The 72,089-nt window shown below is 38.1% G+C and overlaps 3 protein-coding genes across 8 annotated transcripts; 1 reads left to right on the top strand and 2 right to left on the bottom strand.

The window, feature by feature from the left end:
- The first annotated feature begins 950 nt into the window (after positions 1–950).
- On the top strand, positions 951–3,356 carry LOC145094053 (protein cornichon homolog 4-like). Its single transcript, XM_079032313.1, has 5 exons — positions 951–1,112; positions 1,829–2,010; positions 2,507–2,629; positions 2,724–2,787; positions 3,123–3,356. Exons 1-4 carry the CDS (start codon positions 1,041–1,043, stop codon positions 2,752–2,754), a joined length of 408 nt encoding a protein of 135 aa, XP_078888439.1. The 5' UTR covers positions 951–1,040; the 3' UTR covers positions 2,755–2,787; positions 3,123–3,356.
- A 2,678-nt stretch (positions 3,357–6,034) lies between these two features.
- On the bottom strand, positions 6,035–9,532 carry LOC145094054 (AT-hook motif nuclear-localized protein 8-like). The gene is made up of 6 exons (XM_079032314.1): positions 9,400–9,532; positions 8,147–8,588; positions 7,981–8,042; positions 7,630–7,761; positions 7,079–7,240; positions 6,035–6,907 (listed from the first exon to the last, which is right to left on the bottom strand). Exons 2-6 carry the CDS (start codon positions 8,562–8,564, stop codon positions 6,221–6,223), a joined length of 1,461 nt encoding a protein of 486 aa, XP_078888440.1. The 5' UTR covers positions 8,565–8,588; positions 9,400–9,532; the 3' UTR covers positions 6,035–6,220.
- Positions 9,533–27,135: 17,603 nt separating this feature from the next.
- On the bottom strand, positions 27,136–51,571 carry LOC145094055 (65-kDa microtubule-associated protein 3-like). Of its 6 annotated transcripts, none has more exons than XM_079032317.1 (14): positions 51,353–51,571; positions 49,569–49,615; positions 49,255–49,461; positions 48,910–49,155; positions 48,612–48,821; positions 48,315–48,470; positions 48,081–48,240; positions 47,346–47,497; positions 47,178–47,265; positions 46,809–46,882; positions 46,162–46,236; positions 45,814–46,081; positions 45,349–45,647; positions 27,136–27,265 (listed from the first exon to the last, which is right to left on the bottom strand). In XM_079032317.1, the coding sequence occupies exons 2-13, from the start codon at positions 49,605–49,607 to the stop codon at positions 45,355–45,357; spliced, it is 1,968 nt and encodes a 655-aa protein (XP_078888443.1). In that variant the 5' UTR covers positions 49,608–49,615; positions 51,353–51,571; the 3' UTR covers positions 27,136–27,265; positions 45,349–45,354. The 6 variants fall into 6 exon arrangements, with proteins under 6 accessions (XP_078888443.1, XP_078888444.1, XP_078888442.1 ...); XM_079032318.1 differs by lacking the exon at positions 27,136–27,265 and adding an exon at positions 28,991–29,125; XM_079032316.1 differs by lacking the exon at positions 27,136–27,265 and adding an exon at positions 44,935–45,147.
- Between the last annotated feature and the right edge of the window lie 20,518 nt (positions 51,572–72,089).

Genomic DNA, 72,089 nt, shown 5'->3' on the forward strand with positions numbered 1-72,089 from the left:
TCTTAATGAAATTGGTTCTTAACTTTTAGGGGTTCTCATAAGGAAAAAAAATAGACTTTAGAGTATTTATTATAAAAATTAAATATTCTCATACATTTTAGTCCCACTATTTTCCTACCCATATTAAATGGTGACAAGTGAGCTAAAATATTATTAATTTCATTAAATGCGTCATTAAATATGACATATGTCAACATTTGATTGGGTAGGAAGATAAGTAGAAATAAAATAAAGGAGGATATTTAATTTTTTTTAAAATTTAATAGAATAATCTACTTTACATATATAAATCTAGATAAATATAAATTTTAAATTTAAGAAAATAAAAAATACAAAAAAATATAATGAAAAAAACATATAAAAATCCCGAAAAAATAACATGCGTGTCAAATGATATTTACCAAAATTTGATTTGGTTAGATTTATTTATACACTAGTTTATGACTCGTGAGAACCACAATTACAAAATTAATTAAACTTTTATTATGAGAACTCAAAATTATTAATCAATTATTTTAATAAATTATTAATTAAGAGATATAGTTTTAGTTATATAAAATTATAATCGTTAATTTAAATAAATATGTGAAATTATATCAACTTATAATTTGTAATAATTTTATTTTAATTTTTATTCTAATATTATTATTTTAATGTAATTAGAATGAGAAATTTAAAATTTAAAATTCAAAATTAAGAATTAATAGGTTCAAAAGTGACATGCATTAATTAGGATGATATATGGTAAAAATAAAATAAAATATGCCTTAATTAGGAAGCCTAATAGAATGACACATGTCAAAAGAAGATTAAAACTATTCTTTTATTAGAATGTAAAAAAAATATTAAAACTATTTTTTTGTTAGAATAAGAATATATAGGTTAAAATAATTATAATATAAAAAAACTCGTATAAATATGCCTGCGTTACTTTAAAGAGATTAGATCATCAAAAGCATCAAAGATTCCAAACCCCATAGAAAGACTTGAGGAGTCTTCCTTTTCGGCTGTCATTCAAACACACAGTTAGGGGTTTAGAGATGTTAGATCTAATCGCATGGCTGTTCTCCTTCTTCATCCTCTTAGCAGTCATAGCGCTTGTTCTTTACCAGGTAACTTCAAGAACACACACACACATTCTTTCAATTGCAACCCTTTTTTCTTCGGTTTTCAATTCATGTTCGAATGCATTCATCAACTACACCTCGACTTTGTTCGTTAGTGTTTCACAATTTTCTATTACGTTTTACAATTGCCAGAATATTTGATTTTTTAACCTAATTTGTTCAATTTTCTGATTTCGGGTTCCATGTTTATTGGTTACATTTGCCATGAATTGCAATAAATTTTGCTGATTTTGTATGAAAGTTTCAGTTTTTCTTTTTGCCTATATGTTTTTGTCAATCGACCACCAGTTCTACAAACTAAATACCCTTTTTCCATTGATTTTTCCATTGATTTAAAGAGATAGAGATTTGTTCTTGCATAAATTTGTGAACTTTAAGGAGAATTGCTAAGTAAAATAGTACTTAAAGTTAAAGGGTTTGTTCGAATGAAAAAGAAGTTTTCTTTCTGCATCTTCTTACATGCTTTCCAAAATTTGATTATCTTGCCCTAAAAGATTAGAATTTAAAATCAAAATCGGATATATGAAACACTACAAGACTGGTTTTTTACTTCTATACCCATTAGTAATCTTTTTAAAATATTGATTGCATTCAATATGGTTAACAAAATTTGTCTACTTTATGATTGTTGAGTTCTTTCTTGATATTTAAACAATGAGGGGTATTCTTGGTATTTAACAATTACAATCTTTTTGTTGCAGATAATGTGCTTTTTGGACTTAGAGACTGATTATATAAACCCATATGAATTAGCAACTAAGATAAACAACATTATGTTGCCTGAGATGATTACTCAAGGAGGATTATGTTTTTTACATCTTGTCACAAGGCATTGGATAATGTTCCTATTTTGCCTTCCATATTTATCTTATAATGTTCATCTGTAAGTGCATTTTTTTAATCTTTTTTTCTTACAATTTAATGTATTAGATCGTTGAATTACTTTATCTACACCTTTTAGTATTTTTAAAATATGGCTTTTTGGTCAAATCTTTTAGGGAAAGATATAGAAAAGCACAACCTTTTATTGATATAGCATGGCGAAAAATACATAAAAGCACAATGTAGTTTTAATAATTTATTGATTTAGCCATTGAATTGTTATTTATTTATGATATGATTATTATAATAATGGTTTAGTGGCTAATATCAATAAAAAAACAATAGTTTATTAACTAAATTTATAAAATGGTGAAAGTATGTTGTGCTTTTATGTGTTTTTCTCTGATATGAAAATCGGTTAACCAGGAAAAATGATTCTTTTAGGGTTAAAAAAAATTCAACTACATGGACGCCTATTAAAGTTCTCAAAATTTATATATTATTTCATATTTTTTATATTAAACATGACACAAAAACTAACATAAATTGATTTTTAGGTACATTCATGGACACCATGTAGTGTATGCAACAGAGGTTTTTAATGAGCTTTCAAGTCAAAAGAAACATCGAATATTCAAACTTTGTTATCTTGGTTTCCTTCTTTTCTTCTCTATATTTTGGTACGTAATTCAAACTCATTAAAATACCCAGTTTTAAATCACTTGAAAATCATATTAATCGTCTTTTTTTTTTTTTTTTTTGTACTGTTTTTAGGATGATTTGGAGTATTGTTGATGAAGATTAAGAAATCGGGTCTCTCAATCGAGTAAATTCGACTGTAAGTAGATGTGTTCATTGTGGATAATAGGATTACATGCAAAAAATAGTATTGTAATTTCCTTGAATTTTTTTTTTTTTTTTTTTTTTTTTTTTTTTTTGTAATAGCATCATATACTTTATTTTCATCCTATTAGAGCATTGTACTTTGAAAATATTATCCAATTACAAAGCAATTATCATTGCTATAATTGGTAGATTTTTCAAAATACAATGCCTTAATAAGATCAAAATGTCATTTATCTAAACGAAACTTAATTAGAAAAAAGAACAAAGAAATGTCATTTATTCATAATCTTAAAATGCTGATTGGATTATGATCTTTGATTATTACAGGCTATTCGGTTTGTATGATTTGCTATCGAAAGGAGTCATTTGAGAAGATGAGTAGAGGTTTTCACACGAACTACTCCATCGTATTTAGATCTTAAAAGTCTTCAAGAATCTTTTTTTTTTTTTTTTTTTTGGTGTACAGCTACATGTATATTTAATTTAGGCGTTTATATATATTTCCAAATAAATTCTCCGGTTGTAAGTTGTTTTTATTTCATTGGATATCACTTTTTTTTTTTTTTTCTGTGAATTTTTTTTAATCGTCGATAGTTTGGTTTGTGTATATGTTTGTTGGAAGATTTGTTTTGTATTGGAGGCATAAAATTCATCTATTTAACAATGATTATATTTTATGCTGTTAGGCTATGTGGAGGAGGGCTTGGCTTGGTGCTCTAACTCGGTAATAGCTGACATAAGAGAGATTAAAAAAAAAGTTGATTTTTTTCCCATTTGTATAAATACCAACACCAATCAACTTTTTACCACAACAAAACCTTCATCTTTCAAACATTTAGGGGGTGTTTCGATAGGAAAAAAAAAGGTACTTATTGTTTATTCCCATCAAGTTTAAGTGTTTGGATAAAATCTTTAAAAATCAGCTTATTGTGTTAGGAATAAATTATATAAGCTAATTTTAGTAAGCATCTTCCTCCTTGCTTGTTGTTTATTTCCATCATAAATAAGTTAATAAACTAATCCAAACACATCCTTAACGTCTATTTATGAAAATGGTTTCTTCCAAATCTCCATCCAACCAAAAAACTCAAAGAAAAAAAATTCAACTACAAACAATTCAAACTCTTCATCATCCATCTTCTCCCGATCTCAAATGGATCGTTCTATCTTTTCACTACCTCCATGGCTCCATTCCATTCTTTGGGTCCACATAATAATCCATATTCCAATCCAAAACTAATCTCAACCCATTTGAGAAAGATCAAGAAAATCAATTCCAATTTTAGTTTCAAGGATTGCTTTTAAAACAACTTTTGTCTTTTAACTTTTTTAAAAATTTAAAAATAGCCAAAAAAATGTTCTGGTAATTAAAAAGATCTTTTAAAATAACTTTTTGTGTAGAAGAAAAAGTTAGTTTTTCAAAAGTCACAAAATCATATCTTTTTATAACTTTTGAGACTTTTTAACCTGACAAGTTGACTTTTACCCTAAAAGTAAATACAAACACATTTTAAAGATTTTCTTTTAGAAAAAATCACTATCCAAAAAATCCTTTTACAAAAAGGACTTTTAACCTTAAAAAATAATCACAAACACCCCCTTAATCCCAACCTTATTTACAATCTCAATCCCAACACCAACCCCATATCATATCCAAAACTGATTCTCAACATGAGGACCCAACTATGGCTTGGACTCCGGAGGAAGAGAGGGTATTGGCACATGCATGGGTTGACATTTCGGAAGACCAAAATGGGTCTATTTTTTACAGAAAAGTTACTAGATATTTTCTCTGCGAAATGAAGCGCATAGAATATCGAAAAAAAATCAAACGTACTCAAAGTGGAGGAATATCAACAAAGTTTCATTAGATTTTAACGCCCAATATATGAACTTGAAGCGTGTTTGGCAAAATGGAGTAAATGATGCAACATTATTAAACAAAGCTCTAGAAGTCTACTGACTTGAAAAGGGGATGCCTTTCAAAATTTTAGAGTTTTGGAATATTGTGAAGGAGTCCAGAAAATAGGGTGAAGTCAAAACTTCAAACTCATTCTCATGTGGTTCTAAAAGAACCAAAACATCCGAAACCACTCATAGTCAATTGTTAGATGCACATATCAGTTTAGACCTCAACGGAGATGCCCTGATTGAGGTTCCAAGACCTAGTATTCCCATGGGAAGAAACCAAGCGAAAAGAAAAGGAAAAGAAGTGATAAGTAGTTCAAGTGATCTACATAATATGATGGTGGGTCTCGACAACTTACAATCTACTTTGAAAAAAATACTTGACTGTCGCAACACAGAAAAGATGTCTCGAAAATCCTAATGAAATATGTGACTCGCTATCACGAGGACGAGGAGGAGCGGAAGTTGGCGTTAAAGGTCAAATCCAAGCTTGGAAAAAAGAAAAATATGTGGTTTTTATTTTTATATGTTTCATATTTTGTATTTTTAATTCCTATGTTTTAATTTCTAATGTTCAAGTATTATTGGAATTTCCTTTCATTTTTAATGAAATTTTCAGCTTTATAAAAAGATATCTTGTTGCGTGCCTCAAGAGTGTGTGACAAAAGTAGATGTCCTACATGACAATATATATATATATATATATATATATATATATATATATATATATATATATATATATATATATATATATATATATATATATATATATATATATATATATATGACATTGATGTTGAATCATTCCTCTTAGCCTTATAACTTAAAAGAATATCGTCTAAATGAAGATACAATTATTAAATGATGAATGAAATTCTCATTTAACAATTTGGTCACATTACTATAAAAGAAGATGACCATCAATTTTAAATTGCGAAATACCTTTTTGCCTTTTTTTTAGAAAGCGTTGCATGATTTGACTAGAGATTTATATGTCGGTGTAGACAAGTTTATAAAAGCTAGACCTTCATATGTCGATGTTGTGGTTTGAAAAATATTAGCGTGATAAAGCTGAATGATCGTTCCTTTTTTTTAAAAAAAAAAAATTATATATAATTTTTTGAACGTGTGCTTCGTTGAGCATAATGGAAGCTCTTATGCATTTCAAATGTGTCACTCCTAATTAGTTATACTTGTTTTTTGAACGACTGATAACTTACACTCAAATGCAAACTCAAAAAAGAAATGCACCCCAAACATAACCTTACATTCAAAAAATTTAAAACGTTGCAATAATTTTTTGAAAGGAGAGAAAATATAAAAACAATAAGTTACCTAAAGTTAACATCTGACTTTTTTCTCCCTGAAGTAGTTTACATCAACCTGATAAAAACATTAGACCCCAAACAGCAAGCAAGTTCACAACACAAGCTACAAAAGTACAACATTTTTTTCTAACCCCAAAATTACCAAAAAGCCCTTGTGAACCATCATCCTAAAATCCAGGCAGCTGAGGTTCAATCTTCCCTGAAGGATACATTCATGTCCGTGACAGCCCTTCTCCAGTCATGCACACTCGCCCTCTCGTGCTGGAAGTTAGGGGCAGGGGTAGAACCGTCATTTCCTCCCACATGACTTTCATCCCTTTCCCTTTGCCTTTGTTCATTGAGGTTCATTGAGGTCCTGTTCCAGTCATGCACAGTGGGCATTGAGGTCCGTTTCTCATGATGAAAGTTAGATGTAGGGGTAGGGGTAGAATCGTCATTTTCACCCATGGGGATTTCTTGCCTCTGCCTTTGTTCATTGAGGTTCATTGAGGTCCTGTTCCAGTCATGCACAGTTGGCATCGAGGTCCGTTTCTCATGATGGAAGTCAGGTGTAAGGGTAGGGGTAGAATTGTCATTTTCTCCCATGGGACTTTCTTGCCTTTGCCTTTGTTCGTTGAGGTTCACTGAGGTCCTGTTCCAGTCATGCACATGCACAGTTGGCATCGAGGCTCGGTTCTCGTGATGTTGGAAGTTATTAGGGGCAGGGGATAGGGTAGGGGTAGAATCGTCATTTCCTACCAAGGGACTCTCTTGGCTTTTTTCATTTAAGTTCTGGTCCATGTTGTTAATAGGGTCTTCCATTATGATGTTTTTTTGTTTTTTCCGTTTTGGCCCAACGGTAGTTCCCAACTCAGGTAGAAAACTGGCTACAACAACCTGACAGAAACATAATTTGTTAAACGCAAGAAATAGCAATGTACTTTGACTGATTTGTAAAAAAAAGATTTAACATAATCAATGATTTTTTTTTGAAGTTTTAAATGAAATATAAATATCAAATTTTGAATTTAAAATCTGATTGTTTGACCGGAAAAAGTCAAAGGGTACCTGAACAGGACCAGCTGCAGTGAGAATGCCTCCAAGAAGACCGCCAACAACACGGCCATCAGGGCTAGATAAAGCGATGCTCATACCGCCTTCTCTTGATGATATTCCTTCAACCTCGCCAGGTGTGAAAGATCCAGACAACGAAAGAATTTCAAATCGTCCCTATAAAAAACAAAAAAGTTGTAAGATATTATTAATACTGTGTTTGATATGCATTGGACTGGGACTGATCTCAATGGGACAAAACCTGTCCCTTTTTTGTGGGTGGGACAAAAACTGCAGTTTTTAGTTTTTGTCCCACCCAAAAAGCAGTTTTTGTCCCATTCAAAAAGGTGCGACAGAGACCAATGTGAATGGGACAAAAACTGTAAACAACTGTTCCCCACCCAAAAGGTGGAACAAGGACTGATGTCAATAGAACAAAAACTGTAATTTTTTGTCTAACCCAAAAAGCTGGGAGTCTAGGAAACGGGTTGCTCTTGATATCTCAATTGTGCAAAAGACGTAAATGCCCTCCTTAATGGTTTCGTTTTGTGAAGAAAGTTGTGTACCTCATATGTTACGGTGCCTCCGGATGAACTTGCTTGGCGCAAAGTGACGTGTGAAATAATGCCAAGTGCAGAAAGAACGCATATTGCACGGGGCCCGTATTGTGTCAACGAGATGATTTTAGATGTAACATCCTGAAATATGATAAAGATGGTGATTTTATTTATTTATTTATTTTTTTATGTTTTTCATATCAACTAGTAATAGAAAGAAATTGAAGTAGGATGCTATATAATACACAAATAAGTGAAAGTATGTTGCTAATTATTTCTATTTATCTTGAGAATATAATATTGTTGATATTGAAGGAAAAATGGAACATTGTTGGGTTTGAAAACATGGGATTAACATACCTCACCGGGATTAACAGTGACCATGTGAGGGGTGAAACTTCCACCAGATGTAATTTGGTCACCTATCATGAAAAAAAAAAAAAGATTTATATACAAAGCATATTAATTTGAATATAGAGAATAAAGGAATCAAAACAAAATCCATTTGGGTATATTTAGTATTTACCTAAACTCATGTTCAATTTCTCTGAAGAATTAATCCTCTTTTTCTTCTGCTTCTTCTCAGTCTGAAACTCGCCACCACTTCCCGCCAGTTCACCAAACTTCACATCAGAATAGCCACCGGAGGTGGGGGAAGAGGCGGAGGAGAGTGGCAGTGGTGACAATGTCCGGACACTCCCACCGCCACTGGCGGCGGTAGCCACCCCATCTGGGCCATATTTCCTTGGTCTACCCCTCTTCTTCTTTGCCAAAGAAGATGGCATGCTGCCATTGCCGCCAGTCGCCGGAGAAAACCCCGGTGGTGGTGGGCCCATGGTTTGGGTCTGGTTTTCAGTCATTAGAGCCAATTGATAGTTTGATGGAGTTGGAGCCTCAGGTTTTGTTGCTTCTACTGATGGCATCATAATTTGTCTCGAGTCCATGGTATGATTTGCAAAAATTTCACACTAAATTAAAGAAATGAATTTTTTTTAATATTAGGTCAAACTTACACAATACACACACACACACGAATGAAAATGATCAAAACAGGAAGAAGAAATCAAACTATGAAAATGTTCAAAATTGAAAAAAAGAATCAAAGAATTTGATGAACAGATGATTTTTGTAACACAAAACAGAAAGTTATACAAAATCAATAAATGGAAGAGGAAGGTGAAAAAATCCGTCAAACTGCACAAGAATTTCAACGCAGAAATTAAGCGATTACAGCTTGAACACACACACACACACATTTAGGAGAACAAGAGATCATAACTGTGAAATGTGAGGAACTGAAAAACAAAATCGAAGAACTTGATGAATGGATCGCATAGAAAACACAAACACGCGCTTAAAATTACAAAAATTCTGTAGCAAACGCGAAAAGGAAAGTAAAAAATAAAATAAAAAAAATCTAATCGATTGATATCGTTGAGTAGGGTAGAGTAAAATCTTTTCGAGATAATGCCTCCTATTTTACAAGATCAAAACCTAATAATTTTTAATTTATCATAGAAACATATATAAAAACTAAACTCAACGAAAATTACTGAAAAATTACTCCACATTACCTTCAAACATGCAAAACGAACTAAATCATACTACAATAATCACAAAAAGAAATTACTTAAAGTTTAATATTCGCCAAAAGTTCTTCACATTACCCAAGTAAAATCGCGTAAGATCATGAAAACAACACCAAATCAAAGCCCTAAAACTTAAAATCTTACACTTACGTAACACAAGGGAAAAACAAAAGATTTCAAAGAGCGTTACCTTCTTCCGATTAATCAAAGGAATTTCTGGAGCTTGTTTGGAGTCTTGCAGCCAAAAAACACACTGAAATTCAAATGACTGTGTGCGAAATCTTCAGAGACATGCATCTCTATTTTCTCTCTCCTTAATAAAATCAAAAAATAAATTATTATTAATAATTAAGGGAAAAGGTAATAATTCAAAAAACCAAATAAAAGAGTAGGTGATTGCTAAACCCCATAAATAAATTTTGATTAACCGAAAATTTCATGTCCGTGGTTTATATAATTAAATAAAAATCAACTGTATAATAACAATTAAATAATTTTTTGATTAATTGAAAATGGGTAAAATAGATTTGTTAAAGTAATTAACTTTTTGGTTTGTTCATATTTTGATAACTATTTTTTTAAGCATCTAGGTAACGAACTTTTTGGAAATATTTACATATGACCATTATGACCGACTATAGCAGGTTACATGTGAACACTTACAAAAAGTTCGTTACTTAAATATGTACAAAAAAAAATAGTTACCTTGATGTGAACAAACCGAAAAGGTAAAAGTAAATTACACAAATGGTGCCTGTGGTTTGAGTAATTTGTGCGTTTGGAGATTACTTATTTTTTAACTCGGATAATCTACTGTTTATTTTTGTTGTGCGTTTGGTCCATGTTTTACCTCAAAGACAATTGTGCCCTTTTTAATTTATTTTTTTAATTAATTTTATTATTTATGTATTTATTTTTTAGATATTAAAAAAAATAATAATAGATCTCATATATTTGTATATTCTCACCCTAAACCTGAAACCACATTTAAGAAATTTAAGCTGGGTCCCACCAGTCACCATCCCATCTTTAGTGACATCGATGTCTTCACCAACTCTTATTTTTTCGATCATTCAACTCCGACGAACCAACACCACAACTATTTTGTTGGGATGTGGTGGTGGAAAATTTAATGAAGAGACAGTGGGTTGTGGTTGAGGAGATATATATATGTGGGGTCTATTATTTTTTTTAAATATATTAAAAATAAATACATAAATAAGAAAATTAATTAAAAAATAAATTAAAAAGGGCACAATAGTATTTTAAGGTAAAACATGGACCAAACGCATAACTATCTTTTTTTTTTTTGCACACATCTAGGTAACGAACTTTTTGGAAGTGTTCACATATGACCATTATGATCGGATGTAACATGCTACAACCGGTCATAATGGTCATATGCGGACACTTTCAAAAAGTTTGTTAACTAGATGTGTAAAAAAAGATAATTACTCAGATGTGAACAAACCGAAAAGTTAATTACCTTAATAAGTCTATTTCCCATTGAAAATTACATATTGGTGGTTCATAAGGGCATCCATAGAACTCTAAGAAGTTAAATGGATTGATACATTATCATTTATCTTTTATTCAACTTTACTCTTTAACATCCATACTTTATTAAATCCTACAAAGTTTAATGGATTTTTATATCATCATCATTATATCTTTAAACATAATTATAAATTTAAAAAAAAAATATAACGGTTACAAAAAATAAAATACTTCATAATATATTAATTATAAATTACGAAATCTAAAACATTTAATACCTACAAATACATTAATTAAAAAACACGAAACCTAAAAAGACATTAATAAAAAAAATACATACAAATATATTTTATCTTGACCACATCACAACGGTTCATCAAAATATTTCGTCAGTAACGTCCTAAAAATACTGATAAAATTTTCAATTTTATAACCATCAAATCAATGCATCAAAAATATCAAAACCAATTATAGTAAAATGTATCACAACCATTAGAGTAAAATAATAATCATCGGTGCGGAAATCATAATGGGATGTTGTGCAGTCAAGTCCGAACCTTCCTTTTGGAATTGGAAGTACCTGAAAAATGTTAAAACCATAAAACGTAAGCACAAAGCTTAGTAAGTTCCCTAAAAATACCACATACCATACAAATGGGCCCAACTCAACATGTAAATGGGCCCAACCCAACGTATATATAAATAGGCCTAGCCCAACATACATATATAAATGAGCCAAGTCCAATCATGTAGATTGTCACAACTGTAAATTTTGAGCCATGTAATCTATACATTCAAGTTAATGTGAATCAAAAACTTCAAGTAAATACAACATGCTAGAACTACAAATAGTCATCAAAAAATTGGAGACCCTAGAAGTTCTTGTTAAGTCTAATTTAGGCTAGAACTTCCTTATTGGATCCAAATGGGCCAATAAGCTTCCAATTAGACTATCATGGGCTTAGAACCCTAATTGGGCTCTAATTGGACCCACTCTTATTTATTTTAACATTTTAGGTCATGTTGGGCCTATAATGAAATGAATTGGAAGCTTTGGGCCAAGGATAACCTAAACTAGCCCAACAAAATGTAAAAATCATATTATATTTTTTTTGGGCCAAAAATCATTCAACTTAACTCCTATGTGGGCTTAGGGGCAATAGAGCCCAAAAATCTTTTCTTCCTTCCCAAATTTCGGCCCAAGAAAAGCCCAAGAGGAGGAGTTGACTATTACCATGCCACCTCATTTTTATCTCTTGGTTTTCCATGCAACATGTCTCATATCTCTATGCATGTATCACTTCATGTCTATTTCTCTCTCTTTCTTCTTGCTCTCGGCCAAACACAACACACACACACACACAAATCTCTCACAAACACTCTTTAGATTACTCAAGAAACCATCCTCCCTCTTCATTTAAAATCTCGAAACTTTGCTTGTGCATCAAGAGGATTTCAAGAAAATATCATCACTTCTTGGTAAGTTACACATATCTAAGGAATTTATAACTCTTTTTCTCATTATTAGATCCTTTCTCTTAAACAATTTTGGTAATCATGCTCCTAGAAAACTCCTTAAACTCGAGATCTACATCAAGGAGAGCTAGGGCCGAAAATCACTTCATTTTCCTTCCATTTTCTTTGCAAAACCGAGCCCCCACACCCAAGGTGAGCTTCATACCCCCTATTTTCTGTTTTTATGAGTTTTGTGGGGGGGGGGGGGGAATACAAGTGAAAGTGTAGATCTATATGTGTTTTGTATGCCTTGTATGATTTCCATGCTTATATGTATGCTTTTATGTGTTTTTATGTTGGATCTAGCCTTAAAACTCATCAAAACCGAGATATATCTTGTATTAAATGATTTTAGCTTCAAATATATTTCTAAACACCAAGTGCTTCAAGAAAAGTGGCTAAGTGGTTTAGTAATAATTTTCTTTGGGTTAAAAACACAAATTTTGGGCCTAAAATGTGAAAAATGCAAAAATAAGGGCCCAAATTGACATTTCACAGATTCTGATGGTTGGAATGTGCCAAAACAGTTTCCATAAAACTATTTCTGGAATTATATTCAATTAGAGGATTAAAAACATAAATTTCAAGCTTATTGGGCTAAAAATGAAAATTTCGGCCCAAGGATGCCCATTATGCTAATTTTTCTGTTTTGGAGGGCCAAAACTGTAACTTTCTGTAAAACAGTGGACTACAAGTGTTCCAAGTCCTTTTCAAAGGTTTAAAATGCTTTCCAAATTTAAAAAGGACCAAAGTTGCAAAAATTTTCCAATTTGGGCCAAAATTGTCAAAATTGCGAAAAGATGGGCTAAAACCGAGAAAAAACTGCATTTTCAGGGACTTAAACTGTTTTCTATGAAAAATATGCTGAAAAATATTAATTTCAATAATTTTTGGTGTTAAAATGTCAAGAAAAATAGTTTAAGGACCAAACCGGTAAATATTGCAAATAAAAGGGTTAAAAATGTAAATTTTACAAATAATGAGGGGCTGAAAACAGAAATATTTCAAGGCTAATTCAATACGTACAATTTGATCAAATAATGACACCTCGAATATCAACGAAATACAACTCATTACAATACCAAAAGTCGTTGTTAAACGAATTGGCTCGGTCTCGAGCTAATGGAAATCTACAACTACTAACTCTTCGACACTACGAATCATACAAGTAATGTTTGGTAATACATAAACATGCGAGTGTGCACAGACGTCTACGCACCATCTTTGGGCCCCACAAGTGTAAAATCTTGTTCGTTGAGCCTAGCTAGCCCAATGACCTGATCTTAAGGCCCGAAGACATTTTTTTTTTTACGGAGTGTTGGGTTTTACCGATCCGACACAACGTAAAGGGACTTTCAATGGCTTGTATACTACTGGTCCCCAAGGGTCCTTTGGTATTGCTAGTAAAGTCTACATTTCATGCGAGGCGGGTCGGGGACCCCTCGTACATTTTATCCCCAACCGGCTAATGGAGTTACCGGGGTCTTCGTGACCTCTTTCTCTTCGGATGCGGGACTACACCTAGTCAGGGCGATTGGATAACGTGATTAGTACGGACGACGCCTTCGGGTTCGCTAGTATAACTATAAACTGGGCGTTTGTGTAATGCGGGTTTGTAGTAAATAATCATTGCTCGAGAACCTTCCAACGTCGTCTGGGACTGACACTGCTATTTTCGTAATGGTTTCAACGCAACTTAATGGATTCCAAAAGAACTAGGGGAACATCGGGTTTCCCTAGGGTTTTTATTACATACAGATTTGAAACGCATACATCTTCAATGAACATTTTTTTTTACAAGTATAGAAACAAACAAGCATACCTATGGATCTTCACAAACGTTTTCGAAAGCTTTTCTTTTCAGAAAATATCGGATTTTCTGGTGGTTTTTCAAGCAATATAAACATTCGATTTCAAACACTACTTATGAACTCACCAACATTTCATATGTTGACGTTTTTCAAAATACTTGTATTCTCAGGGAACCAGTGAATCAAGGGAAATCATATTCAGTGACGGTTGCAGTTGATTTTTGTATGAATTGAACAAATTAATTTTTGGGGAATGTAATGTTTAAACAATGTAAGATATGTAAACACTACTGGTTGTACTATGTTGATGAATGGTGACGAATGTTGTTATGTTTCATTTATATTCAATGTTATGGTATTCAATTGAGTCACGACAGCCCCCGGACGTTTCCGCCGTCTGGTTCGGGGGTGTGACAGGTTGGTATCAGAGCTTTGTTTATAGTGAACTAGCATGTCGAGCCATACATTGATATGCAACTATAAACCAAAAAGAAGGACTAACATAACTCTGAACAAAACAAATAAATAAAATACACATGCCTGCATTAGGAGTAAGGACCTAACGCTGAATCAAACACAATAAAGCTGGTATCTCGGTTCATTCGAGACTGTTCTTAGTGATGCCAAGGGGCGAATGTAGCTTGATCAACTACATTCTCTCCAAGGTAAAACTAACACACGTCTTGATGAGATCGGAATAGCCAGGGAACCTAAAACTATACCCTTTATCACCCAAAAAGAGAATGTTGGCTTAGTCTGTACAATAGTCATAGTACCCTAGGAATAATGTAGCATAATTACGTACTCGCGCAGACAGCATGGCTGGTTTTCATCACCCTGGAGACCCCTACTTCCCTAATCAGGGAAACAACGGGTGGCTAGAGGAGGAGGAGGAGCCCGAGGAGGAGCAGCAGGGTATCCAGTTTCATCAGGCCTTAGTAGCTCACGGGATACTTGTGGATGAGCCAGAAGGGAATCCAGGCGAAGCAAACGATGTCGGACCCGACGAATACGTAGACACTGACTACGAATTTGGAGAGCTCGACGATGACGACGAAGACGGCCGGGTCGGGGACCAGGACCCCATCCCGCCATGCGAGGACGAGGCACAACCAGATCACCCTGCCCCACCAGTGAACCCCCCAAGAGAGAACCGTTCCCTCGAAGCTGAGATCGCTGCACTGCGACAACAGCTGTATGCTATGGAGGCTCGGGCAGTGCAAGCAGAGCATGAGAGGGATGAGGTTATAGGAGACATGGCAGAGATGGCGCAGCTGCTGGCGCAACATTTCGGCATATGACTTCGGCACCACCTCCTGACGCAGCTCATCGCGGTTAGGGATAGACCTATCGTAGTAGGATATTAGTAACTATGTTATGTACTCCGGTTCTATGTTTAAGTGACTACACTACTCATGGAGCCGTTATGCTGTCGGATTAGTGTTACTTATGTATGCTCCTACGAGCAAATTTTCTTGTACGAAATGCGGATAATATTAATAAACTTTTGTGTGTTTTGCTAAATTATTCTCAGTTGCTATGTGTTGAGACATTATGATTGCATGCTTGATGATAGTAATGTTTAGGTTCGCACCATACACCTAGTTAGTAGGATCATAACCTCACCGAAACCACGTACACTCAACATCTTTCCGTTTCATGACAGAAAGATGCCTCGCCCAGCTACTCGCGGAAATCCCGAACCAACCCCGCCGGGAGTTGACTCCACTGCTTTCTAGGCAGCCGTGTCTGCTGCGGTCACGGCAGCTATGGCACAACTTCACCGAGGGAACAACGGAGGAGGTAACGGGCAAGGATCCGGAAGTTCGAACAACGGGACGAACCAAGGACTCACTAAAACGTGCACTTACAAGGATTTTGCGAACGCTAAACCCCGAACTTTCAACGGTACCGGAGGAGTGATCGCCCTAAAGCGATGGATCGAGAAGGTAGAGTCGGTATTCGAGATATGCGAGTGCCCCGAGCAGATGAAAGTGAAGTTCGCGGCCTGCACTTTTGTGGACCAAGCACTCACTTGGTGGAATGGACATGTGGAAGCTATGACACTCCCTGTCGCCAACTCTATTCCCTGGGCAGAGGTGAAAGAGATGTTGACGGCTGAGTACTGCCCCCGAGGCGAAGTACAGAAGATGGAGCAGGAACTATGGAATCTCACGGTGCAGAATGGGAACATCGATGCTTACATATCGAGATTCAGCGAACTATCTCTGTTGTGCCCGGGTATGATCACATCAGAGGGAAAGAAGATTGAACGATTCATTTGGGGACTGACATCCCCCATTCAAGGGAATGTGATAGCTGCGAACCCTGAAACTTTTGACAGTGCGAAGAGATTGGCAAAGAGGCTGTATGATCATAACCACAAAAAGGGCGAGAAACCGGTAGAGACTGAGAAGAAGAAGGAGAGCGATGGTAAGAAAGGATGGAACAACAAGAGGAAGGGGCGTCAAGGTCCCGAGACCTCTAAAAAGCAGCAAACGGTGGCAGTTCACGCTGTCACTGCGCCGGTACCAGTCACATCACATGCTCCAGCCTCAGCTGCTTCAAATACTTCAAGACCCTATTCCGGCAATCATCCCAAATGCAACAAGTGCGGTTTCCATCACCAAGGAGAATGTAGGGAGTTCCATTGCACCAGTTGCAACCGAAGGGGACACACTGCAAAGTTCTGCAGGACTTATCCTTCTCAGAACCAGAGTCAGGGAAACAACCCGAACAACAACAACAACCACCGCAATACCAACAACACCAATGCCGGCGGCAACAACACAGGGCCTAGCCACACCTGTTTCGGGTGTGGAAGGACGGGACATTTCCATCGAGACTGCCCTAACAACAACAACAACTCAGGAAACAGAGGAGCAGGAAGAATGCTGACTATGGGTCAGAGTGATGCAGTTCAGGACCCCGCAGTTGTGACCGGTACGTTCCTCCTAAACCACACTTATGCATGCATCTTATTTGATACCGGAGCGGAGCGAAGCTTCGTAAGCGAGAAGTTTAAACACCTATTAAAACAACAACCCCAAAAGCTAAATGAAACCTATACGGTGGAAATGGCCAATGGGAAGACCGAATCCACTAGGGAAATCTACGCTGGATGTACCCTAACCCTTAACCAACACGTCTTACGAATAGATCTGATGCCAGTGTCAATTAGGAGTTTCGATGTGATTATCGGCATGGATTGGTTAAGCCCCCACCATGCTGAGATTTTGTGCCACGAGAAGGCCGTTCGCCTTCGTCTCCCGAATCACGAAACCCTAGTAATTTACGGAGATAAACCCAGTACGAATCTTCGCCTCATCTCGTGCATCAAGGCACAAAAACACCTGCGAAAGAACAACTTAGCGTTCTTGGCTCACATAGTGGACAAGACTAAAGAAGAAACTAACATCCAAGACATTCTGGTAGCGTGTGAATTTCCGGACGTGTTTCCCGAAGATCTTCCAGGAGTACCCCCAGAGAGACAGGTTGAGTTCCGAATCGACCTCGTCCCAGGAGCAACTCCTCTCGCTAAATCACCATATCGATTGGCACCTGCTGAAATGCAGGAATTATCCAGCCAACTCAGTGAGCTTCTGGACAAGGGATTTATCCGACCTAGCTACTCGCCATGGGGAGCTCCGGTGCTCTTTGTCAAAAAGAAGGATGGATCTTTCAGAATGTGCATCGATTACAGAGAGTTGAATAAACTCACTGTTAAAAACCGCTACCCACTCCCGCGAATCGATGATCTATTCGACCAGCTCCAAGGAGCTAGCTATTTTTCTAAAATAGATCTACGGTCCGGATACCATCAACTCAAGGTCCGAGAAGAAGATATTCCTAAAACCGCTTTCCGAACCCGCTATGGACATTATGAATTCGTTGTAATGCCCTTCGGTCTAACAAATGCACCTGCCGCATTTATGGACCTAATGAACCGAATCTGTCGACCGTTCTTAGACAACTTCGTCATTGTGTTTATCGATGACATCCTCGTCTATTCTCGAAGCAAAGAGGAGCATGGCCAACATCTCCGACAAGTCCTAGAGACGCTGCGATCGGAAAGGCTTTACGCCAAACTCTCCAAGTGCGAGTTCTGGCTTCGGAGTGTGAATTTCTTAGGCCACGTAGTTAGCCAAGATGGAATTCATGTGGATCCCTCTAAGGTCAAAGCTGTGGAAGGATGGGCAACTCCGACTACGCCCACAGAAATTCGTCAGTTCTTAGGCCTAGCAGGCTACTATAGGAGATTCATCCAAAACTTCTCTAAAATCGCCAAGCCACTTACCTTGCTTACGCAAAAGAGTGTGCCATTCAAGTGGACAGACCGACAAGAGATTGCGTTTCGAGCCTTGAAGCAAGCTCTTTGTAGCGCTCCTATACTATCTCTACCTGAAGGAACGGAAGATTTTGTAGTTTACTGTGACGCGTCAAATCAAGGCTTAGGTTGCGTTCTCATGCAACGTGGAAGAGTGATAGCATATGCGTCCCGTCAACTAAAGACGCACGAAGTAAATTACACAACCCATGACCTAGAACTGGGAGCCGTGGTCTTCGCTCTAAAAATTTGGAGGCACTACCTGTACGGTACAAAGTGCACCATCTTTACGGACCACAAGAGCCTCCAGCACATCTTGAATCAGAAGGAGCTGAACATGAGACAACGAAGATGGGTGGAATTGTTAAACGGCTACGAATGCGAGATCAAGTACCATCCAGGCAAGGCCAACGTGGTAGCTGACGCATTAAGTCGGAAGGAATGCACAAATCGCCGTACGAAAACGCACTCGATAACCATTCAGTCTCATCTGACCACTCAAATTGCATCAGCCCAGGCAGAGGCTATGAAAGCGGAAAATAGAACTAGCGAGGCATTGCGCGGAATGGAGAAGAACCTGGAAGTCAAAGAGAATGGGGTACACTACTTCATGAACCGTATTTGGGTTCCAAAAATTGGAGGATTCAGGGAGACCGTTATGAAGGAAGCCCACAAGACACGATACTCCATTCATCCTGGTTCGGACAAGATGTATTTGGACATTAAGCAGCACTATTGGTGGCCTAACATGAAGGCGGAAATCGCAACTTATGTTAGTAAGTGCCTTACGTGTGCCAAAGTAAAAGTGGAATACCAGAAACCTTCCGGATTGTTACAGCAACCGGCAATCCCTGAGTGGAAATGGGAGGGGATTTCTATGGACTTCGTGACCAAGCTGCCCAAGACGTCGGACGGATTGGACACCATATGGGTAATAATCGACCGACTGACGAAATCTGCCCATTTCCTGCCCATCAAAGAGTCCTACAAGATGGAGAGGCTGACGCGTTTGTACCTACGAGAGATTGTAAGACTTCATGGAGTGCCAAAATCTATCATCTCGGACAGGGACAGTAGGTTCACGTCACGCTTTTGGCAGTCGCTCCACAAGGCCATGGGAACTCATCTTGATATGAGCACCGCGTATCACCCACAAACGGACGGTCAAAGCGAACGAACCATTCAGACGCTTGAAGACATGCTTCGTGCATGTGTGATAGACTTCGGAAAGTCTTGGGATACCCACCTACCGTTGATCGAGTTCTCATATAACAATAGTTATCATTCGAGCATTAAGGTGGCCCCTTTCGAAGCACTGTACGGGCGTAAATGTAGATCACCGTTATGTTGGGCTGAAGTAGGTGACACCCAGCTAGCAAGAACACATACGTTGGATAGGGCAATGACAGGACCGGAAATCATTCACGAGACCACAGAAAAGATTGTCCAGATCAAAGCTCGATTACAGGCATCGCGTGACCGGCAAAAGAGCTACGCTGATAAACGGCGAAAGCCCTTAGAGTTCCAGGTCGGTGATCGAGTATTGTTGAAGGTCTCACCCTGGAAAGGGGTGATACGTTTCGGAAAACGAGGAAAGCTAAACCCACGGTACATTGGACCTTTCGAAATCGTCGCCCGAATAGGTCCGGTAGCCTACAGACTACAACTACCCGCGGAGCTAAACGGTGTACACCCCGTGTTTCATGTTTCTAATCTGAAAAAGTGCCTATCAGATGAAACCCTTGTCATTCCTCTTGACGAAATCGAAATCAATGAGAATCTCCTGTTCGTCGAAGAACCAATCGAAATCATGGACAGGGAGGTGAAGCGTACTAAGCAAAGTCGCATCCCGATCGTAAAGGTACGGTGGAACGCAAAGCGTGGGCCAGAATTCACGTGGGAACGCGAAGATCAAATGAAGCAGAAGTACCCTCACCTATTCTAGCAATTCTCAAATCTAGCTTTCAAACAGAATTTCGGGACGAAATTCCCTCTAACGGGGGGATGATGTCACAACTGTAAATTTTGAGCCATGTAATCTATACATTCAAGTTAATGTGAATCAAAAACTTCAAGTAAATACAACATGCTAGAACTACAAATAGTCATCAAACAATTGGAGACCCTAGAAGTTCTTGTTAAGTCTAATTTAGGCTAGAACTTCCTTATTGGATCCAAATGGGCCAATAAGCTTCCAATTAGACTATCATGGGCTTAGAACCCTAATTGGGCTCTAATTGGACCCACTCTTATTTATTTTAACATTTTAGGTCATGTTGGGCCTATAATGAAATGAATTGGAAGCTTTGGGCCAAGGATAACCTAAACTAGCCCAACAAAATGTAAAAATCATATTATATTTTTTTTGGGCCAAAAATCATTCAACTTAACTCCTATGTGGGCTTAGGGGCAATAGAGCCCAAAAATCTTTTCTTCCTTCCCAAATTTCGGCCCAAGAAAAGCCCAAGAGGAGGAGTTGACTATTACCATGCCACCTCATTTTTATCTCTTGGTTTTCCATGCAACATGTCTCATATCTCTATGCATGTATCACTTCATGTCTATTTCTCTCTCTTTCTTCTTGCTCTCGGCCAAACACAACACACACACACACACAAATCTCTCACAAACACTCTTTAGATTACTCAAGAAACCATCCTCCCTCTTCATTTAAAATCTCGAAACTTTGCTTGTGCATCAAGAGGATTTCAAGAAAATATCATCACTTCTTGGTAAGTTACACATATCTAAGGAATTTATAACTCTTTTTCTCATTATTAGATCCTTTCTCTTAAACAATTTTGGTAATCATGCTCCTAGAAAACTCCTTAAACTCGAGATCTACATCAAGGAGAGCTAGGGCCGAAAATCACTTCATTTTCCTTCCATTTTCTTTGCAAAACCGAGCCCCCACACCCAAGGTGAGCTTCATACCCCCTATTTTCTGTTTTTATGAGTTTTGTGGGGGGGGGGGGGGGGAATACAAGTGAAAGTGTAGATCTATATGTGTTTTGTATGCCTTGTATGATTTCCATGCTTATATGTATGCTTTTATGTGTTTTTATGTTGGATCTAGCCTTAAAACTCATCAAAACCGAGATATATCTTGTATTAAATGATTTTAGCTTCAAATATATTTCTAAACACCAAGTGCTTCAAGAAAAGTGGCTAAGTGGTTTAGTAATAATTTTCTTTGGGTTAAAAACACAAATTTTGGGCCTAAAATGTGAAAAATGCAAAAATAAGGGCCCAAATTGACATTTCACAGATTCTGATGGTTGGAATGTGCCAAAACAGTTTCCATAAAACTATTTCTGGAATTATATTCAATTAGAGGATTAAAAACATAAATTTCAAGCTTATTGGGCTAAAAATGAAAATTTCGGCCCAAGGAGGCCCATTATGCTAATTTTTCTGTTTTGGAGGGCCAAAACTGTAACTTTCTGTAAAACAGTGGACTACAAGTGTTCCAAGTCCTTTTCAAAGGTTTAAAATGCTTTCCAAATTTAAAAAGGACCAAAGTTGCAAAAATTTTCCAATTTGGGCCAAAATTGTCAAAATTGCGAAAAGATGGGCTAAAACCGAGAAAAAACTGCATTTTCAGGGACTTAAACTGTTTTCTATGAAAAATATGCTGAAAAATATTAATTTCAATAATTTTTGGTGTTAAAATGTCAAGAAAAATAGTTTAAGGACCAAACCGGTAAATATTGCAAATAAAAGGGTTAAAAATGTAAATTTTACAAATAATGAGGGGCTGAAAACAGAAATATTTCAAGGCTAATTCAATACGTACAATTTGATCAAATAATGACACCTCGAATATCAACGAAATACAACTCATTACAATACCAAAAGTCGTTGTTAAACGAATTGGCTCGGTCTCGAGCTAATGGAAATCTACAACTACTAACTCTTCGACACTACGAATCATACAAGTAACGTTTGGTAATACATAAACATGCGAGTGTGCACAGACGTCTACGCACCATCTTTGGGCCCCACAAGTGTAAAATCTTGTTCGTTGAGCCTAGCTAGCCCAATGACCTGATCTTAAGGCCCGAAGACATTTTTTTTTTTACAGAGTGTTGGGTTTTACCGATCCGACACAACGTAAAGGGACTTTCAATGGCTTGTATACTACTGGTCCCCAAGGGTCCTTTGGTATTGCTAGTAAAGTCTACATTTCATGCGAGGCGGGTCGGGGACCCCTCGTACATTTTATCCCCAACCGGCTAATGGAGTTACCGGGGTCTTCGTGACCTCTTTCTCTTCGGATGCGGGACTACACCTAGTCAGGGCGATTGGATAACGTGATTAGTACGGACGACGCCTTCGGGTTCGTTAGTATAACTATAAACTGGGCGTTTGTGTAATGCGGGTTTGTAGTAAATAATCATTGCTCGAGAACCTTCCAACGTCGCCTGGGACTGACACTGCTATTTTCGTAATGGTTTCAACGCAACTTAATGGATTCCAAAAGAACTAGGGGAACATCAGGTTTCCCTAGGGTTTTTATTACATACAGATTTGAAACGCATACATCTTCAATGAACATTTTTTTTTACAAGTATAGAAACAAACAAGCATACCTATGGATCTTCACAAACGTTTTCGAAAGCTTTTCTTTTCAGAAAATATCGGATTTTCTGGTGGTTTTTCAAGCAATATAAACATTCGATTTCAAACACTACTTATGAACTCACCAACATTTCATATGTTGACGTTTTTCAAAATACTTGTATTCTCAGGGAACCAGTGAATCAAGGGAAATCATATTCAGTGACGGTTGCAGTTGATTTTTGTGTGAATTGAACAAATTAATTTTTGGGGAATGTAATGTTTAAACAATGTAAGATATGTAAACACTACTGGTTGTACTATGTTGATGAATGGTGACGAATGTTGTTATGTTTCATTTATATTCAATGTTATGGTATTCAATTGAGTCACGACAGCCCCCGGACGTTTCCGCCGTCTGGTTCGGGGGTGTGACATAGATGAACCCAATCTAATCATGCAAATGGGCCCAACCCAATATATAACAAATAGGACCAACCCAACATATAACAAATAGGCCAAACCCAACATATAGTAAATGGGCCCAACCCACCATACACATGCAAGAGTCACAAAGACAACTAGCGTCCTACACAGTATAGTGAGAAGACTTACCTCAATCTGAAGACAGAAAAATCTCACACTCGAGCTGTCGATACCGGAACTCTCCACACTAATCAATACATAATAAGACCCTAATAAAAAATTAAGGTAATAATCCACACTCGAGGGTCTTTGTAACGTCCCAAAAATATGATCCAAAATTTTCATTTTTAATTTAATAAAACCATATTCCAAAACATTATCCATACAACCCAAAAGAAAATAAGTGTATCAAAGATCATATCAATCAGAGTAATATCTCAAAAGAGGAATCCATATGGTGTGTGTGATGCAGTCATCCCGAGCTCTTCCCCTTGGAACTAGAAATACCTGAAACATAAACTGAAAACCATAAGCACAAAGCTTAGTGGGTTCCCCAAACTACCCCATACCATACATAATAAATCATATCCTGGGCCCCCTGTAACGTCCCAAAATTTAAGACTAAAAATTTCTTTTAATAAAACATTACTTAAAGCAAAGTCATCAATCCAAAACATAATCAGAGTATTAATTTCCAAAACACATGTTCGTTATCAGAGTAAACATTCACAGGCTGTCTAATCTATGGTGTGTGCCATGCGATCACCCTGAGCTCTTCCCTCCGCTACCGGAAGTACTTGAAACCAAAACTGAAAACCGTAAGCACGAAGCTTAGTGAGTTCCCCACCCTACCACATACCATGCATAACCACATACTACACATACTGGGCCACGCCCGCTATCCTGGGCATCGCCCCTACCTCGGGCCTCGCCCGCTACAACGGCCCTGCCGCTCCAGGCCCCGCCTGGCTTCGAGCCCCGCTCGGATACAGATCTGTTTCACTTAGGCCTCACCTGTCACAGGGCCTCGCCCGCTAACATATAATAGCACATAATCATACTGCAAAACATATACAATGGATCCTGTCCTAAGGCCTCGCCTATCCTGGGCCTCGCCCTTGTCCTACTACTGATGAGACATGGAACCCCGTCCACGCTCCTACTGATAGTGAGATACGGGCCTAGCCCACACTCACTCCTTCCCTAACTTGGGCCTCGCCCCTGCTCTGCTGCTAATGAGATGTGGAACACCATCCACACTCTGCTATTGGTGAGATACGGGACCTCACCCACACTCACCTCCCTACCAGGCACATACATGTATCACACAGACAACAAGTATAGACTATCATATAAACCAATCCTTGGGCACCCGCCCGCTATCATTGGACCTCGTCCTGAATATCATACTAGCATACTGTGCCTAGGGCTAACCCCCTGGTCTTCTACTCATAACTACATGGGCCGGCATTGTGGCCTTAGAACCATTCACACAAAAGGGAAACTCACCTGCACTGGCTGAACTTGCTGATGATCCCACTAGCTGCTGCCCGACAACTCTCTGAACTCCTGCTCCACTCGCTCCCCGAGTTACCAATATCAATGCAACACTGAGTCTAGCCGATCCCCGAAAGACAACCAAGTCAACTCTGGACAAAGTCAAAGTCCTGGTCAAGGTCAATCTTCCAGGTCAACCCTACTCGCCGAGTCACCCTACTGACTCGTCGAGTTCATATGTTCAGAGTCCTACCATTCGCGACTCGACTCGCCGAGTCAGTCCATGACTCGCCGAGTCCCCACTCGACTCACTGATTCGAGTCTCAACTTGAAGGGTTTGGGGTTTCGCGACCTGACTCGCCGAGTCCAAGAACAGACTCGTCGAGCCCAAGACAACCCTCATCAAACTCGCCGAGTTGTTCTTCCAACTCGCCGAGTTCCTGCCCAACTTCATCCGACTTGACGAGTTGTTCATCCCACTCGTCGAGTTCCTCCAATCTTCATGCTACTCGCCGAGTCCACTCAAAGGACTCGCCGAGTCTATTCAGATCTTCATACATGCAGAGGACTTTTGAGTCATGCTTGAAATCCAAACTATAGATCTACCCTTCCCAAGCCTATTCCTTACGTAAAGTTGCAAACTTTACGTGTAGAGAAGGAGATCTAGGCAAAATACACCATAAACTAGGGTTTAAGGCAAAGAGGCTCCATAATCAACTCAAGGACAGATACCTCATGCTTCTCAAGAGCATAATATGCTTAGATCCGAAGTAGCAACTTCAGATCTGGCTTCTAACTCAAATGGATAGCTAATCATGGCTAAAAAGCCCCCAAAACTCACAACCATAATAGATCTAAAGGAGGGAAACGACTTAATACCTTCAATAACTCAGAGAGTTTCCCCAATCTTCAGATCTAAGGCCAATCCTTGAAGCTTCAATGATTCCCCTTCTTCTTCTTCCTTCAAATCACCCAAAAATGGCTTGGAAGCTTGAATGGGCAACAATGGGGCTTAGGATTTGATGTTCTGGGTGAAAGAGGTAGTAAAGGAACCTTAAGGGAGAGAATGAGACGTTTAAATAGGCTCCAAGTCCCGAATTTAGGGTTTTCCTCGCACAGACCAGACTCGCCGAGTCTCCTTAGCCGACTAGCCGAGTCGGTCACTTACTCCTCGACCCGGATCCCGCTCGGACTCGCCGAATTCCTCCTTGGACTCGCCGAGTCGTCCCTTAAAATTTGGGTTATCTTTCCTTTCCATGCCTTCCAGACTTTGGGTGTTACACTCCCGCCTGGCATCGGGCCCCATCTGGCATCGATTTACAAATCTGTTATTCTTAGGCCCCACCTATCATCGGGCCTCGCCTACTTTACACATACAATCTATGAGCTAGGTTCAAATGTTTATAGCAACTATTGTGTGCCTAAATGCACCAATGAGAATTCAAGAAATAATAAATAATTAAATAAATCATTAAAGGGTATTTTGGTCCTTTTGTACTTTTACTTAAGGAAATCATTTAATTGAAATCTTGAAATTAAGGAAATAAAGTAAATATATTTGACCTAGTCTCTCTCTCTCTCTATATATATATATATATATATATATATATATATATATATATATATATATATATATATCTTATATCCTCTCTTATATTTCCTACGCTTCTTCTTTTTCACCTACCGGGATGATGAAATCAAAATGAGGAGGCTGTTACTTTCGATTAAGCTGCCAAGAGTCACCCCCCTGAGGATCGCTCCTGATGTCTACCATTCACCTTCGTTTCCTGCCTGGAACATCACCACTAAAGAGAAGAAACTCAGCGACTTCCCACCGCCGATTGCAACCCTTCCTTGCGATCGATTAAGAGTCGGCGTTTTCCCTAAAGCTTTTGTTGCTTCTTGGTTTATTTCCCCCAAGGTTGCTTCACGCCTCTTGATTGTGGTTGACTCTTGCTTATGTAGAGCATGAGTCATCCTCTACAAGCTCTCAACACTAGATTGATAATTTAGTACATATATATCTTCTATATATTTATCTCTTTTAATCGATTGTTTTCCTCCTCACAATAAGCGACGCCTCTGTGGTTTTTACTTCACGTCTTCTGCTTACATCTTTCACATGGTCCGAGCAGCTGAAGTCCCTCCCTCATACCTAAGAACATGATTGATCCCTAATAATTTCTAATTTGGTTGGGTTTATGTTACTCACGACTTGATGAAACATCCCAAAAATACAGTCTGAAAATTTCGTTTAAAATCAGTAATAAAACCATAATCATCATACGTTATAGAAAAATCATAATAAAGTATCCCAGAATAATATAACAATTGTCATGTATATCAGAGTATAAACATCCCAGGCTGAACGAATGGTGTGTGCACTGCAATCTTCCTGATCTCCTCTTTTGAAAACTGAGTACCTGAAACCAAAACTGAAAACTGTAAGCACGAAGCTTAGTGAGTCTCCCCATACTACAACATACCATACAATAACACATATAGCACATATTGGGCCTTGCCCACTGCATCGGGACCCGCCCGACATCAAACTAAAGTCCAGACTAACTTGGGCCCCGCCGACTGCATTTGGCCCTGCCCGGAAACGGACCGAAGTCCAGAATAACTTGGGCCCCACCCACTGCATCGGGCCCCGCCCGACATCGGACCGAAGTTCGGAATAACTTGGGCCCCGCACACTGCATCAGACCGAAATCCAGAATGTATTGAACATAACAAAACATAAACATATAACATTATCGTGCATACTGCATCGGGCTTGCCCGACATCGGACCGAAGCCCGGAACATATAACACATGACATAAACATGCATGAATCACAAAGACATCAAGCATACATAACTACTTCTCGGGATTTCCCTGGCATCAGACCGAAGTCCGGAACACATAACATATAACATGCAAGCTAATTCACTACATCGGGCCCTACCCGGCATCAGACCGAAGTCCGGTAGTACTAACATCTAACATGTAAGCTAAATCACTGCATCGTGCCCCGCCCGACATCAGACTGAAGTCCGGTACTACTAACATCTAAACGGGCCGACATTGTGGCCTTAGACACGTTCCTACTGGAAGAGAACTCAACTCACACTGCTGAAGTCCTACTGATAGAACCATAGCTGCTCGATGAGACGATGACAGATTCTTGATCTGTCAATATCAAAATAACACCCAATTAATAATTGGGTTCTAACACATATTCATAAATCCATGCTTGGGGTAAAAGACTACTTTACCCCGTAACTTAGCTTGACTCAAGCATAAGGCCCGATCCAAAGGCCCAAAAGTCTAATAATGGACCAAGGCCCAACTATGGCCCAATTTTCCAAATTGGGCCCAAACCTCTACATGGATTTCCCTTAAGGCCTAATTGTTCAGTCCAGTCCAACATGTCTCATTCTAAGGGCCCAATATCATACAACCATCTAAGCCCAAACTATTGCCTAATTTTCCAAATTGGGCCCAATCCTTCAAATGGGCCTTACCCTAAAGCCCAACTAATTACGCTATTTCATTTGATTATTCTTGGATGGCCCATTAATAAACCAATTACCAAAGCCCAATCAAAAGACCCAACTCAAGGCCCAAGTGAAACTAGGGTTTCACATAAAATGACGATTAGGGTTAAGTGTTTCTTACTTAACCCATTAAGGACTTAATCCATTAAGTCATTTACTCTACTAGATAAGTAATATGTGATATTTGGGCTTAATACACAATCAAATCCCAATGGCTCAAAAGTGGGTCCAAAAAAGTCCAAGGCCCAAATACTCACAATTAGGGTTTTCCACCCAAACATGGCCCAATAGGCCCAAAATTAATCTTTAAGCCCATTAGGGTTTTGGCTAGGTCCATTAGGGTTTTTCTTGTGGGGAACCACCCACTACCACCTTGGGTAGTGGTGGTCAACGGCGACACACGGCGGCGGCCACCACCTTACGGTGGTGGTTACTATTTTTTATTAATCATTTCTAATTACAGTTACAAAACTTTATGCTTTGTTTTTAAAATCAGAGTAATCTTTTAAAAAAAGCAGTTGCGTAATTTGTTCCCAAAACAAAATATGATAAAAAAAATTTCAAAGCATTTCTTCAAAGAAATGTATTTTCATTATATATCAAAATCTCGGGATGTCATGTTCAATACAGACGAAAAGCATAAACATAACAAAATAGACCTTACAACAGTTATTTATAACTACTGGCCTATAATCCAAAATCTCTCGTTATGTCAGCCAACTTATGCTCTTGTGCCATAACCTGTGATACAAAGAAAACTGAGAGGGTCAGGCTTAGGAGTCTGGTGAGCATATAAGATTTTCAACCCATAATAATATAATTATTATATTCAATTATCAAACAATCAACCCATTTACCCATCCCCATTATCTTCTTTACTCTTAAAGTTTTATCCTAAGAATCAACTATCCTTCATTCATTCATTCCTAAGGATTAACCTAATGGATTGGCACGAAGTCCATTGCTGCCAAAGTTTATCTATCAAGTACTAAGTCCATAGTTACCAACATTTATCTCTCAGGTACTAAATCCATAGCTATTAGGCGTTAACTCCATAGTCACCAAGGTTCACTTAACAGGCGCTAACTCCATAGTCACCAAGGTTTATCTATACGGTACTAAATCCATAGCTACCAAGGTTCTTTGTTAGGCACTAAGACAATAGCTGCCAGGGTTCTTTGTTAGGCACTAAGACAATAGCTGCCAAGGTTCTTTATTAGGCACTAAGACAATAGCTGCCAAGGTTCACTCATACCATCTTTCATCACACACCAACTATATCATCTACACATGTTCTACCCAACATATTTGTAGATATAAATACATATACAGTTTACCTCATTTAAAAACTATATAAAACATCCATACCATACTCATCTCAAATAAACAACAATATATAAACACATAGCACGTATTTTATAGCAAATACTTCATATTTATGTGTTAGAAGAAAGTAACTATACACTCATTTGATAATACGATTATCGGACAACACTACGGCTCTCCAAGTAGTAACTCTTCGGTGAAACCGGGATATCTTCACACACCGGGTTTCTCACGGACAGAGCTTCGTCTTGGAAACTCTTTTCTTCTCGGGATCTTCGGGCTTCGGGACTCGCTTCGGGTATCGGGATGATACCAGGGCTTCGGGGGTACTTCAAGACAGCTAGAGAGGGTATCGGGAGTGAGAGAGTGAAGGAATTAGCAACCAAAACCCGACTGCCCTTCGATTCTATTTATAGGGCTGATTTTTCGATTTTCACGTCGTGAACAGTGTTTTCACGTTGTGGGCTTGAACGTCATTGCATACGTCATCGTCCACTTTATATGTCAGGCTCCAGAAGCGCCAGAAGTTAGTTCACGTCGTGAACACTGTTTTCACGTCGTGAACACTGATAGTTTTGGGGTTTCACGCCCCGAACTTCAGAAATTCATAACTTTCGCATATGAACTTCGTTTTCGACGTTCTTTATATCGACGCGTAGGTAAAAACAAGATCTACAACTTTCATTTAGACCTCGTCGGCTAATTTTGACTGTATTTTTATTATATTATTTTTAGTAGGCCGAGACAGGAAAACTCTGCTAGAAATTCATAACTCCTTCATCTGAACTCCGTTTTCGTCTGTCTTTTTACCGTTGGACTACTATAAATGAGATCTTCGATTCTCGTTTAGATTGTTTCTGCTAAATATCGCTCGATATCATATTCGAACTTCGGGCTGTACACTGCTAAGCCGAAACTTCGAAAAATCATAACTTCCTCATATGGAGTCAGATTTGGGCGTTCTTTTCATGCACGCTCTCGGTTTAACATATTCTACGACTTTCGTTTAGATTGATAAGGTCAAATATCGCTCTAACGTAAATTCACTGTTTACGTCGCGTTGTGTCGTGCAGGTTCTGTCGCGAAACTTCGACAGGTCATAACTTCTTCGTTATAACTCGGATTTCGGCATTCTTTATATGTACGAAATCCTTGTAACATATACTACAACTTAGTTAATATTACACCTTCTAAATAATCTTCCATCAAAAAGTCATTTTTGATGCTCATTGTAACACCCAAAGTCAGGAAGGCCAAGAAAAGAAAGGAAACTCTAAGTTTAAGGGAAGACTCGTCGAGTCCAAGGAGGAACTCGGCGAGTCCGAGCGGGACCCGGGTCAAGGAGTAAGTGAACGACTCAGCGAGTTTGGTCTGAACGAGGAAAACCCTAAATCCGGGACTTGGAGCCTATTTAAACGTCTCATTCTCTCCCCTAGGGTTCCTTTACTGCCTCTTTCACCCAGAACACCGAACCCTAAGCTCCATTGTTGCTCATTCAAGCTTCCAAGCCATTTTTTGGGCGATTTGAAGGAAGAAGAAAGAGGGGAATCATTGAAGCTTCAAGGATTGTGATAGCTTGATTTTTTGTATATATTTTAGCAATCGTTTTCTTTTACTTTTAGCATTTTTAATATTCTTTTTGCATTAAATCGTTAGATTTATTGTTTTGAATATTTTTACTCGTTTAAGCAATTTTTGTGCAGATTTGTACGAGCAAGGTGGTATTTTGGAGCATTGTTAAAGCCACATTGAATACCTTGCAGCCACAATTGAAATCTCATAGCAAAATCCGGGAGCGAAAAGAAAAACAAAGCGATATAAATTAATTTTTCGGATTTTGACAGCTTTGCGCGACTCTCTTCAAGCGATCAGACGGAGGGGCAAACGATGTCCGATTGAGCTGAAAATTTACAGGAGTCTTCATAACTCGTTGATCTTCAATCTCACAAAAAATGAGCTGATTCAGACATGTTTTGGTCGGGTTTTTGGTCTGACGAACAACAGTACAAAAGGCTGTCCAGCAACCCATTTAAATAGCCCAATTAATTTATATGGCAGCTCATTTTGAGATTTAATCCAGCAGTCCATGTTTCATTTAGTTGAGCCCACTATGGCTTATTGTGTAACTTGGAAACGCAGCAAATCAAGGGCACAAAAATAGTAGGGCATCTTCATTTTTTTTCGCCGGCAGAAGAAAAGAAGTGGGGGGTTTTTCTCCATTGGATTCTTCTTTCTTTATTTTTGGAAATTAAACACTATTATCATTGATATCTTTATCATTGATTTTATTGTCTTGTGATTCATTTATCTTTGTAATTAGATTAGGTTAATTTTTGTATTAATACTTGGATTATGGATGAAGTTTTTGGAGCAACAAGAAGTGACGATTTCAAGAAGCTTTGTCATCTTCATTTCGTAATCGGTATTGGTATAATTTCTATCATTTTTATTGTTATTATTATTATGTGTTAGTTTTTATTTTCAATATCGGGTGAATCTATGGAACAATTAATTGATAGGAATAGTTTTATGTGGTTTTGATGGCATGCTATGAAATATTTTTTAGTGAAACATCTATCGATGTTCATATGTCTTTAATCATGAGTTTAGATATGTGAATGTTTAATTAGTTGGTTAATTTCTTGATTACGTAATAGATCTTCAAATTAACAAGCAACAAATGGTTTTTGTGATTGTTTTTCTTTCACACAATCATGAAAATATTTTCTCCAACATGGTAGTGAAAGTATTTTGACTCCTCTTGGATTTGGTGACTTTTAAATCTTAATGCTAGTTAATTTTCATTAATTACATGCTTCATGGAAATTATGACTTTAACTAAGAAAATGTGTTATGAGCTTCTCTAACCATTGTATTAACTAAGAAAAGTCTAGGTGGTCTCAAGCTTCTTAGATTGCTATAGCCAAATTAGTATCCATTAAACTCATTGCACACAAAATTATGATGATTAGTCAACTAATTGAACTTGTGATTTATCCCGATATTGGAACGTTTTATATTATAGATTTTGTATTTTTCCATTTTTGTTATTTTTATAAAATAGTTTTTTTATCGCATTTAACATTTGAAAACCCCCATATCATTGTATATATTTATTTCGGAGAACTGAATGCATAGATTTGATTCGAACCAATCCCTGTGGATTAGATCCCTTTTACCGCTATTACAATTCATTTTTGTATGTCGTCGTATTGAGGTTTTTTTTTTTTTTTTTTTTTTTTTTTTTTTTTTTTTTATTTGGTGGTCTCGACGCCCACCAGATTGGCCTTAGATCTGGAGTTTGTGGAATCTTTCTGAGTTATTGAAGGTACTAAGTCGTTTGCTTCATTTAGATCTATTCTAGTTGTGAGTTTTGGGGCTTTTTAGCCATGATTAATTATCCATTTGAGTTAGAAGCCAGATCTGAGGTTGCTACTTCGGATCTAAGCACACTTTGGCCTTGTGAAGCATAAAGTAGCTGCCCTTGAGCTGATTATGGAGCCTCCTTGCCTTAAACCCTAGTTTATGATGTATTTAGCCTAGATCTCCTTCTCTACACGTAAAGTTTGCAACTTTACGTGAGGAATATGCTTGGGAAGGGTAGATCTATAGTTTGGAGTCCATGCATGACTCAAAAGTCCTCTGCATGTATGAAGATCTGAATGGACTCGGCGAGTCCGTTGAGTGGACTCGGCGAGTAGCATGAAGATTAGGAGCAACTCGACGAGTGGGATGAGCAACTCGTCGAGTCGGATGAAGATTGTCTTGTACTCGGCGAGTCAGGACGCGAAACCCCAAACCCTACGAGTTGAGACTCGAATCAGTGAGTTGAGTGGAGACTTGGTGAGTTGGACAGGTCAGGACTCGGAAATCGGTAGACTCGGCGAGTCAGGGGCTGACTCGGCGAGTCTAGTCGCGAATGGAAGGACTCTGAGCATATGAACTCGGCGAGTCGGTAGGCAGACTCGGCGAGTAGGGTTGACCTGGAAGGTTGACTTTGACCAGGACTTTGACGTTGACTAGAGTTGACTTAGTTGACTTTCAGAGGACAGTTAGACTAAATGTTGCATTGATATTGGTTGCTCGGGGAGCTAGTGGAGCAGGAGTTCAGAGAGTTGTTGGGCAGCAGCTAGTGGGGTTATCGGCAAGTTCAGCAAGTGCAGGTGAGTTTCCCTTTGTGTGAATGGGTCTAAGGCCACAATGCCGGCCCATTTAGTTATGAGTAGAAGACCCGGGGGTTAGCCCTAGGCACAATATGGTGTGATATTCAGGACGAGGTCCATTGATAGCGGGCGGGTGCCCAAGGATTGGTTCATATGATAGTTTATACTTGTTGTCTGTGTGATACATGTATGTGCCTGGTAGGGAGGTGAGTGTGGGCGAGGTCCCGTATCTCACCGATAGCAGAGTGTGGATGGTGTTCCACATATCATTAGCAGCAGAGCAGGGGCAAGGCCCAAGTTAGGGAAGGAGTGAGTGTGGGCTGGGCCCATATCTTACTATCAGTAGGAGCGTGGACGGGGTTCCATGTCTCATCAGTAGCAGGACAAGGGCGAGGCCCAGGATAGGCGAGGCCTTAGGACAGGATCCATTAGTATATGTTTAGCTTATGTTTTGCGGTATGATTATGTGCTATTATATGTTAGCGGGCGAGGCCCTGTGACAAGCGAGGCCTAAGTGAAATAGATCTGTATCCGAGCGGGGCTCAAAGCCAGGCGGGGCCGTTGTAGCGGGCGAGGCCCAGAATAGCGGGTGTGGCCCAGTACGTGCAGTATGTGGTTATGCATGGTATGTGGTAGGGTGGGGAACTCACTAAGCTTCGTGCTTACGGTTTTCAGTTTTGGTTTCAGGTACTTCCGGTAGCGGAGGGAAGAGCTCGGGGTGATCACATGGCACACACCATTGATTAGACAGCCTGGGAATGTTTTACTCTGATAATGAACATATGTTTGGAAATTAATACTCTGATTATGTTTTGGATTGATGATTTTGCTTTAAGTAATGTTTTATTAAAAGAAATTTTTAGTCTTAAATTTTGGGACGTTACAAGTTGGTATCAGAGCCTTGGTTTGAGGGATTCGGACATGCTCTCGGGTGTGTCTGAACTCAAACTGAGGAATTGGTATAGAAGTTTTCAAAATGTAAAGACAGATTGTAAAAAGAGAGTTTTGAGAAAGAAAAAAGTTTTAGAAAAGCAAAAAGAATGTAGAAAGAAAAGAATTTTGATAAGAGAAAAGGGTGTGGTGCATGCAATCGGTCGAGCTCAAGTAAGTACCCCAAAATACCCATACAAGTTTATGTTTTGATTATCAGTTAATAGAACAACATGCTAGATTAGGACTAAGGATCTAGGGAGGATGCCTTATGTGCCTGTTATATGTGCTTTGAGTTGCATGATAGTGCTGATTAGACAGTAGTAGGATAGCCTGTTTAGGTTATGCCTGAGTTTATGAGCTTGTGTTGCATGCTAGTACAGTTTCTTGGTATGATATTATGATTGCTTGAGTATGTTATGGTTAGATTTTCTCTTGTCTGGATGCTGCTTGCTTGGTGCAATGTGGGATTCCGAGTGATGGGAGTTAGTCATTAGGTGGATGCGTCACGTCACATGTAATCAGGGTTGAATAATCTCAGAGTGCTGGATTTGGCCCTATTGCGCAGCTCTTGTTTGAGTCCAACCGTTGTAGGGACGAGTCTTTTACTCGAAGGATTATCTGAGCCTCGTCACATGTGATGGTATCCAGGTGATGGCTAATTGACATCACAAGGAGGCCTTCAGCGGCTGAGGACTGGTTTGGTTTGAGTCAGAGGTTTCCCTAGGATAAGCCTAGGATGAGGTAGTGCTGGGAGCAGTAGTAGTAGGAAAGGGACCTGGTGGAGTTGAAGCAGTTCCCGAGGAAAGTACGGATAGATGTGGAAGGTAGTATGGGGCCGTACTACTGAAAGCAGAGGATCCATACTCGATTCGGGAAAAGCCGAGATGAGACCGGGGAACTTGTAGTGCGTGTATGATCTCTCAGTAGTGATGTGTATATTGATAGTTGTGTGTTATGTATGTCAGCATGGTGACGTTGCGAGAGAGACCAGTTGGCGGATCAGGCGCCGGGGAGGGATCAGGCTCGGGTTCAGGAGCTGAGCAGCTCAAGGAGCGAATGAGGGAGTTGATATCAGTGGAGGTTACGCGCAGTATTCTAGACCAGACTCCTGTGATCTTTGGCACGGTCAAGAAGAGTATATTGGAGATTTTGGATGAGAGGCTGGGAGCCTTCCGTACCGAGATGATGGCTTTGATGGGAGCGCGTACTTTGACATTTCGAGAGTCCAGGGCTTGCGGGGCACCAGATTATCATGGGGCTAGGGACCCCATCAATAGCAGCAGATGGTTGGCTGATGTTGCCAATGCATTCCGTACGAGCCGGTGTCCCGAGGGGGACAAGGTCAGAGTCGCTTCCTGTTTTCTGAAGGATAGAGCGAGAGATTGGTGGGAAGAGATTTGTCATGCTTTGGGTGATGATGCCGTGTTGGACGCGATGACATGGGATGATTTTTCAGCCAGGTTCATGGCGGATTTTCGCCAATTATCGAGGTGCAGCAGTTGGCACGGGAGTTTTAGGATTTGACGCAGACCACTGAGACTGTGGCGGAGATCACCACCAAGTTCAGGGAGAGGGCCCTTCTTGTTCCGCAGTATGTCGCGGATGAGGAGATGAAGAAGGCCCGATATCACGAGATGTTGAGGGCTGACATCAGGGAGTTCGTGAGCAGGTCCAACTGTAAGACGCTGGAAGATATGATCTCTCGGGCTAGAGAGAGGGAGATTGACTTGGAGCAGATCCGGAAGAGGAAGCCGAATGAGGTTCAGGTAGCCACAGGCTCGGGAAAAAGGCCCAAGGGATTAGATTCGAGATCGAGGGATTATCAGGACCACAGCCGGTGCGGGAAGTGTAGCAGGGCGCATGGGGGGCGCGTGCAGGAGTGGTAGCGGTGGTGAGTCTGGCTGCTTCAAGTGCGGTCGGACTGGTCATTTTGGCAGGGATTGTACTGTTACCACCACACAAGGATCAGACTTGATATATTTTCACTACAATCAGCGGGGCCACAAGAAGGCCCAGTGCCCCAGTTTGTTTTCGGCACGACGGGTGATGGCACCCGCCCCTGCAACTTTGAGGATCATGGACGGTCGTCAGGGCCATGCGGAGGCGCCTGCGGTAGGAGGCAGGGCTTTTCAGATGACTACCCTGGAGACGCGAGCAGCGTCGGACGTTGCAGGTATGCGACTTCCGTTTTCTGTTCTTTTATTTGTGCATGATTATATTGTTATGGTTCTGCATCATTATCGGTATGAGTATTTTATTTTGTGCGACTTGCTTGTGATCGAGTTATATGCCATCTGCATACCTTGGATATTTGGATAGTAGTTAAGGGATGGATTCTATTGGAGAAGGTTACTTAGGGTGCAGTAACTGTAGCATGCCTTGGAGGGACTTGATATGTCTTGCTAGTTCGGAGCCGTATAAGTTTTAGAAATGGACTGGTTAGATCCCTAGTTATGGTACGCTTGGGATTCCTCAGCAGATTGATTATGGAATGGTAGCAAGGATTGGGATTTCTATTCATTGAGCAGCGAGGTGTAAGCAGGATCGAAGTGGAGGAGAATCCTCCGTGTGTACAAGGGTAAGAGCACGCAAATCCATAATGAGTACACGGTTTCTGAGAAGGAAAAGAGGTAGTACAACGTTTGATGGATTGAGTAGTTCAGGGTTGGGAGTTTGAGAAACTCCCTATCAGTTCGTGCGTGTAATGGTGATGGTGAGTACGTGGTTCGGAATTTAGGTTGGAGGATCGCCTGTAGGACTCGAGTGAGTCGGAATGAATATCTTAAGGACAGATAGCATGGGATGCTTTCGTGTTAGTAGTTAGCGGCAGAGGCAACATGTAGAGCATGGTAGAGCGGCGGGAGAGCTGCAGCCTTCTTCAGCAGCAGTCAGTGGTGGAAAGTGTTGTAAGACTACGGGGCCGCCGTAGCATTCACTAGCAGTCAGTGGTGGAAGGTGTTGTAAGACTACGGGGCAGCCGTAGCATTCACTAGCAGTTAGTGGTGGAAGGTGTTGTAAGACTGCGGGTAAGTCGTGGCATTCCCTAGCAGCTAGTTAGCGGAGTATGGGCGGAGGCCCGTATCTCCTAGTTAGCGGAGTAGGCGAGGCCCGTATGAGAGTAGCAGTATAGGTGAGACCTGAGAGCAGGGATTGCTTAGCAATATGATTGGGTAAGACCCGTGGGCGAGGCCCGTGCGAGAGTGGTTAGATAAGTGAGACTAGAAAGATAGAGGCGGGTGAGACCCGTGGGTGAGGCCCGTGAGTTTTAATAGCACAGGTGAGACCTGGTAGGGTCCGTAGTGTCAGTTAGGGGATCGAGGATCCCAGGATTGTAGTGCCTGAATGGCATAATAGATTAAGCAGTTATAGGTAGTTGCAGTTCTTCGAAAGTCGCTGGGAGCGACTAGGAGTTGTGTTGGGGCTAGCGACTGATGGGAGCCGGTAATCTAGATATTGATAGATTGATAGGGACCAGGGTGGTCTCGGTTCATCCGGAAGGCAGATAAGGAATAGCAGAAATTTTCAGTCAGTAGCAGTGCTGGTAAGCAGTCTATGGTGAATTTCAGATAGTTGGTCGTGGGGTGCTTGACACCAATTATAGTAGAAAGAAATGCCTAGTGGATACTGGCGATAATGACCCGTACTGGAAGTAGCGGGAGTAATGGATTTGGTGAAGATAGGATCTTCACAGTGACAGAGGAAATAGTTGGTTACGGAGCATCGCCTTGGGAAGGCAAGGAAATCGTGCAAGGAAAGAAGGGGTGAACCCCTATGGGTTCAGTGCAGTACTCGGTGAGTACCAGACGGATTGTCAGTTGAGTAAGTTGTGTTTCCAGAATGTTCAGGGTCAGGGTTGACCCGAGATTATTATCCGTAAAGATTAATGTTAGTCGGAATGTCCGGGCGAAAGACCAGCGAAGGTAGGCAGCTGGTGTTGGATCAATTAGTAGAGTATTGGAAGCAGATCGCAGGCGGTTGGCCATAGCAAACTTCGAGGACGAAGTGTAGTTTAAGTGGGGGAGAGTTGTAACACCCAAAGTCAGGAAGGCCAAGAAAGGAAAGGAAACCCTAAGTTTAAGGGACGACTCGTCGATTCCAAGGAGGAACTCGATGAGTCTGAGCGGGATCCGGGTCAAGGAGTAAGTGACCGACTCGGCGAGTCAGCCAAGGAGACTCGGCGAGTCTGGTCTGAACGAGGAAAACCCTAAATCCGGGACTTGGAGCCTATTTAAACGTCTCATTCTCTCCCCTAGGGTTCCTTTACTGCCTCTTTCACCCAACTGACCGAACCCTAAGCCCCATTGTTGCTCATTCAAGCTTCCAAGCCATTTTTTGGGCGATTTGAAGGAAGAAGAAAGAGGGGAATCATTGAAGCTTCAAGGATTGGCCTTAGATCTGGAGTTTGTGGAACCTTTCTGAGTTATTGAAGGTACTAAGTCGTTTCCTTCATTTAGATCTATTCTAGTTGTGAGTTTTGGGGCTTTTTAGCCTTGATTAGTTATCCACTTGAGTTAGAAGCCAGATCTGAGGTTGCTACTTCGGATCTAATCACACTTTGGCCTTGTGAAGCATAAAGTAGCTGCCCTTGAGCTGATTATGGAGCCTCCTTGCCTTAAACCCTAGTTTATGGTGTATTTAGCCTAGATCTCCTTTCTCTACACGTAAAGTTTGCAACTTTACGTGAGGAATAGGCTTGGGAAGGGTAGATCTACAGTTTGGAGTCCATGCATGACTCAAAATTCCTCTGCATGTATGAAGATCTGAATGGACTCAGCGAGTCCGTTGAGTGGACTCGGCGAGTAGCATGAAGATTAGGAGCAACTCGACGAGTGGGTTGAGCAACTCGTCGAGTCGGATGAAGATTGCCTTGTACTCGGCGAGTTTGTTCTTGGACTCGGCGAGTCAGGACGCGAAACCCCAAACCCTACGAGTTGAGACACGAATCAGTGAGTCGAGTGGAGACTCGGTGAGTTGGACAGGTCAGGACTCGGAAATCGGTAGACTCGGCGAGTCAGGGGCTGACTCGGCGAGTCTAGTCGCGAATGGAAGGACTCTGAGCATATGAACTTGGCGAGTCAGTAGGCAGACTCGGCGAGTAGGGTTGACCTGGAAGGTTGACTTTGACCAGGACTTTGACGTTGACCAGAGTTGACTTAGTTGACTTTCAGAGGACAGTTAGACTAAGTGTTGCATTGATATTGGTAGCTCGGGGAGCTAGTGGAGCAGGAGTTCAGAGAGTTGCTGGGCAACAGCTAGTGAGGTTATCGGCAAGTTCAACAAGTGCAGGTGAGTTTCCCTTTGTGTGAATGGGTCTAAGGCCACAATACCGGCCCACTTAGTTTTGAGTAGAAGACCCGGGGGTTAGCCCTAGGCACAATATGCTAGTGTGATATTCAGGACGAGGTCCATTGATAGCGGGCGGGTGCCCAAGGATTGGTTCATATGATAGTTTATACTTGTTGTCTGTGTGATACATGTATGTGTCTGGTAGGGAGGTGAGTGTGGGCGAGGTCCCGTATCTCACCGATAGCAGAGTGTGGATGGTGTTCCACATCTCATTAGCAGCAGAGCAGGGGCGAGGCCCAAGTTAGGGAAGGAGTGAGTGTGGGCTGGGTCCGTATCTCACTATCAGTAGGAGTGTGGACGGGGTTCCATGTCTCATCAGTAGTAGGACAAGGGCGAGGCCCAGGATAGGCGAGGCCTTAGGACAAGATCCATTAGTATATGTTTAGCTTATGTTTTGCGGTATGATTATGTGCTATTATATGTTAGCGGGTGAGGCCTAAGTGAAACAGATCTGTATCCGAGCGGGGCTCGAAGCCAGGCGGGGCCTGGAGCAGCGGGGCCGTTGTAGCGGGTGAGGCCCAGAATAGCGGGCGTGGCCCAGTACGTGCAATATGTGGTTATGCATGGTATGTGGTAGGGTGGGGAACTCACTAAGCTTCGTGCTTATGGTTTTCAGTTTTGGTTTCAGGTACTTCCGGTAGCGGAAGGAAGAGCTCGGGGTGATCGCATGACACACACCATTGATTAGACATTCTGGGAATGTTTTACTCTGATAATGAACATATGTTTGGAAATTAATACTCTGATTATGTTTTGGATTGATGATTTTGCTTTAAGTAATGTTTTATTAAAAGAATTTTTTAGTCTTAAATTTTGGGACGTTATACTCATTGTCTCTAAATTGACTAGCCCTAATCTACGGGCGTTACACATACCCCTTCATGGGTCTTACCTTAAAGCCCAAAAAAATTTCTTAGTCCAAACTCTTAGCCCAAAGCTTGAATCCGGGTGGCCCACTAAGTCCCAAAGCAAGAAAGTCCAAAGAAATGACCCAACCGAGTCCCAAGAGTTGCGAAGCCCAACAGACTGAGTACGTGAGGCGTACTCAGTTGTACGCTAAGCGTACACGCAACTTGGGTTGTACGCCGTGCGTAATGATTTTTACGCCAAGTGTACTCAACCATTAAGCCAAAATCAACATTAAGCTCTTAATGCTTAAGACCAGAAGCCCAAACCACAAATCCAAGTCCTAATAAGCTTCTATAACCATAAAGTCATTGACTTGGTGACTTTACATGCCCTATAAAATCCAAATCCAAAATATAACACCCTACTTTAATCAAATGGACATAAACTTTTGCATGGATGAATCTAAACCTTAAAGGAGACAACTTTATGCATCTAGAACCTCAGAAACACCAAGAGTGACAACTCAAAGCTCCTAGAATGGTATCAAACCACTAGATCTCATTCTTGGGGCCAAAAGGGACCAAAACACACAAATGATAGATCTAAGACACTAATGAAAAATTTCATATCTTTTTACCTTAAATAAGCTGGAAATGAAGCAAATAAACGAGATCCACAAACTCTTCTTTGATCCACCACCTTGCACCAAGCTTCTACTTCTTGAATATGAACCAAAACCACCAAAAATGAACACAATGAGCTCAAAACACAAAGAAAAGGCTTAGGGTTTCGTGCTTGAGGCTATAAGGACAATGGAGGCTGAGAAATGAGGGTTTCATGGTCCATAATGATGTTTATATAGGGCCTAACCCCAAAAATTAGGGTTTCTAAATGACTCATATACGCCCCGTGTACATACACGTACGCCTCGCGTACTCGCTTTACAGCTTGTATGCTAAGCATACCATGTGGTACGCCTCCTGTAAAACTCAAGGACCAAAAACGCAACATTAACAACAATGAGGGCAATAAAGAAACTTACCGGGATTCAAGTGTTACAGTCTTGGTTCATAGATTCTCCTCTTGGGGTAAAAGACCAAAAATGAAACATTAACAACACTTCATTAAGCGTCAACTCCTTTCCTGACGTCATCTTTAACATAATCCTCCTGATGCCCTAGGGTTATGAGGTAGTCGAGTTGCTCATGAAGATTTTATTACTATTGCCCACAGCTTTAAAGTCCCTAAACCATTCCTTATTTGAGCACACATGTCGAGTTGGACATATATCAATCCACCATTCCTAGGGTTCGACTCCACGCAGTCGACTTTGATGGGTTTTCTAGGTTACAACATAAAGATTTGCACAATAGATTTTAAACATAAACTCTTATGGGCACATGTAACCTAGAACTTCTATGACATTTTCACTATTATAGCAACATACTTTATGAAACAACAATCAACCTACTAAAATCGAAACTACAAGACAAGTAAACATACCTTTAGCACCAAACAGTTGATGCTAGTAATTCTCTTGTAGATTTTCTTGAAAAGACTACCTCCAATGGCGTGATAACCTCTAATATGTCACACCCAAAATCCTAGGAAACCCTAGGATCGATATTTAAGAGAGGGGGGAGAGGGAGAAACCGATTTCTCTTATATATGGGGCTAGGGATCGGTTTACAAAGGGATATAACCCATTATATAGTTGCCAGATAATCTTGAAACCCTAGATTTACCTATTAAAATAATATTATTTTAAACTGATTCAAATCTTGTTTCCTTATTTGATCCAGGAGGCTTCCAAAACCATTCTTAAGCTCACTAAAATCGTCCATATGTAGGAGGGTTCTAGAATTGCCTTCATTGTTTAACTATTAGACAATTGCAATTCAACTCTTGTACCTTTTATTAATTCTAATTAATCCAAAATCAACTCCAATTAAATCTGATTAATTCTCACTTAATTATTACTATTTTTAATTAATTTTTCTAATAAATGAAGGTTTTTTTTGCTATATGTCACACTCTCATTCCATCTGCCAAATGTCATTTTGTGGTTATTTTGAATTAATTTCTTTTCCACATGTCATTTTATAGGTTTTTCTTTTTTAATAAATTCCACATAATACTTTAATTTAATAATTACAATAAATTTAGTAATAAATAAATATCAATTTCATTAATAGACTTATCTTCTTATTTCAAAATTCTCAAATTAAAGTTCATTAGTTTATTTTGTTTATTTATTTAAATTTAAAAGATAAAAAAAATCAATTTTAATAATTTATTATTTTTCTTATTTTCTTATAAATCTAAAGTTCTTAAAATTTAGACTTTTATATATTTTTTTTAATTAACTCATGTAATACATGGGTCTTACATCTAGTCATATAATATATTAAATATTAATAAATTATTTAATCTCTCTCTCTCTCTCTCTCTCTCTCTCTCTCTCAATATCAATCCTTGCTATTTCCTTATTATGAGAACTACCTAAAAATGACTTTACTTTTAATCGTTAAGTTTATATCAATTTAGTTAAGTTCTTAGACACTTTAATCCAACAGACTTCACATATTATCATTATTGTTGCAAGATCAATGTTAAACACATCACAGTTTATAACATGGTATTCGATCGATCGCAATAAAGACAATTTCCTAAGAATCTTTTTGAAGGTTATGTCCTTCACTACCAAAGTTAGCACCTCCCTTTCTTTTTGTTTTTGCCTTCTACAAACTTGTTTTTCACGAAAGATTAACCACTCCACCATGTTAGCCTTTTCAAAAGTATAGTATAATTGGTCTTTTGAACTACCTTATTATCCTCAATTTAGAGTTTTCGATGTGTTGTAAAACCAATAAAATCAAAACAAATGTTTTTTTTTTTAACAACAAACTATTCTACTCCTAAACCACTCATTAATTTCACTTATGTCCATGATAAAACTTGAACCTCAACCTCAAAAAGAGAAGACAACACATGATACCACTAGGCTAGAAATTATTTGGTAAAAATCAAAACGTATGTATACTAAGTCTAGGGATGTAAACCATTTGGGTTGTGGTGACTTGGTAAGATATGATGGATAACCTATTGACTGATGTTCAACTCCTGACACCACTCAGTCCCTCTGGTCATGGAGGTTCGTCTGTAGTGACTTCAGGGCATGATGCAAAGCCTCATGTTTACAGCGGTAGATTAGTTGGTGCGCGAAAACTAGACTGGAAACCCTCGTTAGGGAAGTTTCTTTTCCAAAAAAAAGTCTAGGAATGTAAAATGTTTATTTTGGAGTTTGATAGGGCTAGAAATAACTAAATAGCCATTTGGTAAAAAAAAATTGTTTTTTTTACCAACTCCCAACGATAAGTTCAAAATTTTGTCAAAAAATTGATTTTGCAATATCCGTTGGTCCAATTCATAATGAATCCACCGCATTAAATATAAACCGTCTCTTAATACCTTCAAACAGATTAGTGGCCAATCCGGATTCCGGATGAGACGTGCACCTCTACTCTCGATTTTCAAAGTAATAAATAATGTTAAAGGCTTAAAGTTTAAAAATATATGTTAATGTTCTAAGTAATATAAGAATTAAAAATACATTGTATCACCTAAAATTATACATATCAATTATCAAAGTATTCAAAATTAAACGATTTATATTGAAATAATAAAATCGAAAGTTAACAATGGAATACTTTCATCATGAATATCAACCAATATTTATCACTTAATTAGTGAGTTGTATTAATAGAACGAATTATGTATGTTTTATATTCATTTTGAAGTTTGACGTAATCAATAAAAAAACATATACCCAAACGGTTTTGTACCTACCTCAACCTAAAAATAATAATAATGAATCAACAGATACAACCAATCAGCTAGGATACGTACACATATAATAATGAGATTACTAAAATATTTTATGAATCGAATATTGATTTTACAACTTTTTTGAACTTCTTAATTGAATTGCATGTATTTGTATGCTCTTAGTTGATGACGATTATGAAAATAAACGGAGTGTGTAGAATGAAATTCCACTAACTACGTGAGCTATGTTAGCTATATGTCATAAGCCCATAGACCCTATGTTGTTGAATGGTTCGCGAACCATGAGTGGCTATTTAACTGTGGTTCACGGACCATTTTTAGTAACAAAGATAAACAACACAAAATTGAACAGACTAAACATACGGATCAAAAAACCAAAATCTTTTCACAACACACCCAACGTTTTTTTTAAAAAAAAAAAAAAAAAAAAAGAGTAAGCAAACAAGGAAGAATATAATAGTCTTTGTAACGAAGGGTAAAAGAAGTGGAATTACTTACTTAGGCTTAGGTTTTTAAAGGAAAGCGACCAGCTCGCATCTCCTCAAACGAATACTCGACATGATGTGGAGCAAAAGGTGTTGAATCAGGGGTAGTACTAGTCATGCCTATTTTCATTAAGGATGATGTTGACGATGGGGTTGTGGGTAAAGTCATTGTGTTTGTTGGGGTTTTTATATTATTGGTGGATAAAGATGAAAAAACCGGAGAAAGGGGTTTTCTAGGTGGTGGTGTTGTTTGGGTTTCTTGTTGATTTGTAGGTGCTTTAACATTTGAAATGCTCCTCAAATTACTCTTGCCTGAAAACAACAATTATTTATATATATATATATATATATATATATATATATATATATATATATATATATATATATATATATATATATATAATCAATTTGAGTTATAGTAGTACTATTCTTATATATTGTGAACGTTTGAAAAGATGGCAATGGATTTAAGAATTACCAGGGTGGATTTTTGCATGACCACCACTGTGGTGAGAGTAATGTAAATTGTGAGCGTTTGAAGAAGAAGAAGAAGAAGAGGAAAAAGTGCGATTGAGCTTTGGAGTTTTAAGCATTGAGCCAACAACTGAATATCGTCTATCGGTAGAACTACTACTCATCATACTTGCTGCTTTAATAAGCTTTTTTCCACTCTTTATTGGACTTGGCTTTGACCCAAAACGTGCTTCTTGCTCAACTATCAATTGTCCTTGAAGTTTCTTCTGTTCCTAGTTTCAAAAATTAATAAAGTTGATTAGGTAACAAAAAGGACATGAGAAATCTATGGGGATTTTTCGTTTTTTTTTACCCTTTGCTTTTGACGTTCTTGTTCCTTTTTGTGTTTTTGGATGTCGTAATCATCCAGCATTGAGAGTAAAGAAACCTGTGATCATGAATACAATGTTAAAATAGATGATGACAATTTGTGATTGGTGCATTGGACATTTGGACTGATGTAACGAGACAAAAGCTGTTTGTGTTGTTCTAAAATGAATGAGACAAAAAAAAAAAAAAATTACAACTTTTTGTTCAATTGAAAGAAGTAAATGTGGGCATGACTCACTCAAAAAAGACATAAATACCCTTCTAATCCTCAAGACAAAGAATAAGTAACCCGTGGGACAAGGAGCACTCCAAAAGATATATATAATTTTGATCATAAAAGATAGCTTTAGAAAATTTTAAAAAATATTGAATGAAGTTGGGACAGAGACTTTCTCGAAAAGCCATAAATACCCTTATAATTTTATCATAAAAGATAGCCCTAGAAAATTCCAAAAATATTGTCTGGAATCAACCAATTTCAACTAGACAAAACAGTTCAATTTTTTGTCAAAGCAAAAAAATGTGAGTGTGGAACACTGACACACTAAAAAAGACGTAAATACCCTCGAAAAGACATAATCAAGTCCCATGTAACAAATGCAAACTAAGAATTGAAGAACAAGTGCTTACACCATCGTAAGAAAATGCAACTCCTCTTTTTTGGTCCCATGATTTGGCTTTCTCACGCAGTGTTTCAACCATAGCTGTTTTATTCATATTATTAAATAAAGAAGGACAAAAACAAGTCAATAAAAGCCAAAACCCTAGTCTACTTTGTAATACATCAAATAAATTTTCATTTGAGACACAGTTTATTATTTTTGACTAATGACAAAATAAAAGAAACTCATCCATAGGTTTCTAATTTGATGACTTGTATTTATTGCGGATGAATTAAAATCATCATGTTTGCTAGTAAAATAATATAATTTTTTTTAAACATAATCAAATAAAATACAAGAGACTAAGAATCTAGTATTGATTATATAAGAGTCATACCAGGAATTTTATGAACCAAAGCCCGGGCTTTCTCAGCACGTTTTAAAAGGAGATGGGTCCCTCTTCCAGAATTATAACGGTTGTGATCCTTATTGAATTGCTATTTATCACAATTTTTCCAATGGAGAAAAATAAAATAAATGAGAAAGTTGAGAACATATTACATACCCTGTTGTACTCTTCTAGCCAGGTTTCCTCTTCACATGCAGCTAACCATTTATCAATCTTTTCAAGTATCTCTTTTCTAGCTGAAGCTTCCTCCTTCACCTTTGACATTTGAAGGTCTATTTGTTCTAACAAATACAAAGGGTCAACTACACCTGCAAAAAATAGCAACTTACTTTATGATTCTTTTACCCATAATAGTAACATACCTACACTATGTTACCAACATACTTACATTTTAGAGTAAATTACACGAATGGTCCCTATGGTTTAGGGTAATTTGCACGTTTGGTCCCTAACTTATCTTTTTAACTCGGAAGGTCCTTATTGTTTGTTTTTGTTACGTGCTTGTCCCTATCTTACCTAAAAAAGACTATTTTGCCCTTGATTTTTTAATTTATTTAAATAAACACACCCCCAAACCCAAACCCATCCCCTTCACCTTACCTTATCCACCCCATCATTTTTCCCTATTTAAATAATAGTCTTTTTAGGTTAGACAGGGACCTATTGCGTAACAACAACAAATAGTAGGGACCAAGCGCGTAACAAAAACAAACAATAAGGACCTTCCGAGTTAAAAAAATAAGTTAGGGACTAAGCATGCAAATTACCCCTAACCATAAGGACTGTTCGTGTAATTTACTCTACATTTTATTTAATCATAATAGGTATACACAAATGAAAGAAAAGGGTAACATAAATTTCAGTTTTCATGATAAAAATTGAGATTTTTACCAGATTCTAAGGTTTCAGTAGAAAAATCGATTGCTTCATGCATTACAACAGTCATGTGAGCCTCTTTGCATATTTGCTCCAAATCTGTCTTCCTTTTCAGGAGTACTTCCATTATCATGCTTGCTTTTAATTTTTGCAGCTTGAAAATCTCTGACTCGATCTTGAAAAAAGAAAACACAGTATCATAATATATCAAAAAATTGAATTATGTAATATAATTAGTGAAATACTCACGAATTTAATGGACTCTAAAGAGAGAGCATTGGGTTCTGTGACTTCATTCTCTGAAGCACCTATATAACGTATGACATTTTGGAATCGTTTTTGCTCATCATTTGATATGTCCATTAAATTCCAGAGCCCCACCATGGTTGTTGCAAGATCTTGAACCTGGAAGCAGTTGTTAGAGTATAGTGTTAGATGCAAGAAATAGCAATGTACTTTCATTGATTTGTTGTTTCTTGCATTTAGCATTAGAGAATATGAATATAAACAAGTTGTTGATAGTAATGGAAAAGTATTTCAATTAACCTTTTTCAATCTCTTTGACTTGTCCTCATTCAACCTACAAACTGCATTAGACAACTTCTCCATTGTATCATCAGTTATGCTCTTTTTGCTTCCAGGATTTTCCAAAGTGGGATGAATCCCATTAATTTTAATTTTGAAATCCATCCCAAGAACTCCACAAATTGAATGAATAGTAGTTAAATGGTCCAACACTTGCTTCAAACGATCACTCTGTATTAATAAAAAAAAACAAGTTATGTAAATTATGCTTTCTCAGGTATCAATTTTATTTAAAATTTTCTCTTGTTTTAGATCATACCTTTTCCTTCTCCAATGCATGTAATTCAATCTTGAGTTCTTCCAGTCTTGTCAAGGACAAATCAGATTCATCAAGAATCGGGAGACATGATTTGTCCTTTGTGGATGTGAATAGTTCCTTTGATAAATTTTGTATTTGATCCAAAATTTCTGTAAACAGAACCTTCCTCTCATTTTTCTTCTTCTGCATCATTTCCACTTGTGGAAAAATGTCTGCAAGTTCTTTTATCAAACTACCTGGCTCAATCTGTACATGTTAAAAAGCATACCTTTTGTTAATTATTATAAATCATGATTGATGAAATAGAAAAGGTCAAAAGGATGGTTGTATGCTAAGATTACTGACCTGTATAATAGGTAAAGATCGGTCTCCTAATGAAGCACATATGGAAGCAAGTTCTGCTTGTGAGTCAGCAATAGCTTGTCTTAGTTGAGCTCTAAAACGGTTTGCTTGATCTACTTTTCTTCGATATGCATCCAAACATTCTTGTTCCAATTCAAGAAGCATTTTGTCCCTGTTTTTTTCAGGCTCTCCCACTTCATCCCATATTTTCTAGTCCAAGAGACAAGTGTGATGAGATGTTGTCTTTAAAATTACGATGAATATAACAGGTTGTAGTGAATAAAAATGGTCAGAAGATAAGGAAATATTAATCAAACCTGCAACTCTTTTATGAGAGAAACACATGTTGTCTCCATTGGATTTGCTGATGAATAAGAAAATTTCACTCATCAGTTGACAGATATAATAATTTGATAATAATGATTTTGAATAGCACATGAAACTTAACGAAGATATACATACAACAGGGTATTATAAACAATCACATCTTCCAATCTGACATTCCCAATCAAATGGATGAACCATAAATTTGTTGAAATTGGATTTATAAACAATGACATTTCCCAAGGAGGATATGTTAAGAGATAATGGTCCACACTCCACAATTCCAAAATAACATGAAAGAGGTTGGTCATAAGTCATAACCAATTTACTTCATATCATCAGAAGTCATGAAATGAGTTATATACAGCTTAAATAGCAAGAAGAAAGGGCATTTGATGTAAAACATTTCCCTGATTCTGCATTTCAAACCGAATAGCTTTTTAATCTACTTGTTCACCAAAAAGAAAAGCATAACATTACATATCAATCTTATAACTTATAGAAACAGATACTAAACTTGTGCTTTAGCAAACACAGAGAAAAGTAACAGATATTAAATGATGAAACTACTCTTTAGGTACCAATTTGCATCACTGTTGACTTAGATATAGAAACATATGTGAATATTTACATCTTCACTTAATTTTTTGCACTTAAACACTAAACAGACAGTTAACTACAAGTCTGTACACATTTCGATTCATATTCATATTTGTGCAAATTTACTTGTCCAAACAACAGTTGAATTATCAAATTTTACGTTCTGAGCCAAGCTTACACCACATAAACTTTCAAACATACATCGATTAAATGTCAAGTTCCAAACTGACACAGGTCAGTTGAACTCTTTACCACTACATGAAGAACGATACTGTATGATTAACAACATTCATCTCCGTTCTGAATGCAATTAACAAATTCAATTTCGATTTTTTTTTTTTTTTTATATTTGTGCGATTTGTTTGTCAAAAAAGGAAAAAAAAAATACTAGTTCTACTTTCTGATCGAAGTTAATAGCAGATCAATTTTCACATATGCAAAACATTGAGTAAAATTCCAAATTCGAGATGACATTATTTGAACTCTATAACTACTACAACATGTCGTAATATGTAATTAGTGAAAACAGCATTCGCTCGATTATGAATGTTATTGACAGAATATTAACTTAACTCGCGATTTAATCAAAGAAACAGACGTGATCGATTGACAGACTTACTGAATCAAACTTCCGACGCTTTCTAAACCGCTAAAATAGTTTTTCCAACTGTACTCGAAACTTTCTCCGGTGACCGATGAGATTATTCCGGTGAGTGGTGAATTGTAGAATCAAGCGTGATACGAACGAAAATTGGCAATAGATCAGATGATCGTTTGTGTTTATAGAAAGAGCGCAAAGTTAGCGGGGGTTTCAGTCGTTATACTTCCTTTCCTTCTGTTTTTGAGTTTTTGAATTAATTACTAAAAGTAAAATGAAGTTAAGAATAAATTGAAAGAGGTCCTTATACTATTGACTAACTTAATAACTTAGTCCCTTAAGTTATCAATCTTTCTGTGTATCGTACACCATTGAAATGTTTACACCATCTCAATCTCACTCACCCGAGAATTTGGCGGTTCATGGATGCAGCAACGTCAAGACAATTTTGGTTGTAGGTAATTGAAATTATATCAATTTATATTTTTTATTCTTAAACGAAGACATTTGTTACGGTTATCGCAAAGGCTTCTTAACTCAAGACATTTAGTGGTCTTCCAAATCGCAAGTGATTAGTACCTCGATTCACGAGACGCTTGATGCTTGAGGCAAGAAATGTCGCTTCGATATTTTGATTCAGTGATACCAGTGATACTTGAAACAATCTCGGGTGGGACTTAAGAAGACACTCCGATGAATTCAGGATCCGTAGGAGGGAATGATGAAAACTTGACCAAGAGTATTAGAATTTATGTATCTTAATTGGCGGATGTAAACTTTGACTATTTGTAAGGTATGACTTTCCTTTTATCTAGAGTGTTTGGAGAGTACGTCTAGCAATGTGAATAAGGATAGCCTTCTACATAAATCCATCTGTTCATCGTCACCATCTCATCCCTACGCCACCAATTTTGCACAGCCCTACATCATTGATCCACCACCATCACTAGCATTGGGTTTAACCATCAACCTCCATCATCATCATCTTCGATTAAAGATGAGAAACCCATCAATGTTCAAGATATCTTCATCTCTTAGCCTACTTCCACTGCACCTTTGATTTTCGTAGCCCTAATCGGACCTGCAAGTAGATTTCCAATCGGCCTCCTGTAATTCGATCTCAATCGGACCTCCAATCGATTCATGGAAAACCGAGAGGGAGGTGTATACCTGGTTCAGATCGCAATCGGATATCCGTCTTGAAACACACAAGAAGAGGAAATCATTCCACCTTTCTCTTTCGAACTAGCTATTGTTTCCAGATCTGGGACTCAGATTCATCATTGTTGAAGACATGTGAAATCCTTCCTTCTTTTGTTCGCTTATTTCATTTCAATTGTAGCATCAATTGTTGGTCGTTTGGTTTAGTTTGATGGCTGGAGTGGTTTAACCAATTAAACCTGCCTTTGGATGATTCATGGATGAATTTGGACATCTTGTACTTCTGAAAGACAATTAAATAAAGGTTGTATTAACCTTTTGTTCACTTATTTTATTGTCAAATAATCTAAAGTTCTTAAGTTATAATCTCACACACACACATTATTGTTTCCAGAACTCAGATTCATCATTTCCGAAGATGAAATCATTCCACCTTTCTCTTAAGATTGCAATCGGACATCCATCTTAAACGACACAGGAAAATGAAATTGTTCTTCCTTCAATCGGAATACATTTCAAGCTGCTCTGAGACTAAGACTTCCTTTAATTTCAAAAGACGGCGAGGTTTATAAAGAAGAAAGAGAGAAATGTTTTTCTGAAGATGTGAAGGGATTGTTTGATGAAAGGTTTCAAATTCAGATTTATGAAGGTTTTTGCATGTTATGTTAAATAAGGGTTTTGTACTTGTTTATGATAGAATGTGTATTTATTTTATGAATAGCAGTGTATTTATTTATGAATAGCGATGTACTCATGTGTGAATGGTTGTATGTATTTATGAATTTTAGTGTATTCATGTGAATGAGTGTATTTATTTATGATTAGAGGTATGCATTTTATGATACAATGTGTATTAATTTATGAATAGCAGTGTATTCATTTGTGAATAGAAATGTATTAATGTATAAATGATTGTATTTATTTATGAATATTAGTGTATTCATTTCAATCGATGAAAAAGGCATTGAATTATTTTTAATTTGATGTGTATTTATTTGTGATTGGAGTAGTATTTGGTTTTTTTAAGATACATTTAGTTTGTGAATACAAGTGTATTGATTTGAAATTGGATTTCTATTCATTTTTTTGAAAAACAAAAACGTGAAATAGGAGAATAAAATGATTTTTTAGGATTTTAAATAAATTTGACTAAAAACGTTTTTATATTCCATTAATAAAAAAATATAAAAAAATTGAATATTTCTTTGTTTTTTGGTAACCGATCCTAAATTTAAGGGAATTTGATTGAATTTGATTTAATTTTAATTTAATTAAAATATACATTTACTAATATGTCTTTATATATTGATTGGTCCAGAATTGTTCTTGAGTTCTCAACCTTTTAAGTGTTCTCATTTGATCATCTCCCTATATATATATATATATATATATATATATATATATATATATATATATATATATATATATATATATATATATATATATATATGGATATTTTTTACACACCTATCACACACCAATCTATTTTTTTAAACAACTAAGTTTTGAAAATTATGACACAATCATTACTAATGTGTTGAAAATTATGACACCTATCACATAAATCCAAACCTAAATAGTTATCGCCACCTCTCACCTATCTCATGTGGCGCCTTTCTATCTTTATTAGACTTATTATTTTTTCTTTTTCTTCAGAAGCTTTATTTGTAGCCAATTAGATAAAAACAAAATTGTAAATTTTTCTTTCATAAAAAGTTAATGTTGTTCAAAAACAAAGTTAATATAGATCGACATGCTAAGTTAAAGTGTTTTTTATATTTATTGTGTGCTAGAATGCACCAATAGGAATTTAGTAAAATTATATTATTATTTAATTAAATAATGATATATATTAAATGGTTTCCATAATTGTATGTATATTAAATGATATCCATAATTATAATTTTTCTCTTTATGGAAATTAATTAAATTTATCATTAATGTCAGCAATAACATTATTTCAGAATGAATTCGTATCTAGGTTTTTATGTCAGCAATAACATTATTTCATGACTCACTCACTTAAAATACAATAAAGTTGTATGGAATATGAAGAATGAGGGTGTATTCTAGTAGAATATACTCTTGTTCTCCTAGAATACACTCTTATTATTTTATATATGAATTCATTCTGAAAGAATATTATTATTGACATTAATGACGAATTAAATTAGTTTCCATAAAAAGGATTTATAAATATGGATATAATTTAATATACATTTAATGCTTACTCAATTGTTATTGGTGCATTATAGCAAACAATAGATGTGAGAAACATTTGAACCTACCTCTCTCTCTCTCTCTCTCTCTATATATATATATATATATATATATATATATATATATATATATATATATATATATATATATATATATATATATATATATATAGGGTGAGGTTCAATAGAGAACCATAATTAACCAAGGAACCAATATTTTTTTCAACTTTTAGAACTTATTTTTTATAAAAAAAAACTAAAAATATAGAAATTCATAACTTTTTATCATTTTTCCAATGATATAAAATTCGATTTTTTTTACGTCAAATTCACAATGTGAATCTTTGAAAATTCACAACGTGAATCCGGATTCACACGGTGAATCCGAAAAATATTTTTCACATTCACAATGTTAATATATGAATTTAGATATTTTTATATTTTTTCCCGATAAAGAATAAACTCTAGAAATTGAAAAAAAGATTTGGTTCCTTGAAGAACCAATAAATATGGTTCTCTATTGAACTTTTCCATATATATATATATATATATATATATATATATATATATATATATATATATGACTTAGGTTATTTTATTCAAAGTGATTATTGTGTTATTGTATGCATAAATGTGGACCAATCATTTTTGGTAAATTAAGAAAGTGATTATTTTGTTATTGTATGCATAAATAGGTAACATTCACTTTCTTAAATTACCAAAAAGTTGGTAATTAGGAAACACAAGTTTAATTAATAAAAAGTTTCTAATTTTCAGATATATTTGAATTGTCATTTGTTTAATTAATTAGATTATAATTCTAATATAATTATGTTAGAATGATATTCTATGGGAATGTCAGATTATCTATTCTTGGAGAATAACAAATTCTTGAACCATCAATTGAAGAATAACAACAAACATTACATTAATTCTTATAGAATACGAGTAACAATTGCTAAGAATTTAATTTATTGTTAAAGAATAAAACTAAAAAAACTTTCAAATTGGGAAAAGAAAACATTAAAATCTAACAACGAGTAATACATTCTAAAAGAATAATGTGGTCCGTTTTTAAACACCTGAACCTATCTCTCTCTCTCTCTCTCTCTATATATATATATATATATATATATATATATATATATATATATATATATATATATATATATATATATATATATATATATATATTAGCTCTAATCGTTCAGTTTTAATTGCTCCTTTTTTTCTTTGTCCTTTTCTATTTATTTTTTTTTCATTTAAAAAATATGTCTTATTTTTATTATTTATTATATCTCATTTTATATTTTGAGATTTTAATTAGGAAAATATAAACGATTAACTTATTTGAAAATATCGTATTAATTATTTAAATTATTTAAAATCATTATTTATTAATATTATGATTTATTATTATATTTATCTTTATTTGTTTTTTATTTAAAATTTTTTATTTTTTTTGTCGTTTCATTATAATATATATAATAAATATCTTTATATTATATTATATAAACTGTTATTCCTATTAAAACAAATATATGTTTACGTATTATTTAATGAAATTATTTTAATTAATAGATATTTTGTTTTGAAAAAATAAAATACCTGTAAATCTACATTAATTGTTATGCTAAATTATTCATAGACAAAGTATACATGTAAGTTATTTGGATCGTCCTCTTTTAAATATAAAATGAAAATAAAATATAAGTAAAAAAAGAAGTTTGTTGCAAAAGAAATAGAGATAAGTCAAATTTCTTATTGTTGAACGATTCAAAAAATATATATACTAATTTTTAAATATAAAATGCAAATAAAAATTAAGTAAAAATAATAGAAAAAAATACTTTTTTTTATTGTCGAACGATCCAAACCAAATAATTATTTGTTTATATTATAATTATTAAATAAAAGTAAAATAATAACCATTACTTAATTATTACAATAATAATGATATTTAATATTTTTTAATTATTATTGGAAATATTGATGAAAAAAGTAACCCTAAAATAAGGATAATAGAATCTATAATAAGAATAGACCGATGTATATATAGTAGAACCCTATTTAAATAAAGGTGGAGAGTATTTTTTATTAAGGTAAATTACATTGATCGTCACTTGTGCACATGGCAGAAAACACGTTTAGTCCCTATTTTTAAAAATTAACTTGGACCGCCCATAGGTTTCATTTTTCTTGCATGCTTGGTCCCTATTGACAATGATGATTTTACCCCTAGTAATTTTTTTTCATTCTCTTTTATTTATTTATTTTTAATTTATAAAATAAAAAATCAATCAAATATCCCCTCTCGCCTTCCATTTCCCCATCTTTGCAGCAAGGTTCTCCACAAATAACCCACCACCACCACTCACCGCCTGCACATCCGAAACCACCACCTGTCATCGTCATCTCCTCCGGCACCACCACCTGTCACCGTCATCTCCTCCGACACGACCATCTATCACCTCCAATACCTCCTCCAACTAAAACATAATCTGAAAACTTTACACCTGTCGAAAATCGATATGAACACAGGTGAAGAAGGAGATCGGTCTTAGCATCGTCGATCTCGAAACCCTAGCCAATGGAGATCGATGGCGGCGTACATGTGAATGAGATCCATGGCTTCATGCGTCGGTTCGAAATCCTAAGAGGCGGCGGTCATGGTGTTAATGAAAGCTAGATATGTCACCACCTTTCATCTGCACTTCCGGCGACGCCTGAAGCACCACCCTTCATCTGCACTCCGGCTAAACCCTTCTTCTCCGCACCATCGTCACTGTGTTCTCCCTCACCCTCACCGATAGAAAAGGAAGAACAAATCTGCAATTTCCCGCCTTCATCTTCGATTGTTAACCCTAGTTCCACCTCCACCTCATTTCCAAACCCTTGATATGATGTATGTTCCGCCGGAGTATTACCTGAGGTTTTTGTGTCGAATTTGTTAGGGAGGAGCAATTTTTCTTCAGTTTACAAAGGGGTTTTGAGGGACAGATCAGTTGTGGAAGTGTGTGAGTGTGAAGAGTTGCAAGGTTGAGGAAGGTAAGTTTTCGGTGGTGATGTAGTCTCCCTGTGGTGGTTTAGGTCGTGATGGTGTTGATTTTCATTGATCGTGGTGATTAAGTGTTCTTCAATCAATAGACAGAGAGAGAGGGTTCGCGGAGATGGTGATGGACACAGAGAGGGTTCATCGGAGAGATTATCCACCGACAGTGGCGTAAGGATGAATGGGACCATATTTTTTTTTTAATTAATAAAAATAACAATAACGTAAAATTAATTAGAAAAGAAATACATAAAGGGCATTATGGCCATTTCAAATATGGCACGGACTAAAATCGCAATAAAATCGCATATTAGGGTCGATGCATGCACATTTAAAACAGGGACAATCCGAGTTAATTTTTAAAAATAGAGACTAAACGTGCTTTTTCGGCACTTGGGCGATGGACGATTGGTGTAATTTACCCTTTTTATTACTAACATATTACATTTGTATTTATACCCTTCAAATATTCATATAACTTATAGATGGTTTATTTTAAATTTTCTATTTTTTTAATCAGTCATCTTAATGTTTTGTCTTTTTTTTTTTTTTTTTTTTTTTTTTTTTTTTTTTTTGTTATTTTGATTTTTGAGTTTTTTTGATTTTTTTACTTTTAATATTTTTAATAAATAAATATTATTAATATTAATATTAAAATATATTTTTTGTTCGTTTGAATTAATTTTGTGTTTTTTTTTATTAAGACTATCATTGTGTTATTTTTTTGTTCGAACTATCCATATATTATTCTTTCATTCGAATTATCTTATGTAATTTTTTGGTTTCGACTATCTTTGCGTTGTTTTGTCAGTCAGATTATTTCATATTATATTATTTCGCTCGGACTATCCATGTGTTATCTTTCTCGTACAAAATATTCTTGTGTTATCTGTTCATTTCAACTATCATTGTGTTATCTTTTTGTTCCGACTATCATTGAGTTGTTTTTTTGATTAGATTATCTCAATGTTATTTTTTTATTCGAATTATCTCTGTGTTTTTTTTCCTTGTGGCTATTTCTATGTGTTTTTTTCAACTATCTATGTGTTATTTTTTTTGTTTGAGCTAAACTTGTGTTATCTAATTGAACAAAAAAATAATGGAGAGATGGTCCAAACAAAAAGAAAACAATCATAAATATGTATATGAAAATTAATAATATAAACAGCAAAAATAAATAAATAAATAACCATTCATAAATAAATGAATATAAACATTCAAATCAAGAACAAATTTATATGAACAAGTAGTTAAAATATTAAATAGATGTTGCTAGAAACTAGTTAGAAAAGTTATAAATTGGTCGGTCATTAAAAATTTAAATTTAATATAATAAAATATATCATTGACATTTAGTAAAGAATAAATTTTATTGAAAATGAATTTGAATTTATAGTAATACTAAAAGTGAAAATTATTAACATATATTTTATAAATATTTTTAAGATTATTAGCATATATTTTTATGCTTATTTCAAATAAAGTTGAAAGAATATGTGTTTTGTAACTTACATCTAAAATATGGGAGTATAATGTAAAAACATTTGAAATTATGAAATCCACAAATATGATGGGATTGATTGTGCACTATTCAAATTAATATAATGTTTAATTCGTGTTAAAACCATCTGAAATACCCATCAGTAACAATTTTAATGGTGAGTGTTACATCATCACCATACACAACCACTAAAAGGTTGGTATAAGCATCAATATAATCGTCTTACTTTATATATATATATATATATATATATATATATATATATATATATATATATATATATATATATATATATATATATATATATATATATATATAGGATTAGGATCAAATGAGAACACCTAAAAGGTTGAGAACGTGAGAACAGATCTGGACCATCTAAATACTAAGATCTATTGTTAATATTAAATGGGTGATTTATGTAAAAATCTAAAACTATTGGCATTTATGTGTAAGAAGGGTATTATAGGAATTGCAACTTTGCCTATTTCCTATAATTTCTCACCCTCTCACCTATTACCTTTCTAATTCTCGTATCTATATCCTCTCTAAATCTCTCTCTAGGGTTTCATAAGACGCATCGACTGAATAACCAACTCTGACTCCCCATTTCCCCTTTATACGCATCGTCGCTTCCATCACCGAAGATCCCATTGGCTTGACGACTTCTACTCATCGGCTGACGGCGACATCTACTCACCAGCGCAAGGCAGCGAACAGTGGTAGACCCCGATGATGACGTTCGTTCTTCATCGTCATCGTCACATTCAGTGTTAGGCTGAAGTTCTGTTTTATGTTGCGTCTTATGGGCTCGTAGATTAGCCTTGTATTCTCCGGTTTGGGCCTGTCCAACCGAGAGCCTTGTATGTATTGTATATAAGTTATCGCTTGCATGCATATTAGGTTAAGATTCAAGATTTCAGTTTTAGCATTCCAGAGTTTTACGATATTGCTCTCTTGTAATCTTCCAATCCTTTACAGTTGATGTTCTTAATCGAGCTCTTCTAAGGATTTTATTTAATCATTCGACTCGTTTGATTCAAGCTGTTTGTTCTTATTATTGCGTTCTGCCTTGTTATTAATATAGTGTTCTTGCTGTTTCATATTGATATACTTGTTCAAGATCTAATCGATCTTCATAGATTAAAAGTTGTTTTTTTTTAATCCCATCAATTGGTATCAGAGCAGGAGGCTGTGTAATCGATACACATCTTTTCTGTGAAAAAGATTTCCATTAGGGTTTTCCGCAATCATCGATATTTATTGAGCCGTCATCTTAATTGACGTATCTTAGTATTTATTGTTTTGCCCTAATCTGCTTTATTACAAGTCTGATCTTTGAACAGGTTATTACGATCATAATGGACGCAACACAATCAAACCCTATTAATATTTCCAACAGCATTGGTTCGACGACAAAAATTCCAATCTTATACACCCATGACTATGAAGTGTGGGCACATCATTTTGAAGATTACGTGATTGGATCGGAGGACAATGGTTTTCTCATATGGGAAGCCATTATCAATGGACCGTTTTCTCATTCCGCGACATCCAGAGTTATTAAGACGCAAAAAGAATACAACGATCTGCTTAAGGACGTGACGAATATTGCGCAAGATGAAAAAGACAAATTCCAGTGCAATATTAAGGCACTGAGGTTGATCAGATTCGCCCTTCAGTCCGACACTTTCAGACTGGTCAGCTCATGCACTACGGCGAAGGAAGTGTGGGATAGACTTCGCGAACTGTACTCCACAGACGAAGATCTTGAACATTCTATTCAAACCTTGCTTCTATCTGAGTTTGGAGAATTCAGGCAAGGGGCTGAAGAAACTGTGACCCAGACGTTTGATCGCTTCAATCATCTTCTCAGCAAGATGATCAAACACGACATTGAAAGGAAGCTTATCGAACAAAAGGTTACTTTCTTGAACGGACTGCGATCTGAATGGAGAGCAGTTGTTTCCACCGTCAAAGCCCATGAACAATTTAAATCATACTCTTTGGCAAAACTGGTGGGTATTCTAAAGTCCCAAGAGAAGATTGTGGTTCAAGAGAAAAATGTTGTCTCTAGTCTTGGTTCGTTGGCCCTCCTATCTAAAAGTAAAGCTGTGATGGAGGATGAAGAGCTCAATTTAGAAGAATATGACCTCTCAACTGAGGATTATGCCATGATGGTATCCAATCCTAAGAGGTTCATAAAGAAGAGATTTCCCAACAACAAAAACCGAAACTGGCAGGGGAGTTACAGCTCTGAAAAGGCGAACAATGAACCGAAGGCTGAGGAGTCCAAGAAGGAACCGAAGGCAGATGGCGATTCTGGAGTAAGCTGTTTTTACTGTGGTGGCAAGAACCACTATGCAAAGGACTGTGTTCTTAAAAAGATGGCTGAAAAGGATGACGGAAAGGATGAGGAAGCCGTGCTGCAGAAGAGATTGGATGAGTTGAGAAAGAAAAAGTCTACCGCTAACCCTTCTATTAATGCTCTTATTGTGCAGGGTTCGGTTAACGACGATGAGTTCGGTAGCACCGAAGTTTGGTCTACTGACTCAGAAGATGAAGAAGTGAGGAAGCCTACTCATGGAAAGGTTTATATGGCTAAGGAGGAAAGCAGTGGTGGAAAATGCTTCATGGTGTCAAGCGCATCTCAGATGAGGGGATACAATACCGATGGAGGAAGCAACGGACCGAAGGTGCAGGAAGATATGTGCTTCACGGCCAAACCACTCAGTCAACAGTTCAATGAGCTTGATGAACTGATAAAGAAGGTACAATCTGTTTTCATTTCATCAAAAGTACCATCATCCTCATATGAGAAAGAACTAAAAAACGTTAACACAAGAATTTCTCATTTAGATAGTAGCTTAACTCAAACTCGAGTCACCAATTCTAACCTGACTGATCAATTAAGCAGGGTGGCGTCGAAGAGTGAGGAGCGGCGTATGTGGATTGAGTTAAAAGAGTCGGAATTAATTAAAGTCAAAGACGAAAACATTTATTTGTAGAGAGACAATTTGAAATTGTTAAAACAACGAAATGTTTTTTGTTTAATAGCTAAACGTTTATATTCCAATATTACTCAGCTTCACTTAGACTGTGAGATAGGCAAGAAGATCCACCGTATGATTTTACCATTCCTAGAATTCAAGGAGGATGAAATTGATGCCGAAGCTTACAATTGTGAAAGTGTGATTTCGTCTGATGATGTCAATCCAACTTATCAGATTGGACTGGACAAAATTGAGTCCTTCATTAAATCCAAAGACCATAAGGACATGCTCAAAAATCTTTTGGACGAAAATGACAGACTTAAACTGAGAACCAAAACCATACAAAAGTTTGACTCTCTAAACGCCAAAGTAAGCTCAGAAAATAAAATCGATGTTGAAAATGCATCTGAGCTTAACGAGGACGAAAATATGAGTGAAATTTCTGTAGAGGATACGGTTGACTGCTCAGAATTTGTTAAAAGCGAAACTAAAAACCACAAAAATCTTATTTCTGAAAATTCAGTAGAATTCGCTAGATTGTCCCAACAAAAGTCCCCGAAATTAGTAGAAAAGGCTGTTGTGTATCAAAAGGTCAGGACCACTCCGAATCAGGTATACAAAGTGACTGGAGTAACCGAACATCAAACAGCTGAACTCACGGCTATTGTTAACGAAGACAATGCTGATGGCTGTGATGAGTTCTTCTGGGAAGCTCCTATTGACAATGGAAATGAAACCGTCGGACTATCTGAAAGAACCTCTTGGATGAAGAAAGGGAGATACATACCTGAACCCTTGAACAAGCCTGATAATTTAAGTGAACCAAGCACAAGTGGTACAAAAGATACTCCTCAAGAGGTTGATTGTTCAGCAAAAGAAGATATTCCTTCTACGCCAACAGCTCGAAGTGAAACTTCATCAGATACTCCTTCCACTTTCTCAGGGCAAACTGAATCTTCTTCAAACATTCCCTCTGCACCCTCAGCTCAAAGAAAAACTCCTAAAGTTCAAAAGGAACCAGCAAAGGTGATATCAAAAGCGAAAGCGAACGTTCATCATCAACCTAAACAGATGAGGGATAAAAAGATAGAAAGGAACCTAAGATACAGGAAAAACCTTTCTGAAAGGAAACAATTCTGGCACTCCCAGAATGCATACTATTCACACAAAGACAAGAATCTGAAGTATGAAAACAATCCCGTAAGAAAGCCTGATAATTCCAACAACCGAAAGTCAAGGTTCGGTTCGCAAGAAGATACCAACCGAAACCAAAGGTTCGGTTCCAAGAACAACTCCAACCGAACTCAGAGGTTCGGCTCTGAAGTCAGACGAGAACAAGACTCAAAGGTTAAACCCACCAACGATCAAAAGCAAAAGGGTCACCTAGAGTCATCAGCAAGGAAGTCCTCCCCATCCAAATTCTCTCGTTCTAACTCTTCTAGTCATTCCACTTCTACTCATTCATCTCCATCTTGCTCTAAAGCTAATCCCACTTTTCCTCAAAAACCTCATTCATCAGCTGAACAGAAGGGAAAGCGAAAGGTCGATGAATCCAAGCCTGAGCCCACAGGAAACCAACCTAATCTTAACAAAATAAAAGTATTCACCATTAAAAAGAAAGATGAAACAACTTTAATTAAAAGAACATATCTTGTTGACATCTCTCTAACTATTCCTGTTCCCATGAAAACCTCACATGGACCCAAGAAACTTTGGGTTCCTAAATCTGCTTAATTTTTGCAGGTTATAAGTGACGAGCAGTTTGACGAAGAATGGTACATCGACAGTGGCTGCTCGCGTCACATGACAGGGAGGAAAGAGGAACTCAGGGAATACAGATCTCTTGCAAATGGTGGCAACGTTAAGTTTGGAAATAACTCTTTCGGCACCATAAAGGGATATGGGATGATAACGAATGGTGATTTTACCATAAGAAAGGTGGCCTATGTGGAAGGACTTCAACACAACCTCATCAGTGTATCTCAGCTTGTTGGAGGTACAGGTCTCAAAGTTTCATTCGATGATGAAGGTTCTGAAATCATAGAGAAAAAGACAAAGAAAGTGATTCTGAAGTCAGAGCGAAAGGGTGAAATGTTTCCGCTGAACATGAAACCCATCAAAGGAAACCCAGCAATATGTCTGCTATCAAAAGCTCAATCCGACGAAAGCTGGTTGTGGCACAGAAGACTCTCTCATCTCAATTTCAAAGATATCAACCGACTTGTCACTGGAGGTCATGTTAGGGGTCTTCCATTGCTCAAGTTTGACAGAGAGCATTTATGTGCTGCATGTGAAATGGGAAAGCAGAGTCGTCAAAGTCACCCATCCATAATTAACACAAAAGTTGTTGAACCACTCGAATTGCTTCATATCGATTTATGTGGTCCTTCATTTATTGAAAGCATCGGTGGTAGCAAGTACATTCTTGTTGTCGTTGATGACTTCTCTAGATTTACATGGGTGTTCTTTCTAAAGCTCAAATCTGAAGCGACTCAAAAGCTGAAAGAGTTTATCAAGCAAATTGAAGTCCAGCTCAAGAAGGTCGTTCGCAACATCAGGAGCGACAATGGTCTCGAATTCAAGAACAGGGAGTTTGAAGCGTTTCTTGCAGAAAAGGGAATTAGCCATAATTTCTCAGCTCCCTATACACCACAGCAGAATGGAATAGTCGAAAGACGAAACCGATCTCTGTATGAAGCTTCCCGAACTATGTTAAGTTTCGCTTCCTTACCTCTTTATTTTTGGGCTGACGCTATTTCTGCTGCTTGTTATACACAAAACAGGTCCTATCTCAACAAGCGATTCACGCTCACACCATATGAGATATTAAACAACAGGAAGCCCAATGTGAAATTTTTCCACGTTTTTAGCTCAAGGTGTTTCATCTTTAACTCTAAAGAACACCGCAACAAGTTTGATGTCAAAGCTGACGAGGGAATCTTTCTGGGTTACTCACTCACTTCAAAGGCGTACAGGGTCCTAAACAAACGATCAAGAAGGATTGAAGAGACATACTATGTGACCTTCGACGATAGCTATGTCAAGAGGCTACAGGCCATAGATGACACTGCCAGGGAAATCTTCCCTCAAACTGGTCAAGTCACAGTCTCAATCGCCAATATGTACGAGAATTTTCTGGATCTCTTTGATGAACCGGAAAAAGCTTCTCTCTCAGAAGCAGGGGCAGCCGACAACAAAATAGATCATATAAAGCAGATTGTCGAAGATGCTGCAAGAAGAATGCATGAAGGAGAATTGCCTACTGATGAATCTCCAACCAACAATGCTTCAGTCGAGGGGGAGCCAAATTCTCTTGTCGAGGGGGAGCCTAGCTCACAAGTCCAGGGGGAGCCAAGCTCTACTACTTCAACCGAAGGTCCTTCATCAACCGAAGGTAACTCTCCAACCGAAGATGCACCTCTAAACGAAGGTGTTTCAATGCCTGAAAATCCAGCACCACAAGAAACCCCTGAACCTCATGTTTGTCAAGACTCATCAATTGAGGGGGAGCATGATGATATGACGCTTGATTTTGATAGCCAATCCGAGCCCGAAGAGATGATCAACGCTGAACTAGATCCAACCTTCGATCCGAATTACCCTCCTCTTACAAAATGGACCAGAGATCATCCTATCTCTCAAGTAGTTGGTGATGTATCTGAAAAGGTTCTGACCCGATCTCAACTGAAGGCAAAACAGACATCCTTATTCTCAAAGGTTGAGTTTTGTATGTTTAACTCATTTGTATCAAAAGTTGAACCGAAGACAGTGAACACTGCCCTCGATCACTCTGATTGGGTTCAAGCAATGCAAGACGAACTAAACGAGTTTGAAAGGAACAAAGTCTGGCGCCTCATTCCAACTCCTCCGGATGCTTCAGTTGTTGGTCTCAAATGGGTTTTTAGAAACAAAATGGACAAGGAAGGTAATGTCATAAGGAACAAGGCTCGTCTGGTTGTCAAAGGATACTGTCAGGAGGAAGGAATAGATTACGAAGAGACGTTCGCTCCAGTAGCTAGGCTAGAATCAGTTAGAATATTTCTGGCCTATGCTGCTCACAAAAACTTTGAGGTCTTCCAAATGGACGTCAAGTGCGCATTTCTCAATGGAGAACTTGAAGAAACTGTGTATGTGGAGCAACCTCCTGGGTTCGTGAACGAAAAGTATCCAAATCATTGCTACATTCTGGATAAAGCTGTGTACGGCCTTAAACAAGCTCCGAGAGCCTGGTATGAAACGCTTACAAAATTTTTAAAGATGTCCAAATTCAAACAAGGTTCGGTTGACCCAACCTTCTTTCGCAAAAAGGAAGGTAACCACCTTATGATAGTTCAAATTTATGTCGATGATATCATCTTTGGCTCTACAAATCCCAGCTTAACAGCTGAATTCAGAAAGTTGATGGAGACTAAGTTTGAAATGAGCTCAATGGGTCCTATTAATTTTTTCCTTGGTTTAAATATAAGACAGGGACCCGAAGGCATCTTTATCAATCAGGAAGCTTACACAAAGACTCTCCTAGCGAAGTTTGGAATGATGGGAGACTCAAAAGTCAAAGTCCCAATGGCATTCGGCACCAAACTTACCCCTTCACTGGATAAACCGGCTGTCGACATCACGCTCTATCGTCAAATGATTGGCTCACTGATGTATCTAACTGCTAGCAGGCCTGATATCATGTTCTCTGTATGTTATTGTGCTCGATTTCAGGCTAACCCACGCGAACCTCACATGCTGGCAGTGAAGAACATCCTACGCTATCTCAAGCGAACCGCCTCCTTAGGTCTATGGTATCCATCCAACTCTGGCTTCTTCGTTCAAGCCTATTCTGATGCTGACCTTGGAGGATGTGGACTCAACCGCAAAAGCACAACTGGTGGCTGTCAATTTCTTGATGGGAAGTTGGTCAGCTGGCAATCCAAGAAACAAACATGTGTGTCGCTGTCTACTGCTGAAGCGGAATACATTGCCGCTGCATCCTGCACATCACAAGTGATTTGGATCCAGAGTCAACTTCGAGACTATGGACTCAATATGAAGAAGATCCCTCTATATTGTGACTCTGAAAGTGCAATTAGGATCTGTCATAACCCGGTGCAACACTCTAAAACCAAACACATAGCACTGAGGTATCACTTCATCAAAGATCATGTGGAAGATGGAAATGTCGAAGTTCACTTCGTAAGAACCACTGATCAACTGGCTGACGTCTTCACCAAAGCTCTTCCAGAAGCATCATTCAATAAAATTTTGCAAGGGCTAGGTATGATGGAATCAGAGTCAGTACCTCACACTACCTCTCGATCTCAAACGTAAGAAGCGAATCCAACCGAACGTTCGGGTTCGGTTCAACCATTTCACTCGCTCATTTCTTCAAAGGTAGTTTTTCTGAGTTGTATATTTCTTGTGCAAAATTTGTTTTTCTTTATGTGAAAAGTTTTTTTTATTGCATATCTAAACTCCTTGGTTTCTTAAAAATTTTCCTGAACCGAAACCTCCAGAAGGTTCGGGTTCGGTTTTCCAAAATTTTGTTGAACCGAAACCAACCGAAGGTTCGGGTTCGGTTTTTCAAAATTTTTCTGAACCGAAACCTCCAGGAGGTTCGGGTTCGGTTTCTCAAAATTTTCCTGAACCGAAACCAACCGAACGCTCGGGTTCGGTTTTTCAACTTTTTCCAACCGAAACCAACCGAACGTTCGGGTTCGGTTTTTCAATTTTTTTTCTTCTCTATTCCAAAGTTTTTTTATTATTCAATTTCAAAAACTCCAAAAATATTTTAATTTTTTGTTTTGTGTGCTCATTCGTTTATAAGGATATATTTGATAACTTACTTAAGTGTCCCTAGAAGCATGCTGCTGTATGTGTCCCAAGCCTCATAAGATTTTGAATAATAGCCTTCATGACCTGGTATACACAAACCTTGTCTTCCCAATAAGGCTAACTCATCTATTCTAATCATGAGCTACCTCACTCTTTTCTCACATGAGTTTAGAGTCTCCTGCTTGGTCCTTATGTTCGCAGCAGAGGTACTATGTCTTCTTTCACCATCCCCATTATACTTCTCCATAACATTCGTATCCTCACTGTAACCCTTGAGACTCTCAGCAACTACCACTGAGGTTTATGGTTACACAACATCTGTGTTTATGATCTTAGCTTCGTGCCACTACGAGCTGAGTGAAACCCAAAATTCAACACCAATGAATTGACGGTGACCAATTAACTTGATCAAGTTTTCACCAATGAATTAACGAATGTACCTTCATGAAATCTCATTTTTTTCCTTTTTGCGTGGTTCCAATGAAATTGTTACACACCATGACATTTCTTCCCAAGGGATCCAGTTTTAAATTTTTATCTGAGATTTCATATTAATCCAAGCCACTACAAAATTAACTCAAACCTACTTGTTCAACAGACTACACTGGTCTCACAAGTACTTTGTTCACGTTCGTTCTTATATCAGGAATTGAATTGTTGAATCAAAGCGAAACCACCCTTAATTTGCCTTATTTAAAGAAGCCTTTCAACATTTATTGATAAATGTTTGATCGAAATTCAACGGGATTCCACACTAACACTTTGAGGTCTCTCTTGACCTTGAAGGAAGAGATTCGTGCCCGGGATCATCAGTTTCGTGTCATAATTGACATCACAGATCATTCCAAAAAGAGTTGCTTTATTTCTTTATCTTTTACACTCTTTGCACGAAAATCCTAGATTTTCAAAAATTCCGTTACTAATTATTTTACAGGCTGGATAATCAATGGATGGTTAATACTGAAGTTGTGGTTGCCAATAATCCACGTGGGCATTTTATTCAAAAGGTGGCGTTTAAAAGAAAAGGGATAAGTTCAAAAGGTTGCTGACGCGGCGGGAGTTCAAAGGATAGATATTCAAACGACGGTAAAAAGGAGGGCGCGTGAATTTGAAGAAGCCACGCTTTTTCTGACACTTATTGGACGCGTGTGCAGTATTGAAGCGTCATCCATCTGGCATTAATGGCGCGTGTGGAAATGGAAATGGTTTCTCTCTCTGAACCGGCGCTTATTGGGCGGCGTGATCCTAGGAATCTGACACTCTCTCTCCTACGTGATCATCGCACGTCCCAACTGTCACCAATCAGTCACTCTAAAACCCTTCCGTATTTCAATAAGAGATTTGAAACGATCTTTCTCTCTCCTATCACCTACTATAAAAAGTCATCAACACCACCTTTTACCTCTTTACTGCCCCCATAATTCCCAAAGCAAAATTACTCCCAAAACTCTCTCCCGGTCATCTTCTTCTCCACACCTGCAACAATGGCTGAATCTTCATCCGTTCATGCTACTTCTCAGATTCTTCCCATCAGACCTCAACAATGCCTTGTCATTGATCTGAACCCACTAGCCTATGATCCCTACATGTCGCCGGTTATCGAATGCCTCAAGTTCTCCCAGCTTGCTCCGGCATTGTCCAGAATTGAAACGGTGCCAATGGTGGCTCTATCTCAGGTCTATGCGACGGCCTACTACGACAAGGGCGTCGACCGGATATTTTTCGAAGTGGCGGAACACAAGACGTCGATTTCTCGTCCCCGCTTCTGCACCATGCTTGGGTTTGCTGCAGACCCATCGCGTATTAACCCGGAGACGATTCCGGTTGGTATGTTATACAGCATGTTCTACAACATGGGCTACACGGAAGTTCTTACCTCCGTCGCTAGGTTCAAGAAGTCATGCCTACCACCCCTGTGGAATGGGTTATTTACAGTTCTCTTCAAGGGACTGTCTGAGAGGAGTTCAGGATCGGACGGGGCCAGTCGTCTCTTCCTGTCAATCATGTATGGGGTGTACAACGGGATCAACCTCGATTATGGGTTTGTCCTTTGGCAACAGCTGATTCAGAGCCTTTCTTCCACTTCTCGACACTCTGAAGTGTCGCTGGCCCGGTTCTGGATCCTGATCACAAGATGGGCCATGGACAGGTTTGAGGTTCCAACTGCTGACGGTGCACCGATGTCTTCTGTTGGTACGTTCCATACCAAGAAGATCATCGTATCCGATGCATCGAAATTCTCCTTCATTGGCTCTATCCCGGAGTCGATGTATGGAAGTGTGCCATCAGACAGCAGTATGATCAAGGCGATCAAGGAGTTAGGGCCATCTGGTCCAAGGGAACTGACACCGGACATGCTGCGATCAATTCATGATGCCGACAAACCGGTGGCCAGGGGTAAGAAGGCAGACAAGGGGAAGAAACCATCCAAAGCCCCAAAACCTACTCCCAAGAAACGCAAACAACCAAAGGCTGCTTCCTCCCCACAACCGAAAAGGAGGAAGACCCAACCGAAACGAAAGCTCGTCCTTCCCTCAACCTCCAGTGAATCCGAAGGTGGGAGTTCGGACTCTGAGGGATCACAAGGAGACGAATCTCCACAAAGAGGCAACACACCCCCTCGGTCCTCAACCCCGGAGATGGAACTTCACCAATCCCCAGTTCCTTCCCCTCCACCCACAATACCTATTTCCATTCCCACCATAAACCCTACTATACCACCAACCTCATTCCCTATACCACCACCCATATTCACCACATCAACCGAAACACCACCTGTTACCGAAACCCCACCTGTAACCGAACCTCCACAAACCGAAACCCATACACAACCACCACCCGAAACTAACCCTCCACCCACTCAACCTGAACCAACCAAACCCATAACACCCCCAGCTTCACCACCACCTCAATCTCCAGAAGACGCCTCCGATGGCGATGATCACCTGAACTTTGATTCGGTCTACTATAGTCCGTTTCAAGTTCAAAGTGATGAGGAGGATGATGCTCCTGTGACAAAGAAGCATCTCCGTGAGCTGAACGAGAAGGTTGATCAACTTCTCGCCTCCTCTTCCAATCAGCAGTCATCCTTATCTGAAGCTGCCCTTCAGAGGATAGTTGATGCCTTCTCTAGGGCTCAACATGACTCAGTGGCCTCAGCTACTGTTGCGATAGACGCCTCCACCCGAGCTTGTGAGGCAGCGACCGAAAAAGTCGATAAACTATTCCATGACGCTACAATCCTGCTGCAGTCTATGCAGGAAAGCGCCGAAGCCACCAAAACAACTCTGGAACCACTTGTTAATCAATTGGCCCAGTTTGTAAAGACGGAGTTATCCTCGTTCGCTACCCTCAGACAAAACCTTAGCGACGACAACTCGGCACTCCGTGCCTCCATCGATGCCCGCTTGGCAAAGCTACAAGAGGATCTTGCGGCTGAAAATTCACTGATGGACGTCCTGGCGAGTAAGACTACTGCCCTCAAGGTCAAGAGCACCCAACTTTCCAACTTCGAACAACAATTGGAGGCTCTTCGATCCGAGAGGGAAATCATCAAGAAGTGTGTTTCGGATGTCCACGCCGCTCTATCCAACATCCTGGAAGCACACGACCCCATCCTCAATCACTCAGTAAGGCGTACTCTCGCTGAGAAACTCTCTCCGGCCATGGACCTCTTAAGTAAAATTGAAGGCCTACCCAGTTTCGTGTCCATTCCGAAACAAGGGGGAGATGAGAAGAAAGGATCGAAACCACCTCCTTCCTCAAAAGCAACTCACACAACCGAACCACCCCCAACTGGTCATGCCTCGGGTTCGGGTGTGAAGGACAAGGGCAAAAACATTGCAGAGGGAGGAGATGAAGATGAAGATGAAGACAAGGAGACTATTGCGGACATGTTAAAGAGAAAGAACAGTCGCAATACTGATGACGATGTGAGTCGTGTGGCACGTGAAGCTGAAGAAGCCGAACGTAAACAAAAAGAAGCCAACGATCTCCTTGAGAGCCGAAAGCTGCTCTTCCCTGCCTGGACCAGGGATCGTTTGATAAAGGAGGCCATAGAAACTCCAAGCATACTATGGCTCGAGCCGGTGATATCGTTCGACTGCAACAACTCGGTCGATTCGCAATTTGATATGCCGTTGACTCGAAAGGCGTTCATCTTCCACGCCTTCTCCAACATTTTCGAAGTCCCGCATCCGAACGATGAGCTTGACAGGGAGCTCATTGACTTCTACCTGGAGGCCGCTCGCCCTCAATACCTTACATGGAGCGCCCAGAAGATTGTCAATGTTCGGGTGATGAAGCTGTTTGCCGTGGGGAGATTCACAAACGTCAAGTTCAAGCTTATCCGAGGATCTGCAAGAACTGCTCACATGATCTCTCTGGCGGATCTGCCCAATCTGAACCCTCATGATTGGATAGTCTTGTACAACATCTTGCTGACAAACGAAGCCGAATATGGTCCCATCTTAGACCATGTCAAAAGGATGCTGGCATGCTATATCATGGAGGTGGCCCTAATGGATCAGGAGGTTGCCACAGTGTTTAAGAAGAAACCAAAAGTCAAGCC

Source organism: Lactuca serriola, chromosome 3 (assembly GCF_051521515.1).
Source record: "Lactuca serriola cultivar US96UC23 chromosome 3, Lser_US96UC23_V15, whole genome shotgun sequence".
Lineage (NCBI taxonomy): Eukaryota > Viridiplantae > Streptophyta > Magnoliopsida > Asterales > Asteraceae > Lactuca > Lactuca serriola.

What these genes read in the sequence shown, in the direction of transcription:
- LOC145094053 (XM_079032313.1), top strand. Translation starts at nt 1,041, where the DNA reads ATGTTAGATCTAATCGCATGGCTGTTCTCCTTCTTCATCCTCTTAGCA. An exon ending in TAGCGCTTGTTCTTTACCAG is followed by an intron (nt 1,113 to 1,828) that starts GTAACTTCAAGA and finishes TTTTTGTTGCAG; the next exon opens with ATAATGTGCTTTTTGGACTT. An exon ending in CTTTTCTTCTCTATATTTTG is followed by an intron (nt 2,630 to 2,723) that starts GTACGTAATTCA and finishes TACTGTTTTTAG; the next exon opens with GATGATTTGGAGTATTGTTG.
- LOC145094054 (XM_079032314.1), bottom strand. Translation starts at nt 8,564, where the DNA reads ATGGACTCGAGACAAATTATGATGCCATCAGTAGAAGCAACAAAACCT. An exon ending in GAGGCACCGTAACATATGAG is followed by an intron (nt 7,241 to 7,629) that starts GTACACAACTTT and finishes TGTTTTTTATAG; the next exon opens with GGACGATTTGAAATTCTTTC. An exon ending in CTGCAGCTGGTCCTGTTCAG is followed by an intron (nt 6,908 to 7,078) that starts GTACCCTTTGAC and finishes TGTTTCTGTCAG; the next exon opens with GTTGTTGTAGCCAGTTTTCT.
- LOC145094055 (XM_079032317.1), bottom strand. Translation starts at nt 49,607, where the DNA reads ATGGAGACAACATGTGTTTCTCTCATAAAAGAGTTGCAG. An exon ending in AGTCAAAGAGATTGAAAAAG is followed by an intron (nt 48,471 to 48,611) that starts GTTAATTGAAAT and finishes AACTGCTTCCAG; the next exon opens with GTTCAAGATCTTGCAACAAC. An exon ending in TTTGGTTCATAAAATTCCTG is followed by an intron (nt 46,883 to 47,177) that starts GTATGACTCTTA and finishes TGAATAAAACAG; the next exon opens with CTATGGTTGAAACACTGCGT.